General features: G+C 38.6%; 6 protein-coding genes across 13 annotated transcripts in view; 2 read left to right on the top strand and 4 right to left on the bottom strand.

Annotated features, from left to right (window-relative positions):
- LOC113083121 (lymphotoxin-alpha-like) overlaps positions 1-6,169 on the bottom strand; it is a 7,247-nt gene extending 1,078 nt beyond the window's left edge. The window contains exons 1-6 of the mRNA XM_026254383.1: positions 6,139-6,169; positions 3,384-3,520; positions 601-636; positions 485-518; positions 331-396; positions 1-201 (exon numbers count right to left, since the gene is read on the bottom strand). The exon at positions 1-201 is cut by the window's left edge and continues 34 nt beyond it. Coding sequence (XP_026110168.1) covers positions 1-201; positions 331-396; positions 485-518; positions 601-636; positions 3,384-3,520; positions 6,139-6,169 — 505 coding nt within the window. The remainder of the gene's footprint in view (positions 202-330; positions 397-484; positions 519-600; positions 637-3,383; positions 3,521-6,138) is intronic.
- A 533-nt stretch (positions 6,170-6,702) lies between these two features.
- LOC113083124 (transmembrane emp24 domain-containing protein 1-like) lies at positions 6,703-11,152 on the top strand. Its single transcript, XM_026254394.1, has 4 exons — positions 6,703-6,988; positions 7,747-7,844; positions 8,102-8,288; positions 10,693-11,152. The coding sequence occupies exons 1-4, from the start codon at positions 6,827-6,829 to the stop codon at positions 10,909-10,911; spliced, it is 666 nt and encodes a 221-aa protein (XP_026110179.1). The 5' UTR covers positions 6,703-6,826; the 3' UTR covers positions 10,912-11,152.
- A 513-nt stretch (positions 11,153-11,665) lies between these two features.
- On the bottom strand, positions 11,666-25,450 carry LOC113083123 (dynamin-2-like). Of its 5 annotated transcripts, XM_026254389.1 has the most exons (22): positions 25,312-25,446; positions 25,077-25,280; positions 23,813-23,886; positions 23,002-23,151; positions 22,781-22,865; positions 22,590-22,708; positions 20,719-20,817; positions 20,244-20,404; positions 20,022-20,164; positions 19,789-19,924; positions 19,525-19,592; positions 19,152-19,290; positions 17,781-17,867; positions 15,895-15,965; positions 15,747-15,798; positions 15,548-15,658; positions 15,355-15,464; positions 15,172-15,283; positions 14,628-14,792; positions 14,105-14,331; positions 13,601-13,864; positions 11,666-12,582 (listed from the first exon to the last, which is right to left on the bottom strand). In XM_026254389.1, the coding sequence occupies exons 2-22, from the start codon at positions 25,235-25,237 to the stop codon at positions 12,513-12,515; spliced, it is 2,604 nt and encodes an 867-aa protein (XP_026110174.1). In that variant the 5' UTR covers positions 25,238-25,280; positions 25,312-25,446; the 3' UTR covers positions 11,666-12,512. The 5 variants fall into 5 exon arrangements, with proteins under 5 accessions (XP_026110174.1, XP_026110175.1, XP_026110178.1 ...); XM_026254390.1 differs by lacking the exon at positions 19,152-19,290 and adding an exon at positions 18,395-18,533 and having other exon boundaries at positions 25,077-25,450; XM_026254393.1 differs by lacking the exon at positions 19,152-19,290 and adding an exon at positions 18,395-18,533 and having other exon boundaries at positions 11,666-12,579; positions 25,077-25,449.
- Positions 25,451-30,263: 4,813 nt separating this feature from the next.
- On the bottom strand, positions 30,264-36,661 carry LOC113083122 (zinc finger protein OZF-like). 4 transcript variants are annotated; one of them, XM_026254384.1, is made up of 4 exons: positions 36,573-36,661; positions 35,562-35,729; positions 35,049-35,445; positions 30,264-31,787 (listed from the first exon to the last, which is right to left on the bottom strand). In XM_026254384.1, exons 1-4 carry the CDS (start codon positions 36,630-36,632, stop codon positions 30,766-30,768), a joined length of 1,647 nt encoding a protein of 548 aa, XP_026110169.1. In that variant the 5' UTR covers positions 36,633-36,661; the 3' UTR covers positions 30,264-30,765. The 4 variants fall into 4 exon arrangements, with proteins under 4 accessions (XP_026110169.1, XP_026110170.1, XP_026110171.1 ...); XM_026254385.1 differs by lacking the exon at positions 36,573-36,661 and adding an exon at positions 36,162-36,294; XM_026254386.1 differs by lacking the exon at positions 36,573-36,661 and adding an exon at positions 36,186-36,277.
- Positions 36,662-48,207: 11,546 nt separating this feature from the next.
- LOC113083126 (microfibril-associated glycoprotein 4-like) lies at positions 48,208-49,744 on the top strand. Its single transcript, XM_026254396.1, has 6 exons — positions 48,208-48,279; positions 48,354-48,404; positions 48,498-48,698; positions 48,779-48,875; positions 48,972-49,139; positions 49,242-49,744. Exons 3-6 carry the CDS (start codon positions 48,498-48,500, stop codon positions 49,496-49,498), a joined length of 723 nt encoding a protein of 240 aa, XP_026110181.1. The 5' UTR covers positions 48,208-48,279; positions 48,354-48,404; the 3' UTR covers positions 49,499-49,744.
- A 1,827-nt stretch (positions 49,745-51,571) lies between these two features.
- LOC113083125 (NACHT, LRR and PYD domains-containing protein 3-like) lies at positions 51,572-59,837 on the bottom strand. Its single transcript, XM_026254395.1, has 5 exons — positions 59,747-59,837; positions 58,899-59,180; positions 58,653-58,685; positions 54,293-56,117; positions 51,572-53,080 (listed from the first exon to the last, which is right to left on the bottom strand). Exons 2-5 carry the CDS (start codon positions 58,945-58,947, stop codon positions 51,925-51,927), a joined length of 3,063 nt encoding a protein of 1,020 aa, XP_026110180.1. The 5' UTR covers positions 58,948-59,180; positions 59,747-59,837; the 3' UTR covers positions 51,572-51,924.
- Between the last annotated feature and the right edge of the window lie 10,637 nt (positions 59,838-70,474).

Genomic DNA, 70,474 nt, shown 5'->3' with positions numbered 1-70,474 from the left:
TGTACCTCTCTGTCCACTGCATCACCTGGTGCTTGAAGAAGCTGCAGTTCTCCATGTGAGAGATCTTGGAGAAGATGTAATAGTAGCCGTCCTGCTGGACGTACAGGCTGTTGTTCTTGTACTGCAGACCCCTCATGAAGACGGGGAAGCTGTCGGCCCTCCAGTGCAGGACGCCGTTCCCACCGGACACGGGCGAGGCGACTACACACACACACACACACACACACACACACGTCATGCAGGAACCACTTTTAAATCTACTTTTAGAAATATAATGGCTGATGCATATGAAGAAAACTACTCGGCTGTGTGTGGAAGGTGTTTACGTACTTTGCAGAAATGCTGCAGGTTTGCTCTCAGCTTTGGGAGGCTTTGCAGGCGAGACCTCATTAAAATCTGTTGAGAAAACAAGCCGAATGAACACTGAACACATTGTGAAGAGCAGCACTTCAGTGACGGTGTGTGTGTGTGTGTGTTTACCAACCATGAGAGCTTCTGGGAAACGAGGACTTCTCTCCCTGCGGATAAATATTTACAGCAGCGTTAATACGATAGACAAACACACGTTCATGTACGCACTTGTGTAAAAAATATACTCACTTTACTATATTCTAGTATCTGGACATCTGATGTTGGCTAGAAAGAGAAAAGAAAGAAAATATTTGATGTTTTTCACTTGACATTTACTGAAATGTTTGGAATCGAGTCTTGAATTGAGAATCGATTCCCATTGTTGTTTTCAACTCTTTTTTGATACTTGTTTTTAAGATTGAAGGAACCTTTCCCCAGATGCACCACTGATCTGTGCTCAAGACATTTTCTTTCAGAATTATCATTGGCTGGAAGAAAAGTAATAAATAACCTCTGAATGTTTTTTTTTTAAACTAGTTCATTAGAGATATCTATCCGAAAGAACATTTTCGTGGAAACGAATCAGACTTCTTAACACTTTTAGCGAACATTTGTTGAATTAATGAGTGCTTCTTGATGGGACTGATTCCAATCTGTGGAAGAGAGTCTCGATTCCCAACGCCTCAGAATTCAATCTTTTTGGAATCAGAGTTTTATAAACATCGTAACGAATGAATGAACGGCTGTTTGGAAACATGCAAATGATGTCGAACATCCTGCGTGTCAGAAAAGGAACATCAAGTCCAACTTCGGTTAAATTCTGTATCTACAGTGTGCGTGATGCTAATTTTGTCACCGTTTGTAACCACATACATTTGTAAAGACGCATACTTCGCACACACAGATCACACATGTGCACTGAATTTGCTTTGCACTAATCAGTTGTTCCACGAGGTGGCAGCACTGGAAGAAAGCCAAACGCAAGAGACGGAAAATCAACAACAAAGAGATGCCTGTGTTCATGTGTGCTATCAAATGGATTATACTTTGAAAAGCAATGCATTTGAGTGTTGCTAGTGTACGTGTATAAATTACTTAGTGCTTTACATAGTGGTTTATGTCCTGGAGTAGAAGGCTGTTCAATACCAACATTTTTGGGATCAAGTCCGATTCTGATTCCTGGTTCCCGATTCAGTGAGATTTGATTCCAAGAATTGATTCCCCACTGTTGTTTTCAATTCTTTTATTAAAAGCCTCCCAGTCCTATAAGATCAGTAAGGATGTATGGAAAGTAATAGTCCTCCAGTTCATGCACTTAAGTCTTTTCCAGGACCGTAACACACTGTAATTAGTTTTGATGGAGGATATTACGCTCTTTACCAGAATGAACACCAACTGATTTCAGTACATGGAGCTGAAACCTGTATTTCCAATGCCCTTTACTGCGTGTTATGACTGTATAAGGTTGGTGTTTTTTTTTTTTGGGTTTTGAAAATGTCACAGTGGCTTATGTGTCTGACCTGGGTGTGAGTGTGCAAACCCTTATATATGTTTACAGGAAATCTACACAGTGATCCAAAACCATCAGCAATAATCTGTGGGGGTTGTGCAACCTAGCGGTTAGCAATCTGGGCTAGTTACCCAATGATTCAAACCCTCAGCACTTGGAAAACCTCAGGGCTACTGGTGAACTAGACCTGCCACTGACCAAAAGATGGGTTATCCAGTCATTACTGACTCTAGAACAGCAGAGGAGTGCCTTATTTAACAGAAGACGCTGATTCCTCTGATCAGGGGTCAAAGAAGACAACGCAGAGTGAGATTGTGAGACGTTTGGCAGCACCCAAACAGAGAAAGATGGGAGCATTCCCTGCAGTGTAAGAGGAAGTGATGTCTGTAGTCATTGCACACGCGTGTTTCATGAGCTCTTGTATTATCTGAGACACACTCTATGATCACAGAAAAGATTAGAAGCACTGTGAAGTACACGCGTCCCTTCAGACCAGATCAGTCAGCAGCACGAGAGCATCTCCATCTTCAGTCCGTCATCAGGGATCTCTGTGCTCTTCTGGAGCTCGTGTACACACTCAGGACTCTAGATGTTGAAGGAGACTTCATGTCATGTGTTCATCTCCGTTTTAAGGGTCACACTTGTGATCCTCGGGGCTCAAAACTGGTCAAAGATTACTTACACTAATGTTGTTCCACGTGTTTCTTTCTTCACACTCACACACTCTCTCACACACACACTCACTCACACACACACACACACACACACACACATACACACTCACACACACACACACACACACACACACACACACACACACACACACACACACACACACACACACACATACACACACACATACACACGTTTGTTTTTGTGTAAAGTGTGTTCATCCCATAGGCGTAATGGTTTTTATACTGTACAAACTGTATATTCTATGACCCTACACCTAACCCTAACCCTCACAGGAAACACACACTCACACACACACACACACACACACACACATATATGTTCTAACTGAGACTTATTATAGTCCTTGCATATCATTGCTTTTTTGTTGACCTGACTGCTTCTATTGTCCTCGTCTGTAAGTACTGTAGCTTTGGATAAAAGTGTCGACTAAATGACTAAATGTAAATGAATGCACTATATTTTTATTCAATAACATTGCTTCATTAATATTCTGTATTTTGAAGGAATTTAATGGTCCTATATACTTTTCTCTGATAATTGTTGTATAGACACGTAAAGCTGTGTTTAGATTTTAATTTAAATTATTGTCAGATGTACTTTTATGAAGTTTTGCATTTGGATATATTTGGGCATAATTGAAGACTGGCAGATTTTCTGTTTTCTAACCAGGTTTGCATCCTTTCTTGTTTTAGTTTTTCTGTATGTGTGCATGTGCAAAAGTGCAAACATTTAGCAAATGAAAAGCAGAGTATTTTGCTCTAACATGAGTGTTATCTGAGCAGACGTACAGTAGTAACTGATGAGGAGCACGTGCACGAGGACTCACCGTGGACCTGCTGTACAGATGCCAGATGAAGCCAGCCTCGATGAAGACCCCCAGCAGAGCCACGGCCAGCAGCAGGTAGATGATGAAGAGCGCCGGGCCGTCCCTCCTCACAGACACCGGGGGGCGCGAGCGCCTGGCTGTCCACCACAAACACCTTCATGTCTTTATTCACACTCTCAGCTGTGTCCACCATGATGCTGCTCCTGTACGACTGACCTCACAGCTTCAGACGCCAAACCTGCCTTCACTGCAGTGTGTGGGAGTCCATCCTCACCGCTAGCACATCATCTGAGCTGCTAAGAGAGACCTGACATCCTCTGACCCTGAGCCTCACTGAGACACAGACACAGACACAGAGAGAGAGAGATGACCGCCCACTGCTGAGAGAGGAAGGGTGTGTGTCTCAGAGACAGAGCGAGAGAGAGAGAGACAGAGAGAGAGAGAGAGAGAGAGAGAGAGAAGGAGGGAGAGAGAGAGACACACACACACACACACACACACACGGAGAGAGAGAGACAGAGAGAGAGAGAGAGAGAGAGAAGGAGGGAGAGAGAGAGAGACACACACACACACACACACACGGAGAGAGAGAGAGAGAGAGACAGAGAGAGAGACACACACACGCACACACACACACAAACAAACACACACACACGGAGAGAGAGAGAGAGAACTAGGGAGGGGTTCAAGAAACTAAAATAAGGAAGTTTCGGCTGTAAGATGATATATATCTGTCACTACATATTTACGTCTGTCTTCTGAAAACTTTTGTTTTGTTCTTTTGTTCTTTATGTCATTGTTATAAAAAAGTGACAATATCTTTCTTACTGCATACAAAGTAACTTTTTATTATTGTTACTTATAAAGTAATATTATCCTACTTAACACATAAAATGTAACTGTTTATTATTAAGATATTACTGCTTAAAACAATACTGTGTAATCTCATAGAAAGGGACTTAAAGTAACAATGTTGTGCTGTCATGAAAAATAGCTTTTTATTACTTAAAATGTAGCAGTCATACTTGTTGACTAACAAAAAAAAATTGTAGTTGTTTAAATTAACAATATTTTGTTATATGAATAGAAAAGTAACTTTTTATAAAAATAATATCCTACTTGCACTTTAAAAAGTGACTTTTATTATGTTGCTGAAAAGTAGCAATATCCAATTAAATAAAAACTAACGTTTTTATAATTATTAAAGTAACAATGTTGTGCTTATTCCATAAAAAGTAACTTTTTTACATCATAATATCCAACTTATTATAAAAAAGTCACTTTTTTTCTTTTTTCTTAATGTAACAATATTGTTCTTATATTCTAAAAATACTTTTAGAATTATTGTTAATTAAAGTAACAAAATCCCAATTATTGAATAAAAGTATCCCTAAGAATATTAGGTTCCTAAAGTAACAATATTGTGCTAATTTCATAAAAAGTAACTTAAATTGTAACAATGTTCTACTTAAAAAAATGTTACATAACTGTTACTTTACATGAAAAGTAACAATGTCTTAGTTATAATATCAAATGACAGCTAGTAAAGTATGAAAGGGGAAGTAACTGATGTTATGTAATTTCATTTCTGTAAATGTGTGATGAAATGTTAAACAGGTTTGTTTGAAGTTTCCTCACTGCAGTCCTGAAATCCTGTTACGTTTGTGTTAGTGTGCGTGCAGACGATGCATCAAGAACTGCACAAATATATAGTCATCCGGAAAAAGCATACACCAAGAGAGGTGACCACAGGTGCTCTCGCTTATCTGATGACCTAGAGACTAGTGCATTCATGCACCTATATAAACCCACGCACACACACACACACACACACACAGGTCTGTGATCTGCAGTGAGGCAGGAAGCCGTCGGCGTCTCTCATGATGCGCGTCTGCACTGACCGTGAATCATCTCTGCACACACACTCTCACACACCTGCACTCATGAAAGCGGACCAGCGTCTGATCTCTGCTCAGCTCTGAATCTGTATTTTCACTCGCTCTGTGTGTGTTCAGAGTTCACCAGCTCAGTTTAGTGTTTTCAATCACATTTCCCAGGGTTTTCTCCCCTCCCTCACAGCGACGCCTGTACTGTACACTGTACACCTGCACTTATTTGTTTTTGTGTACCGGTAGTTTCATTTGCAGTTGAAGCTTTTATGTGTATGCTGTAGAATACTCTTTATGTTTTTTTTTTCAACTGCTTACACACAAATCTAAGAATTGCACACACAAAATGAAAATCTCTTGCAAAATGAAGCACATCTCAATAGCAAACAGTTGCAAACACCTTTGATTTTAGTGTCTTACATCAAAAACTGAGTGCTGTTTAAAAAAAAACAAAAAACACACTAAAATCAGAGCCGATGGCTGAGAGAAGGTGTATGGTTTTGCAGATTTGGTGTGTGCCTTCAGAAATAGTTTGACAAGTAAATATTATGAGTAAGCAGTTGAAAAAACTGCTATAATAAAGACAAGCATGAGCAATATAATGATGCTTACATAATGACAATAATAATAGTTGTAGCAATAATTATAATAATAATAATAATAATAATTCAACGAATTGTCTGTCATTTTATTGACAGTAGTCAACATCTGAAGTGGATTAGAAAAAAGTTAATCAGAGACAAGAACGCATTTTGGTTTCAGGACAACTTTGATGAAAGGTTTTGATCCACTACAGATGTTGATCAAATCTCTCTCTCTCTCTCTCTCTCTCTCACACACACACACACACACACACACACACACACCAGCAGGAGTCTGGTTTGGTTGTGCTGCCATCTAGCGATATGACATCCTATCAGCGCACTACACAAGATCCCCTGATGCTCTGAATGAATTACTCTTTAGAGATGTGACTGTGAGTATCAAGTAATTATAGCTTATATTATCCCGGTTTAAATCTAGTTATACATGGTATCTCATATAAGTTTATAGATTTTCATATCCTTACATCTATAAAGTGTCTTGTCGATAATTGCTTCACGCTTCAGAGTATTTCATGTGTCTTTGACCTGGGATGCGTTCAGCTCTGACAAAACAATATGTGCAAACAATGCTCTTGTGAAGTGATGTTGATTACGTAGTGCATCTGTCTCTTTAACACCGCGTGCTTTATAAACATGCTGATTGGGCTGAACTGTTTGACACACCCACCGAACAAGAGAAAACATCTCAATCCCCGTTGCACACCTTTTCTATGATGATGTCGTTCAAACCGGAAACCGTAACATCGGTGCACACGGTTTCAAACTGGTCTGATGTGTAACACGCGTACTGTGCGCTGATTGGCTGCAGCGCGGACACTCGGTGTGCTCTGATTGGCTGAGCGCCGCAGCGAAAGTTGAGCTACGGAAGCGGAACACGTCCGTCGCTGGACGGAGGCGTTTAACGGAGTTACACACGCCGTTCAAAGAGGCTCTTTCTGCGCGTTACAGCATGGATGGCGTGTCTCTGCTGGGATGCGTCGCGTTGTTTGTGTTCTCCGTCAGCGCGTTCAGTCCCGCGGACAGCGAGTTCACGTTCCTGCTGCCAGCTGCCAGTAAAGAGTGCTTCTACCAGAGCACCGTTCAGAACGGCAGCTTCGAGGTCGAGTACCAGGTAACGACGTTACGAACACACACAGCGAACGGAGAGCGTTACGAGCACACATCCTCCCGGTAACGGCGTGAGGACGCTCAAGAAGAGTGGCTTGGTTTTCAAAACGATTCCTACATCACTCATTGAGCGTTCAGTTCCTGAAACATTTCGAACGTTACTCTAACATTTTTCGAACGTTCAGAGAACATTCAAAAGTAGCACTCCCATAATACTTGCAGAATTACAAAATGTACTGAAAAATACTATAGTGTTTTTAACCATACTGTAGTAAAGTGTATTGTACTGTATAGTATTTACAACACTTAATAAATGCTACAGCATACAGTAATATTAACTGTAGTGAACTGTGTATAAAGTAATTTGTTTATATTACTACAGTTGTTATATTACCACAGCAACTATAGAATAATCACAACAAAACAATTCAAGTATTTTATTATAGTATGGTTCAAAAACTCTGTAGTATTTAATACAATTCAATTTAGGCTACTATACATGACTGTAGTATTTTTTCATGTGGGGTTATGTTAGAAAGCCCAGCTGTAGCAGAGTTTGTGTGTGTGTGTGTGTGTGTGTCTGTGAAGGGTGTGAGGTGTTTGTTTATGGTGTATCCTGGCTCAGTTCCGTGATGACACGTTCAGACAGCATCCACAGATGTTATACCAGTTTTTAAGTGAATGATGCTGTGTGTGGTTGCTAGGGTGCTGTGTGTGGTTGCTAGGGCGCTCAGAGTAATATGTTGTGCTGTGTTTGTGCAGGTGATCGCTGGAGCAGGTATGGATGTGGATTTCTCCATCCTCTCTCCTCAGGGGATCCACCTGGTGTCGGAGTTTCGTCGCTCGGACGGCGTTCACATGTGAGTGTTCACTTCTGTCTCAGTCACCAGGTCATTTGGGGATTGATCTATTGTACGTTAATGTGGTAATTAATTAGCTAGTGCACAATTGGCACTGTTTTTCTCACAGATCCTAGTTCTAAACTCAATTGAATAAATGTATCAATTATTATTTACTCGCGTGTGATTGGCTGCTGCTCCGGCGGTTACTCGCGTGTGATTGGCTGCAGCTCTGGCGGTCTGCGGTTACTCGCGTGTGATTGGTCTGCTGTTTTCAGGGTGGAGCCCACGGAGGCGGGAGACTATCAGATCTGCTTCGACAACAGCTTCAGCAGGTTCTCTGAGAAGATGGTCTTCTTCGAGGTCATCCTGGACAGCTCAGCCAATGACGCGGGGGCAGATGATGAGTGGGCGGGGCTTGGGGAGCCAGAGAACCTATTAGAGTACAAGCTGGAGGACATAAAGGTGAGTGGATGTGTAGATATTCTGGATGGATGCTGTCTGCCTTCCTCAGAAACACAAACTCAGTTCCTCAGTTTGTTAAGACCTGCACATCAAGTCTTTGGGGCTTCAAACTAGATAGTAGATATACTAAAATCTCAAAATGTAAAACATCTTAAAGGCTTTGACTTTAAGTGGTGTTATTTTGGCATTGTTTATACTACATAGTATATATTAATATTTCTATTAACATTATTTGTTAATATCATTTTATGTGCTTTTGTCATTTTCATTAGTTTTTTTTATATATATATATACCTATATATAGATATATTTAATATCTATGTATTTATTTTCTCTATTATTTTCTCGATTTCGATTACCAAAACAGTTTTGATAAATTCAGTGTTGTTATTGTTAATTAAAACTAAATTTAAGCAAAATATGTGCATATAAAACTGGATAATAATTAGAGGGAAATGTGTTTATTTAATTTAAAATAATCTCACAATGCAATACATTAATCAAAGTTTTATTTACTTTCAGCGGCGTTAATATTAATTATATACTATTATAATATTTATTAATATTTAAATTAACATTTCTCTTTCTGTTTTTTTATGCATTCATCATTTTTATTACATCTATTTAGCATTCATTTTTCATTTCAATTTTAATTTTTAAATGCATTAAATTTTGCCAAGGTAACATTTCTAATTATCAAGCTTCAGTTTTAAATTTAATATTTGTTTAAATTTGGCTCTAATTCAGTTTTCTACTATATATATATATATATATATATATATATATATATATATATATATATATATATATATATATATATATATATATATATATATATATATAAAACTAGGGCTGTACGATTAATCGCATGCGATTGTCATGCGTGTCTTGTCAGTGAAGCCGGTTCTGTGATTAGCAGTAAATGTCCATGAGCTGGTTTCAGATGGAGAGGCACTTTCCAGCTATAATTTTTTTTGACCTAACAATGTTCTAAGAACATTACCATGATGGTTCTAACAATGTTTTCAGTGGGTAGTTTTATTTTTGTTCCCAGAACATTCTAAAAATGTTTATTAATAACATTATTAGAACATTGTCACCTAACATTCTAATTAAGATTTAAGCAGATGTTAAGATGTTCATATCTGTTTAAAAGTAATAGTTTGGTTTGATGTCACCATAATGGTGGTAAGTGTTGGCTTTAGTTTTGCAATTTGACACTTGACTTGTCAGTGTTGATCTTTAGCTGCTATACTCTTTATTATGGCAAACAGCAAGAGAACGTGTGGTTTGATGGTGTTGGTTGCTTGCTGATGAGTAACACATCATCACACATGTTGTCTGGTTACCTGTTTTCACCCCGAGCTTATGTGTGATGTTAGTTAAGTATTAATTATTAAAGCGACTCAACGGTGGGTCAACAGCCTGAGACGCAGCTGAATTTATACCAGGTAATTTCAAGGATTAATAAATATATATTTCCCTTGGTCAAACAAACACCAAGGTTCAGTGCATGAATCTCAACAATGGTGGCGTGCTTCATGCTGCAATGTGTTCTGGGTACATCATGCAAAACTCATCCATCGCACCCAGAATGCTTTGCGGCATGAAGCATGTCACCATTGTTGAAATTCATACACTAATTCTTGAAGTCTCTGTGTGTCTAAGCTTTCTGAGCTTCAGAGTGATTCGTGAAAAATGTAATTTAAAAAGAACAAACAAAAATATGACACAAATCTGCAGATCTTGTGTATTGCAACATAGTTTCACTTGTTCCCACGCTCCTCGTATGACTGGGAGGGGTGCAGCTACTGGTCTCCTTATATCAAAAGAATGGAAATTTGATCTTCAGCCATCACCTACAGGTAACGGTTCTTTTGAATCACATGCCATTATGCCACTTGCCACTTCCTGCACTCTCTAAATTTTTTTAGCTCTGGACACGAACAGTGCTACGGACACTCTTTGCTCCACTTTAACATCTTGCTTGGACAACTTAATCATCTATTCTAGCAGACAGGTCAAGCAAGTGACGACTTCTAGCTGATGGACATTTACTGCTAATCACAGAACCATCTTTAGAGGCATCTTTAGATCTTTTTAGGTGTCTCTGATGAGACACGCATGACAATCGTATGCAATGAATCGTGCATCCCTAAATAAAACATTTAGCATTATTTAAACTATAAACATATTACAAACAAAATTATATATTAAAAAAAAAATTTAGATCTAGTTTGTTTTTCGTCTGATATTAATGTTTTCTATTTGTCATATGTTTTAATCAATGAAAAACCTGACAGTTTGTAAATGGCTTGTTTTAGTGTGAAATGTGTTTAAGGTGGCTGGTGAGAAGTTAGATCTGAAGCTGAAGGAGCCGTCTCTGTTTCTCTCTCTCTGTCAGGAGTCGATGGAGACGGTTCACCGGCGGCTGGAGCGCAGTCGTCAGATGCAGACGGTCCTGAGGGCCTTCGAGGCGCGTGACAGGAACCTGCTGGAGGATAACCTGTGGCGGGTCTCCTTCTGGTCCTGTGTGAACCTGTTGGTGATGCTGAGCGTGGCTCTGACGCAGGTGTACACCGTCCGCCGGCTGTTCGACGACAGGAGGAGAGTCTGCTCCTGAGACCAGATGATGAGAGACTGCTGAAGAACGCTTCATCTGGTGCGAGGATGCAGGACTTCACCTGTCTGTCCGATTCATGTTGCCTGAATGTTCATAGTCTTGTCTTTTTTTAGTCCTGTGAGATGATGCTGTTTTGGGAAAATGTGCTGTTATCGTCAACAAAGGCAATCTTCGGTACAGCTGTGGGCTTTTTTAAAAGAGTTTTACACATTAAATCTAATAAAAGGGGTGTATGTTTGTACACGGCGTCTCTGGTGTTTAACTGTTTACGGTTTTCTTCTTTTGTGTTGAATCTGGGATCAACAAGGTGTGTGGATGTGCTATAGCTGCAGCTGACCACTAGACGTCTCTGGCAGCGTCTGTCCTCTGATGCTTCTAAGCGCTTTTGGTACAATCAGGAAAAAAGCCTTTTTCTGCATCAGATGACATTACACGCTCTTATTTATACAGAGATCTTAAAACGCAAACACTTTCCTTTAGATTAATCCATAGATATGAAAATCCTGTTTCACCTGGCAATACATCGTATTCCAAAAAGGTAGTTTTTAACATAAAAATTAAAATAAAATGCTAACTAATAATTAAATCATGAATATACAATAAATTTAAATATAAAAAAAACACTACAAATAAAAAATAAAAAAAATTTACTATAAAAACAAATCAAAATGTAAAACTAAAATAAATGATAAAAACCATAACATTTCATTAATAATAAAATATTTGGGTTGCAGACCAAGAAAAAGATAAAATCTTTAGCTAAACAAATTGACCTTTTATTGGTAATAATAATCATCATTACATTTTGGTTAAGCATGCTTTTGTTCGCAGTTCTTGCGAAGTGTCTTGAAAAACAAAACGAGCGACAGAGACAATAAATGAAGAGCGATGAACAGATGAAAGAAAGATCTCATGTTAGACATACACAATATAAAATCATTCCCTAATGAGTTAAAACTATCTAAACATCTATGAACCAAATCAATGTAGTAAGCGAAGCTGAACAAGACGGTTTAACTGCGAGAAATAAACCTCTCTGAAAACAAGCCTCACTTCTACAATTACTTAATAAAATGGTCAAATATTGAGAAGTGTATTAAATAAGATCAAAGTACATTGTGTTAATGAACACAGTATTCTGTGTTTGTATTAAGACAAGGTTTCTGTAGTTAGTGTCGTTTATACTATAATAAGTGTTCAAAATGATAAAACTGACAATACTGTCTGCTGTCTTTGTTGGGAATGTTAATAAAGTGTTTCTTTAGTGCGGTCAGTCAAGGTTTAGTCTGTAAACATGATTGTGTGTTAATGACACGTGTGTGAAATGAACAGACCTGTGCTTCACTATATGACGTCTGAATCACACGTTTACTCCCAAACAAATCCCCTGAAATCATCATCTCATAATACATATGTGGAAATGCTTAACTCAATCTTTATATGTCTTGTTAGTACTACTACTTGGAAAAAAAGCTCGGAAGAGTATCAGATATCATGTGTCAATGAAGCAATGAGTAGCCCTTTTTGAACTATGACACTTGTGTGTGTGTTGTAGTTGTCTTTGGCGCTCTCTGCTAAAGCTGCTGTGTTCTGGATCCTCTTCAGTCCAGCAGAGACGGCTCTGACGGTCTGATTATAGTGGGCCGGTTCGGAGCCGCTGGAGGCCTCCTGCTAAACACAGACACATGACGAGCATCTCCATACACCTAACAAAAACTGCAGCTAGAAGATCATTACCAGCAACTCAGCTGGCACTCTTACAATTAAAGTTAACAAAGATTAAACATTCATTTATAAAAATGAGAAATAGACACATTTTACTACAAAAATAAAATGCTTGCTTTAAATAAAATGTCAATCTGATAAAAATAAAACATAAAAATGTGAACGTGAATTTCAATATAAAACAAAACATTCAAGATAAAACTATGCAAGAAGTTGAAGGCCAAGCAATAATAAAAATAAATAAAACCATAGGGAGATTTAAGTCATTATATGTAAAGTTGAAAGAAATGTATCATTAAATTCAGAGAAAAAAAAAAGTTGTTACATTTAGAGGAAAAAAAAGTCTAAAAATGTTGAGAATAAACTTGGGAAGTTTTTTTATTCGTCGGCATCTTTGTCATGCGGTGTGCCCCAAGGCTCTATTTTAGGAACTCTCACGTTGTCACTGTAAAACAAAGGGTGTTCGAGCTTCTTCAGCTGCAGCTCCTAAACTCTGGAAGTTTGTCTGTAAATACGAGACTTTTCTCCTTCACTAGCCAGTTTAAAGTCTGTTCTCAAATCTGATTGGTTGAGGCTGACGTTGTTTCTTTTTGACATCTTTGACAACTATTTTATGAATATCTTTTTGTGTGCTTTCATCCTGACAAACTTAATGAATCATACTTATTGGCTCATGAATATTAAATACATTCAACAAGTTGGAAAAATGATTTGTTGAAATGCATGAAAGGATGTCATCTTCTGCTAGCCAGCCAATCAGGGAATCCTACTACGAATAATCTGTGGCTCATGACTATTTATTCGCTTAAAGGCCTGGATATAAGATCTAATTAATATTCATAAGCATTTACAATAGTAGGAATTGTAATGTCACTGCTGATTTCTTTTGTAAAATGGGTTATTTGTTTCAAGTTTCAGTGAATAATTCAGGCAGTGTGAGAGAGTTTGAGGGTTTTGGTCGTACCTGGGTATCCCGGGCGGCAGAGCGGGCGGCACGCGGGCAGGGCGAGACGGCACCTGAGGGGGCGGAGCCTCCAGTGAGCCACTCCCAAACACATTAGCACTGACTGGAGGAGGGCTGGGCCTGAATGGAACAGGCGGAGCTACGAATGCAGGGGAGGGGTTAAGAGGAGGAGGAGCTGGAGGACCGGGGGTGGGGCCTCGCACTGCAGGGGGGCGGCCAGGGGGCGGAGCTGAGCCTGAGGATGGTTTACGCTGCGATGGAGGACTGACAGAGAGAGAGACACACGACTTAAACATCTTAAATAAGGGCAAAATGCACTTCTGTAATTACTATTTTATTAAAATCAAGAGATCAAGTGTTTAACAAAAATCATTTTATAATGCAAATATTAAAATAAAAACATTCACTCGAAATTCTTAAAACTGCACAGGTATTATACATTATATTTACCTGTATGTATGTATATATATATATATATATGTGTGTGTGTGTGTGTGTGTGTACCTGGGGTCATTCTGGATCCAGGTGTCGTCCACAGGTGGAGGCACAGGTACAGATACGGTGCTGGTGCTGATGTCTCCGATGATGTGCAGCGCCTCTTTGAGAGCGTGATACATGCGGAGCGTCTCGTCACGCCGCTGCGCTTGTTCAGTAGACTCCTCCATCAGACTGCTCTGATCACCAGACGAGTACAGAAACGCCAGCAGCTCCGAGTAGATGAACTCCTTCGCCTAACACACAGATCAGATCAGACTGAGAGAGAGCTTCGTGGAAACACTGCACGCTGACCCCACAACAACAAACTGAGACCCCAAAACTCCACCGCAGACGGACAGAGAGAGAGATAGAAACAAACAAAATCGATAAACCCCGAAACAGATATAAATAAACCACTCACCAATAAGTAAATCAATAAATAAACACATAAATGAATGAAAAAAACTAAGTAAATAATAAATGTATCCCACAAATCCTCAGTGATTGACAGCTGATCAGTGTGACTGAATCATGCCCCTCCCACACTCACGCTGTTGATCATCAGGTGCATGATGGTCTTGGGCATCAGGTCTCGGATGCTCTTGTTGACGATGCCGATGTAGGAGTCCACCAGGTTCCTGATGGTCTCCACCTGCCGCTCCAGCTGAGGATCCATGGAGAGAGAGTCGGCGGGAACACCTTCCTCGTTCTCCGGCTGAGAAAACAACGAGACCGTCACCTCAGACTCACAACACTGAGAGGGTATTATGAGATGATTCAGATCTTCTGGAGGGATTCAGAATCAGTGAGAGTGATGGGAGATTCACTCATGTTTACAGGAGATCTGTGTGTGCTTGTAGTGAGATTTAGATGAGAATCAAGTGAGATTATTTCAGATGAGGTTGTGATGAGATTTACACAAGCTTGACAGATTCAAGTGAAATTCATGCGTGTCTGCTGTGAGATATATTTAAGGCTTAAGTGAGACTCAGTGAGCTGCATGTGAGAAGAGGTTGTGTCTGGATTCAGGAGTCGATGGATGTGAGCTTTACACTAGATCTGTGCTCGTGCTGATATTCAGGGGAGACGGTTACCTGGTCTTTCTCAGGATAGACTCCCGCCCGCAGGAAGGATGCTTTCCAGCTGTCCACCTCCTCCTGAGAGTCGCAGGCCAGCTCGATCTGCCGCAGGTCTTTATACACGTTCCTGAACACACAGAACAGCACCACATCAGACTGAGAGATGAGCGTGAGGGACCGGGTCAGAGCGACACACACCTCTGCTCGGTGTTGAAGATGGCGAAGGTGGGTTTGGTGGACATGAAGCCCTTCTCAGCATCTCTGAGCTTCAGGTTATCCAGAGGAAGCATGAACTTCTTCTCTTTCTCCTGGAAAACACACACAGAGGCATGGGCTTGACTTTCACACAAAGTGAGGAATAAACGTCCCTCCTGCACACACACACACACACCTCCTCATCCTTGTACCAGGACAGAGACTCTGCGGTCAGGATGAACCAGTAGTCCTTGGATCCGCCCTTCATTATGCTGATGTTGATGGTGAGCCAACCGCGTCTGATCACCTGAACCGACGGGGGCGGAGATATGATAATGAGCAGCAGGGACAGACCAATCAGCTCTCGGCTCAGTTTGTGAATGTGTGTGTTGTACCTGGTTGGGCATGGCTCTCTTCTTAGTGACGGCGGCGCTCCGCTGCTGCGCGCTGAAACACACACACACACACACACGTGTCCACTACAGTTACGCTCGTGTGACTGAAATCAGAGTCAAAGGTCAGTAGAGGTCAGAGGTCACTCACTTGGCAAAGCCGATGAAGTCCTCGTGGTTTGTGTTGATGTAGGAGAGCTCGATGTCAATCAGCAGCATCACCTGAAACACAGATCCATCATGTTCAGATAATCCCCAAACATGCGGTGTGACCAGATAATGAACACACACATATACACATATATATATATATATATATATATATATATAGTGCCTAAATCTCCCTTAGCTTATATAAACTCACTGTAAACTACGGCTTCACGAGGCTTATTGCTTTTATAAAACTCTTATTCTATATACATAGCAAGGTTTCACCAAATAATACAAAGCAAATAAAATGCAATCAGGACATTTTGAACATGCAACATCAGGTCCAACTGATCGGGAATGACCGGAAGGTATCATTTCTTGATAAAATGACTGCTATGAAACATTTACATTTATTCATTTAGCAGAAGCTTTTATCTAAAGCCACTTACAGATGAGGACAGTGGAAGCAATCAAAAACAACAAAAAGAGCAATGATATTTAAGTGCTATAACAAGTCTCAGTTAGCTTAACACAGTACACGTAGCATGGGATTTTAAACAATATAATAAATAAAAAGAAAATGGATAGAATAGAAAAAGAATAGAGCAAGCTAGTGTCTTTTTCTAGAGGTCTTTTTTTATAACTGTATAATAAATGAAAAGAAAATAGAATACAAAAAGATTAGAAAGGTAGTTAGATTTTTTTTAAAGAATAGAATTAGAATAGTGAGTGTTAAAGTTAGAGGGTCAAATAAAGATGGAAGAGATGTGTTTTAAGCCGATTCTTGAAGATGGCTAAGGACTCAGCTGCTCGGATTGAGTTGGGGAGGTCATTCCACCAGAAGGGAACATTTAATTTAAAAGTCAGTAAAAGTGAATTTGTGCTTCTTTGGGATGAACAATCAAGCGACGTTCACTTGCAGAACGCAAGCTTCTAGAGGCACATAAGTCTGAAGTAATGAATTTAGGTAAATGGGTGCAGAGCCAGTGGTAGTTTTGTAGGCAAACATCAATGCCTTGAATTTGATGCGAGCAGCTACTGGAAGCCAGTGACAATTGATAAACAGAGATGTGACGTGTATTCTTCTTTGGCTCATTAAAAATTAATCTTGCTGCCGTGTTCTGAATTAATTGTAAAGGTTTGATGGAATTGGCTGGAAGACCTGCCAAGAGAGCATTGCAATAGTCCAGCCTGGACAGAACAAGAGCTTGAACAAGGAGTTGTGCAGCATGTTCCCAAAGAAAGGGCTTGATCTTCTTGATGTTGAATAAAGCAAATCTGCAGGATCGGACAGTTTTAGCAGTGTGGTCTGAGAAAGTCAGCTGATCATCAATCATAACTCCAAGGCTTCTGGGTGTTTTTGAAGGAGTTATGGTTGATGTGCCTAACTTGATGGTGAAATTGTGATGAAACGATGGGTTTGCTGGAATCACAAGCAGTTCTGTCTTGGCAAGGTTAAGCTGAAGGTGATGGTCCATCATCCAGCAAGAAATGTCTGTTAGACAAGCTGAGATGCGAATAGCTACCGACTGATCATCAGGATGGAATGAGAGGTAGAGTTGAGTGTCATCAGCATAGCAGTGGTATGAAAGGCCATATTTCTGAATGACAGAACCTAATGATGCCATTTAGACAGAGAAGAGAAGTGGTCCAAGAACTGAGCCCTGAGGCACCCCAGTAGTTAGATGTTGAGACTTGGACACCTCACCTCTCCAAGATACTTTGAAGGACCTGATAGGTAAGACTCAAACCATTGAAGTGTGGCTCCTGAGATGCCCTTTGCCAGTAGGGTTGATAGGAGGATCTGGTGGTTAACCGTGTCAAAAGCAGCGGACAGATCAAGCAGGATAAGTACTGAAGATTTGAGAGGAAGGTTTAGAAACACACCTGGTCTTTAGTTTTGCTTTCTCTCTCTCTGATGTAGGTGGTGACGATTCTCTCCGTCTCTTCTCTCAAAAGAGGATATGAGTTCAACTACAACACAAACACACACTGAGAACTGCAGCAGAAACACACACAATGATTATGATTATCCCTTGACATAATTTTGTCACCCACATACTTTAATAGAGACTGAAATAAACTCGGAGGAGTAAGATAGCATGCAAATCTGAAACCAATGTGTGTTTTACACTGACGGTGAATGTGACTGTGATTAGTATATCAGTGTGATTAGTAAATATAATCACCACAAAACAAACAAGCTGAGCTTATCCCCCGCAGACAAACACTGAACTCTTTAAAGAATGATATCACACACGGTTATGAAAATTAAGAGGAAATTTACTTCACTGGATCTGATTGGTTACAGGATCTGTCAATCAAAGTGGGTTTAGTTACAGGACTGGTTCCGATTGGTTACGGGATCTGTCAATCAAAGTGGGTTTAGTTACAGGACTGGTTCCGATTGGTTACGGGATCTGTCAATCAAAGCGGGTTTAGTTACAGGACTGGATCTGATTGGTTACGGGATCTGTCAGTCAGAAACGGTCTTGTTTTACCTTCTCTGCACACTTGTGGATGAGCGTGGCGAGTTCAGACACCACCAGATCCACACACTTGAGGCTCGGCTCCTTCAGTTTAACTATCTGCTTTTTCACGATGGCCTCAAATGCCAGGTCAGGGGTAAAGAGCCCCGTCCTGGAGGATCATGGGACAGTGTTACTTGGGGTGAGGGGGGCACAATATTGGGAAAAAGCGGACGGATTGGATGAAAACAGAAACAAAGAAAAGCACACGACCCATTCATTCTGTACTTCCTCTTTCCTAAACGAGACGCAGGTCATTACTTGCAGTCGCAGCACTTTAACCTTTGAATCATTGATTTTAACGCCAAAATATTATATTCATAATAACGCCTCAATATTGATGATCTTTAAAAATATATTGTTGCTCTTTATTTATCTAAAAGGCTAAAAATTATATTCTAATGCCATGAAAGCGTAAAAACAATATATATATATATATATATATATATATATATATATATATATATATATATATATATAATTAAATTTTTTTTTTATAAATTTAAAATGTTAAATTTTAAAATAATTTGAAATAATGACTTAAAATAAGTTAAATGTTGAGTTTGTCCATCAGTTTTCAGTCTTCGCTCACTGAAGTGGACAGGATGGTGAGACTGAAACAGCTCAGGACACATCATTGGAGTGTTTTTGTTTTGCGGAGCCGTTAGCGGAGTGAGTCGGGTCAGATGTTAGCGTGCGGACATGCGTGTTGACGTCTCTCTCCGTCTACCTTCAGCGTGCACTGCCTGACCGTGTTGATGAGCTCCTGGATCACCAGGTCAATGCATTTGAGGCACGGCTCCTTCAGCTTTATCAGCTGCTTTTTCACAATGGCCTCGAAGGCCATGTCCGGGGTGAAGAGCCCCGTCCTGAGGTCACACACACACACACACACACAGAACGACTGAACAGAAAGCAGTGTGCACAACTACGACAGCGCCAGCCATATTACACAAACTATGAATCCTTTATTTATAGTTATCTTTTTTTACCCTCTACATTTTAAATGTTTTTTTTTAATCTTGGTTTTGTAAAATGCTGTTTGGAATCGGTGGTGTTTTTATTTCTGTTTCTTGATTTGTGTGGCTGTTGTTTTCTCTTGCCTGACTCCATGAATGTTCTTGATGGCGTAACTGATCTCCCTCCTCAGCTCCTTCTCGTCAAACTCCATCTACACACACACACACACACACACACACACACAGTTCATGTGAAATGAAAGGAATCACTTAGCTAGAAATATAAATTGTGTCATTATTTACAAAACATGCTGCCGGTTTGATTGCATTCTTCAAGATGAATTGATTCACACATAAAACCCATCCATGACCAGCATAAAGTCAGTGAGTGGACGAGGCTAACCGTACCTTAACGAGCTCGAACGGGAAGCGCTCGTGGAAGATGCGGTTGATCCTCGCTCCGCCGGAGAGCTCCAGAGTGTCCACCTGATCTCCAGAGCCCTCGATGCGCTTCTCGAAGTCCACGCCGAACTGCTGCACCATCCTAACAAAGTCTTCTTTCATTATAACTTCATACATGATGCACTAATAAAAGCGTAAGACGATAACGTCATGAGAATGTAAGGCTGGTTTGGGCTCACTGCAGCAGGGCTTTGGTTTTGCGCGCTGGATCGTCTGGTTTGAAGTTCTTGTACTCGTCCACCTCCTTCTCCAGCGACAGCAGCTGAGACTGCAGTTTACTGCGCAGCGCAGGCAGAGTGTCACGGATGTGATTCGTCAGTTGCTGAAAGAGTCGACGGAACGCCACTGAGACGGGGTCATGAGGCTAAGGAACTGTACGGTGTGTGTGTGTGTGTGTGTACCTGGTTAAGTGTCTTCTGCAGGTACGGTGTGCCCATTCTCTCGGCCAGGTGTCTGTAGGCCGGATGGGACAGAAAGAACTTCCGCTCAGCAGCGAGTGCAGCTTTGATGTCCTTCCTGCCGTCGATGTCCTTCTGACTGCGGTTCACCACACCAATATAACCTACAAACACACACAGTATTCATCCGCCGGTGTCACTGAACTCTAACACCACAATCTGTGTGTGTGTGTGTGTGTGTGTGTGTGCATTGTGAGCTCTACTTCCATACAAAAAGGTCAAAAAGTCAGTGGCATACAGTAAAAAAAAAAAAGGAACTGTTTGTGTTTTTGTATGTTTTAGATAACATTACTAGTTGTTTAGAATTTTTATTTATTCATTTACATTTATTACAGTACAGTTTCAGTTCTTTGAGTTCAGATAAAAGAAAATTGGCATTGTTTGTTGGAAATCAGCGGAGGTTTGTCTCCAGGTTCACCTCTGCGCAGAGGAAGCAGCTTGTTCTCCAGGATGTCTCTGGCGTCCGTCCCTTCGTCCATCAGATCCAGTTTGGTGATCACACCGATGGTGCGCAGACCTGCAGGGCAAAGGTTAAAGGTCAACCGCACGTCTGGTTTCTCAATCACATCCCAAGTGAACAAAAATACTCAGAACGTTCCCAGTAGAGGTTTCGGAATGTTCTCCAATCGTCCCGTTTTTAAAACCTTTTCTAGGTTATTCAGACATTCCATTTTATAATCTGTGAACAGTGCGAGACGATTACTTTTGAACGTTCTCTAAACATTCTGAAACACGAAGTAACATTTAAATAACATCCAAATGAAGAGTGCTTCGACACCAGTATAACTCTGAAGGAACATTCTCTCAGTGTGTGTGTGTGTGTGTGTGTGTGTGTGTGTGTGTGTGTGTGAACGTACAGGTGCTGGTCATAATAATTAGAATATCAGAAAAAGGTTGAACTGAAGTGAAACTTGTATATTATATTCATCCATTACACACAGACTGATATATTTCAAATGTTTATTTCTTTTAATTTTGATGATTATAACTGACGACAAATGAAAATCCCAAATTCAGTATCTCAGAAAATTAGAATATAACTTAAGAGCAATACAAAGAAAGGATTTTTAGAAATCTAGTATGAAGATGAGAAGCATGATTATGTACAGTACTCAGTACTTAGTTGTGGCTCCTTTCCCCTGAATGACTGCAGCAATGCGGCGTGGCATGGAGTGGATCAGTCTGTGGCACTGCTCAGGTGTTATGAGAGACCAGGTGTCTCTGATAGTGGCCTTCAGCTCTTCTGCATTGTTGGGTCTAGTATATCACATCTTCCTCTTCACAATACACCATAGATTCTCTCTGGGGTTAAGGTCAGGCGAGTTTGCTGGCCAATTAAGAACAGGGATACCATGGTCCTTAAACCAGGCACTGTAGCTTTGGCACTGTGTGCAGGTGAGAGTCCTGTTGGAAAATGAAATCTGCATCTCCATAAAGTTGGTCAGCAGCAGGAAGCATGAAGTGCTCTAAAACATCCTGGTATACGGCTGTGTTGACCTTTGACTTCAGAAAACACAGTGGACTGGAAACTTTACACTGGACCTCAATTTACGTGGATTGTGTGCCTCTCCTCTCTTCCTCCAGACTCTGGGACCATGATACCACTCAGCAGCAGTCCAGTCCTTTCTGAAGCGAGACTCTTCTGAGGCTGTCTGTTGTTCAAGAGTGTCTTGACACAAGGAATGTGAAGCTGAAACCCATGTCTTGCATACGTCTGTGTGTAGTGGTTCTTGAAGCACTGACTCCAGCTGCAGTCCACTCTTTGTGAACCTCCCCCACATTTTTGAATAGGTTTTGTTTCACAATCCTCTCCAGGGGGCGGTTATCCCTATTGCATCTTTCTACCACATCTTTTCCTTCCCTTCGCCTCTCTATTAATGTGCTTGGACACAGAGCTCTGTGAACAGTCAGCCTCTTTAGCAATGACCTTTTGTGTCTTGCCCTCCTTGTGCAAGGTGTCAATGGTCATTTTTTTGGACAACTGTCAGGTCAGCAGTCTTCCCCATGATTGTGTAGCCTACAGAACTAGACTGAGAGACCATTTAAAGGCTTTGCAGATGTTTTGAGTTAATTATCTGATTAGAGTGTGGCATTAGGTGTCTTCAGGATTGAACCTTTTCACAATATTCTAATTTTCTTTTAATTTGGGATTTTCCTTAGTTGTCAGTCATAATCATAAAAATTAAAAGAAATAAACATTTGAAATATATGTGCGTATGTGTGTGTATGTGTGTCTGTCTGTGTGTGTGTGTCTGTGTGTGTATGCGTGCGTGTGTGTGCATCTCTCACCCTGAGGGTCCACCTCTTTGCTGATCTTCAGCGCGTCAGAGTTGGCGAGGTCGGAGTTGGCCGGCGTGACAGCGAGGATCAGGCAGCTCTCTTTGCAGATGAACTGCAGCAGCATGTCTCTGATGGCAGACGGAGAAGAGCCGTCAGTGTCTCACTCGGGTCCTGTACCTGAGCAAAGCAACAGCTCTTACCGGATCTGGTACTCGATGTCCACCGGCTGGTCTCCCACAGCCACCTTCGTCATCCCGGGCAGATCGATCAGCGTCAGGTTCAACACTGAGAGAGAGATGGAGAGAGAGAGAGATGGAGAGAGAGAGAGAGAGCACACAGCTGTAGCAGGTTTGTCCTCTCATGAGAAAGCTGCAGTCTTTCACTGTGTGATCATCTACCGGTGTGTTTGGGTCTGAGTTACCGTTTGGAGAGTACACACGCAGGTTGATGGGCACCGGAGAGATTCCTTTATTAGATCCGGTGAGTCGGTCCGTCTCGGCCTCGATCTCCTGACGAACCTCATCAAAGTCCAGGAACTTACGGCCCTTACAGTGCAGGAACTCTGCGTATTCTGGACACACACACAGAGACGGAGACCGGTTCAGAATCACAGACACGGACTGTGTCAGAATCACTAACACCACAGAAGAGTCCTCACTGAGATTTAATCAGAGGGTACTTTTACAATTTACACATTCATTTATTATTAAAGTTTCAGTAATTATGTGGTTTTTAATTTATAAAGTTCAGTTTATTTTATTACTTCATCTTTATATTTTTATTCAGTTCTAAATCTTAGATATAGAAATATGTGATGAAGAACTTGCATACAAGTCAACACAAATGCATGTTTTGTTTAAAAAAAATCGGTGCTCTTTATAGTTTTTATTAATATTTTACATTTGCCTATATTTATGTCTTTTCATTTCAATTTGATAATGTCTTAGTATTTTAAGCTTTTCTTTTTAGTTAAGTTTATTTTTTTTAATGGTTAAGCTTATTAACTTTAACATAAATATTCTGCTTCAGTAGTTATCACTTTTCTATAAAAATATGTGTACTATTACCCCTCCAGATGCCAGTGACTAAACCTTCAATTAAAGGAATATTTATCCTCCGAGGCGCTGTGGAAGGCATCTGAAGCATGTGATGAAAGCCACAGATGATCATTTCCACTCCGAGCTCAGTCTGAACACGTCTTCAACAGATCAGAGGAAGAAACGAGAGTTTACCTGCTTTACTGTTCACCAGCTGCAGAATCAGAGGCCTGCGAGTGACGATGCCCGATCCTCTCGGCAGGAAGTCCCTGAACACACACACACACACACACACAGCTTTTTGACTGCTTGTGAATTAATGCCATGCCAGCAACTTTAATACAAGAAATATAACAAAATACAATAAAGTGTACAGCAGACACCGAACAGAAGTTTTCCACTAAAACTGAATTAAGTCTATCTGATCAGTTGTTTCTCAGAGAAGGCTGGATTTGTCTATTAAATGATGGCTTTGTTTCCTGGTTCATCAAACTACACTAAAAACTGAGATTAGCCAAACACACCCTCAAAGACAGACAAGAGAGGAGTTCACTTTCCAGACTCATCTCCATTAACTGAACTGACAGTGTGTGTGTGTGTGTGTGTGTGTGTGTGTGTTCTTCCTGTCGCTCTAGCAGGAATCCTGAAGATGTCAAGTCAGCACATGCTGAGCTCTCCATCTCTGTTTCATGAGGTCTGTTTCTAAAACACTGTTCGAGTCTTTGAGGTAGAGGAAGCTGTTACTCTGAGTCAGTTCATGACTCACTCAAGGCTTTCAGAGTTTGCCAGATGGGTGACCAGTGCATTACAAGTTATACGAGTTAAGCAATCAGATCAGTTATTTTTAAGTGACTAGCAAGTTGCTAAGTTGCTTTATTACTTTGTTTTCCCAAGTACCTAATATAAACTAGTTACTTTAACCAATACTGTACTACGTTTTCTACAACTATAGTTTATATTATATTAAAACACACTACAGTTTATTGTAATAAAAACTAAAGTATACTACAGTGTTTATTACAGTTTATTAGTTCACTATAGTTAATACTACAGTATGCTGTAATGTTGTAAATGCTTATATATATACAGTATACTTTAGTATAGTATGATTTTAAAACACTACAGTATTTACTTCAGCATTTATAACAGACCCAAACTGTTACTTTTAACGGAGTAACGAGATCTTGTAACGCAATAGCGACCGAATACAAAGTAACTTTCCCCAACACTGTGCAGCTGTATGAAAAAAAAAATAAAAAAAAAATAAAAAAAACTAATTCATTTGTGATGCCTAGAAACACAGGTGTGTAAGGACATGAATAAATAACCATGAAATGTTAATGTTGAGTTTCGAGCGAGCGGTCCCTTTAAGATCACATCAACACTTCAGCAGGAGACCGTTAATGTTTGCCAGAGACAATTTAAGGACTTTGTGTTTGCCCAGCAGTGACTGTCTGACCTGCCCACGAAGTTCTCCAGCACCGAGCTCTTCCCGGCGCTCTGGCCGCCCACCACCGCGATCTGCGGCAGCTCCAGGTGACAGCTCTGGCCGATGGAGCTGAAGGCGTCCTGCAGTCTGTTGATGAGGGGGATCAGGTCCTCCATCCCGCGGTTCCCCATGATGATGATGACTCACTTTCTTCACTACAAACTCCTGAGAAACTCCGCCGATCACTTCATCACGCACTTACCGCGCGCTCGGCCAAAAATAAAGCGCCTGGACGCAAAAAAAACGACCCAAGAACTCAAACTCCGGTTGTCACACAGAGACAGAGAAAAGCTCATGGAGAAAGTTTTTCCATCCGGTCAGCAGACCATCATAAACTTCTGAAGAACGACCCTTGTCTGCAAAACCGCGCGTTTCTATTGGTCACTGCCGATGTCTGTCAAGTTCATCAAGAGCGGGATTGGCTGACAGCGGGCGGTCTTAGGAAAATGGGAAGGCGATTACTAGTTTTCTAGTTTAATTAATTACTAGTTTAAACCCGTTTCCCTTTCATATGTGAAATACAAGTCACTTTCGATTCCTGTAGTCTTTGGTAATACTTAGGAGCCGATATATAGAAATGTATATGTGTATCATGTACGTGAGTTTAGGAAATTGTTGGTGTTAGCATTAATGAAAATCACTTATCACAGTTGTCCGGGTTATAATACGTCCACCATCAAGAGTAAACATACATATAGGCTAGGCTATAGTGCTAAAGAAAGTCTAATTTACGACCATAAGATCGATGCTTCTTGACAATAACCGCCTTTCTGAAGCCCCGCCTAAAAATCCGTTATTGACCGTTATTCTTCTGATAGTGAGTGTCTGTTACTACTAGATTATCTTTTGCTCTTCTAATATATGTCTGTTTAATGTGTATAATTATTATGAGAAGTCAAATATACAGAAGCCTACATGTGTAGGGTGTATTTGATTTGAAAACAAAAACAAAAAGTTCCTAAAGATTGGATTCATTTACTTACAACATAATATTATTGACCGATTTCGTAAGACGCATCCAATCATCTGCTTCTCCACAACAGAACAATTGTGAGTACAATATTTATGCAAAAGTTCTACTTATTTATTATTTCTATTAACAAACAGGTAATTTTGAGTACATCAGACTTTTAGATGATAAAGTCAATTTTTCTGTAATAATAAAAAAAAAGTATAAGAGGAAAATCTCTCTTAGGAATGCTATACCATAACACCTCATGTACCTAAAATAGCTGGAAGATCAAGGGTTCATTCCAGAAAATGGGTTTTGTTGGAAACTCAGAGTTTGCTAACCTCAGAAAAGGTAAACTCTGGGTTTTCGGTTCTAGTAAAAGACAAACTAAATCTCTCAGTAATGGCAATGGCAATTTTATTTATATAGCACTATTTACTACAACCAGAGTTGACCAATGTGCTTTACAATAGAATAACTACAAACATCAATAGCCCAAAGAAAAAGAAAAACAGTAAAACCAAAAACAAGGAGAGAGAAAGAAAAGAAATACATCATAACATGCAGCAATATAGAACAAGTATCAAAAGAGTGCTTCGATCAGAATTAAAAGCCTCATTGAACAAATAGGTTTTTCTATTTAGACTTAAAAATGGCCACAGATGAAGCCATTCTGATAAAAAATTGCCAGATCATTCCAGAGTCTTGGTGCAACTGAAACAAAAATGCGATCACCCCTGCACTTCAGCCTCGTCTTGAGGATAACCAAGAGTCTCTGGTTAGAGGACCATAAAGATCTAGAAACATTGTGCTTAATTAATAACTCAGATGATGGAGCCATACCACGTGGTGACTTATAGACAATTTGTAACATTTTAAAATCTACTCTGTAATGCACAAGCAGCCAGTGTAAAAATTGTAGAACTGACTGTAGAAAGAAAAGTATTTGCTTTAGACAGGAGCCGCAACTGAAAAAAGGATGATTTGACCACAGAATTGGTCTGCCTATCAAACTTCAGATGTTCATCAAATACCACACCCAAATTTTTTACATATTGCTTAACACATGATGATAACCCACCAAGGTTTGGATTGGCAGTCAATGAATCTGAGGGTTTAAAAACAATAATTTCATTTTTTTCCCCATTGAATTTCAGAAAGTTTAGTGACAACCATGCCTTAACATCTGTCAAACAGGCCAAAAGAGGATCCAATCCATCCAAATTCAATTTCATAGGCAGATAAATTTGTGTATCGTCAGCATAACAATGGAAAGACATCCCATATTTTCTAAAAATGGAACCAAGTGGAATCAAATATAAGAAAAAAGGATGGGAGCCAAAATTGATCCTTGGGGAACCCCACAGGTTACTACAGCTTTACTAGAGGTATGATCTCCTATCTTAACTGAAAAAGTTCTATTGGTAACATAAGATTTAAACACTCCAATGCACTGCCTGTAATACCTGCACAGTGTTCCAATCGGTCAATAAAGACAGCATGATCAACAGTATCAAATGCAGCAATAAGATCCAAAAGCACAAGAACAGCATAGTTGCTTGAGTTAGGGTTAGGGTAAGTTACCTAACCTGGTCAGTAGCAGGTTTTCTTCTGTAAACCCAGAGTTTATTACGTTCTCAACCCCTTTTTAAAGTGTAAGCGATGTTTATCTTATTTCAAGTACAAATATCGAAAAATTCTAGTCAAGATGCATTTTCTACATTAAATGTTTAATATAATACAGGGTCTCTAGTCACTCAATGTTTGGAAACAGCTGAGCTACCGGGTGACAAAATGTCTAATGATTGCAGGAAGCAATTACTGTCTGCAAAAACAGGTTGCGCTTGCAGGGCTACCACATTTGATGAAGTCATCACCTGATTTTCCTGCACATTGCCACGAAACGATGTCTAAATGCTCGATCAGGCCACAGCCCATGACAGTGGGTGCTTTGAAGGCTATCATAAACATGCCGCGCATGCATGACCCTAGAGCTTTCTTTTGGACTCTGAAGACTATAAAGTGCAAAGTATCTGAGGAAGAGCTTGTTGTGAAGACTCAACCTAAGACCTTCCAGGGACAGCTAAGATCTGAGCTGGGAGGCCACAATGAGAGAGGAAAATATGCTTTTGCTGTTCGTCCAAACTCTGCAAAGACGGGCCTGGCTTCCGAAGATGATCAAAGGGATCAGGAACTACTACTAGGAGCCTGAGAACTAGTGGCTTTGGCCGTCAAACTTAGGTCTATCCGTTTAAGTTGGCATGGGTGAGCCAGTGAGTGAGACCTAGGACCACAATCCTTATGAGGGGTACCATAGGTGATGGCTCACTCTGATAGACCTCATGAGGGCACTGTAAAGAGGAAAAGCACAAATGAACCACAGGTGGTTGACAGTCAACCTCCCTGGACCTGCACAGGATGAGCTGGCTGTTTCGCTGCATGAAACTTCTCCACCACAGTCGTGACAGAGTCCCCAAACAGGCTGTCCTTAGAAATGGGGGCGGCAGCAGCATAAGGATTAGTTATTCGTGCTGAAAAAGGTTGTTTCCAAGATATCAGAACTCATGGTGGAGGTCTTGGAAAAAAGGAAGAGGCTTACATTGTTGGGATGGAGTGCTGATAGTCAAGAAACGATCATCCAGTACAGATTCAACCTGATTTTGCATCGGCTCACTATTCACTCTTATTCTAGCCCCAGTTTGTCCACAGCATGCAAAACAACATCTAAAAGCTCACTGTAAGATAGGGACGTGCGTTTCTCCTGTCCTCCTGGAGGGAGAGAACTACACAAATAACTCTTTAAATCCTCCGAATCAGAGGCCGCTGTGGAGAACACATCTTCCTCTAACAACTCACATTCGAAAGAAATCAAACTTATCACTCCTTTAAAGCAGGGAAATACACAGCATAAATTAACTCTGTGGTTTAATGTGCATATTCATACATTCCATACTTCCATTCTAGGCTAAAATCATGGAGAAGAGTGTTTTCACCCAACTTCATTCATTTGTTGATGTAAATGAGATCTGTGAAGTGTTTCAATCAGGGTTTAAAAAACATCACAGCACTGGATCAGCTTTGCTGAGTTTTTAATAATATTTTTTTTTGCGATTGATTTCGTCAATTTTACTGTACTTTTATTTTTAGATCTAATGGCAGCGTTTGATACGATTGACCATCAAATACTTATATCTCATCTTGAAATACCTGTGGAATATCTGTGGAAATGCCTTAAGATGGATAAAGTCTTATTTTCGGTCCGAATGGGAGAATTTGTATCAAGATTGGCACCAATTTCTTTTGGTGTCCCGCAAGGCTCTATTTTAGCACCTTTTTTCTTTTCTCTGTATATGATACTGTTAGGATTGATTTTGGATAAATATGGTGTGTCACTTCATTCTTATGGTAATGACACTCAGTTGTATTTGTCTTTTAACTCTGATTCTTCCAATGTTTGAGGCGTCTCTTGGCCTGTTTAGATGAGGTGAAGTCTTGGATCTCTCTTCTTAATGAATTTAAAACCGAAATCATATTTGGTCCCTCTGAAATGAGCGATACAGCTGGAGTTAACTTGGGAATACTAAGCCCTTTTAGGAAAAAACTTAAAAAATGTGGGTGTGATCTGTGATAGTGCTTTAAAATAGTAATGTTCTCAAAGTAAGCTTCTACCAATTAAAAATAATTATTTAGATGAAGTCTTTCTTAGCATGTATAGACTTGGAGAAGCTTGTTCATGTTTTTATTTTTATGTTCCTTGATCAAAATTAAAGTTGTGACTTGACCGTGCATTGCCCCAAAGCATTGGAATAGTTTGCCAGTGTCTTTGCAACAATTATCATCTCTGAACAGCTTAAGAAGCAGTTAAAAATATATTAGCCTTTGATCAGGAATGAATGCTGAGGTATTGTTGCTGTACAATAGTTACCCTTTGGTCTGTCTTGTATGTTCTGTAATGATGATTTTATTATTAGTTATTATATTCTTTTAATTGAACTTATTGTACAGCACTTTGGTCAACTTGGTTGTTTTATTAGGTGCTTTGTAAATGAAGTTGGACTTGGAGTACAGCAACTCTCTGTTACCATTATAGACAATCTTTTGATTTTCTGTTTAAGCCTGTTTTAAAATATTAAGGTATAATATACAGTATATTAATAGAATATCGGGGAAATATAATTAAAGTTGAAAACAAAAACAAAAAACCCTTGATGGTCCTAAATACTGGCTTTATTTACTTTTACAACATGGACATTCTTGGTAGATTTCACCAGAATCACTCAAGTAAACAGAGAAACAGCTGTACTGGAAGGAAGATATACATTTTTTTGGAGCATATTAAAAAAAATAATGCCATGACTTCAAATTTAAGACTTTCTCCTGTGATTTGCATGCTGATATTTTCCACATCAGGAAAATTGTGTATACAATAATAGTTTGAGTTATTACATTGCTCTGTGGAGTGCTTGATTCTGATTGGTCAGTCACCACATTCCAATCTATGTTATTCCATTATAACAACCGGTGAAAGCTAATAACACAGACATCATTCTGGTATCACGTTTCAATTCAACTTTTGCATAATAAATGGTTTATGTTTTAAATTGAAATCATCATGTGTGTGATTGTTACTGTCATATATCTCATGGCATGAATGATGAAAGCATCTGCAGAAATAAAGCCTTTACTGGCAGACCAAGACATGAAAAGTCACTCTGATGATTCTGGAGCAGTTTGTTCTTTAGCGTGTTTGTTTTGGTGGGCCTGAAAACTACCTAAATAAGCAAATCTCTCGCCGCAGATGGAGCAGGAGTAAGGTTTATCTCCTGTATGAACTCGCTGATGGACCTTAAGGATGTCTGATCGAGCAAACGTCTTTTCACATTGTGAGCATTTGTATGGTCTTTCTCCAGTATGAGTCCTCTTGTGGTTTTGTAATGTAATGTGTTTACTGAAACTCTTCCCACAGAAACTGCAGTGATACGGTTTTTCTCCAGTATGGATTCTCTGATGAATTGCAAATAGAATTGGACTAGAAAAGCTCTTCCCGCAGTAGGAGCACAGATATGGTTTCTCTCCGGTGTGAGTCCTCTCGTGATAGTTCCGATAGGATTTGTGAAGGAATCGCTTGTCACAGTGTTTGCATTGAAACGGTTTCTCACCTGAGTGCATTTTTTGGTGTGACTTTAGACTAAACAACTGCCTAAAGGCTTTCCCACATTCACTGCACTGATACGGTCTCTCATTGGTGTGTAAACGCATATGTGTCTTCAGATGAGATGCATACATTATTCTTTTCTCGCAGTGAGGACACTTGTATGGTCTTTCTCCCGTGTGGATTCGCTTATGAGCAACAAGATTTCCTTTGGTGGTGAAATACTTGTCACATTCACTGCAGTGGAAAGACTTTTCGCTGTGTGTTTTTATATGAGATTTCATATTAGGAGCAGTGGTGAAAAAATCCTTCCCGCACAGTTCGCAGTGAAACGCTTTCTTCCGGCTGTGCTCTTTTGAATGAAGTCTCTTCTCTTCTGCGGTAGGAAAGCTGATTTTGCATCTCCTACAGCTGAAGTCTTTCTGTTCTGTGTGTGTTCTCTCATGTCTCTTTAAATTACCCTCTGAACTCAGTGTTTTTCCACAGGTGCTGCAGGAGAAACTCTTGACCATCAGCTGCTCTTTTGAAGTTGAGACGGTTTCTTCACCTCCATCAGAAGATGAACCACAACTCATTTCTGAAAGGAACAAAACTTATTAAACAACCTTAAAAGGTAGTTGAATTGAGTAAGACAACATCCGCATTTATTTTTTAACAAAATACACATCCAGGTCAAATCGACACTAATAAAATACAACTCTTGTTTTCCAAAGTTGGTGTGTAGTAAATGCTCCACACAAAAGCATACAGGTGCTGCTCAATGAAATAGAATGTTGAGGAAAAGTTCATTTCAGTAATTCAACTCAAATTGTGAAACTCATGTATTAAATAAATTCAACGCACAAAGACTGAAGTAGTTTAAGTCTTTGGTTCTTTTAATTGTGTTGATTTTGGCTCAAATTGAACAAAAACCCACCAATTCACATCTCAACAAATTAGAATACTTCATAAAACCAATTTAAAAGAAATTAGTAAATTGTTGGCCTTCTGGAAAGAATGTTAATTTACTGTACATGTACTCAATACTTGGTAGGGGCTCCTTTTGCTTTAATTACTGCCTCAGTTCGGCGTGGCGTGGAGGTGATCAGTTTGTGGCTCTGCTGAAGTGGTTCTGGAAGCCCAGGTTTCTTTAACAGTGGTCTTCAGCTCATCTTCATTGTTTGGTCTCTTGTTTCTCATCTTCCTCTTGACAGTAGCCCATAGATTCTCTCTGGAGTTCAGGTCTGGTGAGTTTGCTGGCCAGTCAAGCACAACAACACCATGGTCATTTAACCAACTTTTGGTGCTTTTGGCAGTGTGGGCAGGTGCCAAATCCTGCTGTAAAATGAAATCAGCATCTTCAGAAAGCTGGTCAGCAGAAGGATGTAATGAAGTGCTCCAAGATTTCTTGGTAAATGGGTGCAGTGACTTTGGTTTTCAAGAAACACATTGGACTAACACCAGCAGATGACATGACACCCCAAATCATCACAGACTGTGGAAACTTAACACTGGACATCAAGAAACTTGGACTATGAGCTTCTCCACCCTTCCTCCAGACTCTAGGACCTTGGTTTCCAAATGAAATTTTGCTCTCATCTGAAAAGAGGACTTTGGACCAATGGCAACAATCCAGTTCTTCTTCTCCTTAGCCCAGGTAAGACGCCTCTGACATTGTCTGTGGTTCAGGAATGGCTTAACAAGAGGAATATGACAACTGTAGACAAATTCCAAGACACGTCTGTGTGTGTCGGCTCTTGATGCCTTGACCCCAGCCTCAGTCCATTGCTTGTGAAGTTCACACAAATTCTTGGATCGATTTTTCTTGACAATCCTCATAAGGCTGCGGTTCTCTCGGTTGGTTGTGCATCTTTTTCTTCCACACTTTTTCCTTCCACTCAACTTTCTGTCAACATGCTTGGATACAGCACTCTGTGAACAGCCAGCTTCTTTGGCAATGAATGTTTGTGTCTTACCCTCCTTGTGAAGGGTGTCAATGAATGTCTTCTGGACAACTGTCAGATCAGCAGTCTTCCCTATAATTGTGTAGCCTAGTGAACCATGCTGAGAGACTGTTTTGAAGTCTCAGGAAACCTTTGCAGGTGTTTTGGGTTGATTAGCTGATTGGCATGTCACCATATACAAATTTTTTGAGATTGTGAATTGGTGGGTTTTTGTTAAATGTGAGCCAAAATCATAATTAAAAGAACTAAGACTTAAACTACTTCAGTCTGTGTGCATTTAATTTAATACATGAGTTTCACAATTTGAGTTGAATTACTGAAGTGAAATTTTCCTTGACATTCTAATTTAGCACCTGTATGTCTGCTCGATGCTCTGTTATTGTTACAATTAATTAATACAATTATTATTATGCTACTCATATAAATGTCACAATTACAAGAAGAACATTGGGACAACAATAACCTGTGATTAATTTTTTCTAATAACAGAACTTTTACATAAGTCTCTTATGTAACTGACAAAAGTACAAAGATCTCCAATAGTGTCACATTTTCTGTAAATCTAAACAAATTTTGAATTTGATTTTGTAGAGGAAAAGAAAAGGCCAGGATGTGAAGTGTGGTGTCCCATACTCAGAATTTGCTCCACACACACACACACACACACACCTGGAGTGTGTGTGTTGTGTACCCAGTGAGCAGTTTTTTTTTGCTCTGGAGCCCAGGGAGCAGCTGGGGGTTTGGTTCTTGCTCAAGGGTATCACCTCAGTCATGGTACTGAGAGAGGAAGAGAGCGCTGGTCAATTGACTCCCCCCACCTACAATTGCATATGTGGGAGTTTCCCTTTTAGACGCTCCATTTATGGTTGGAGAGTATTCAAATTAATCATGCAACGCGTTTTACTGAAATTCATCGAATTATTTAACTCACCCCCAAAAAGGCATTTTAAACTATTTTGCACTTGAAAATGGCTGAAATTACTGCTGCTAAGAGGAGGCACTTCAGAGAACAGAGAGCGCGTGGTAGAAGGGAGAGGATTTCTTCCACATTAATTAATTTATTTGGAATGCCAGAACATTGCCAAGCCATGCTATTTTTAAACTGCTTCAGGAAATAAAAGACTATTTGGAACGCTCAACTAAGAATCACGTAATACCAGGTCTATCAAAACGTCCAGCAAGCCTTCATCATTTGGCCTCCAGTTCTTTTCAATATACTCTGGCTTCTTTATTCTTTAACTGTGCTGGGTAAATGCTGTTATCGCCATTTTCCATGTTTTTTGAGTATATATTGGTACATGGCTTATTAAAAAAAGCTAGGTAGCCTTTGTTTCGTATGTTTTTGGCCAATAAGCAAAGATTTACATTACTTGGAGAAGGGTGGAGGAGTCCACTCAAGATCAATCCTCTCAGCTGCCCAGATAAACATCAAATCATCTCCTTCTCTAAAAGGAGCCGTTTTCTCATTCTTCTACTTACAATATTTAAAAAGTAAATAAAAAAAAAAGTGAATGAATGATATACGGATTCATGTTGCACCTTTAGTTCCGTGTTTGACACATTATATTGAATATTTATCAAACTTTACATATTTTATCAAGTAAAATAATGTATAAATGTCAGATTACATTTGTAATTCTGTCTGCTTACATAGAGATTATGTGTATTTTGACAAACTAAAAATTTATTTTTGCTAGTACTTGTATTTAAATGTTTGAAACCTAAAATATGCATTATATGGTTATAACGAATTACTGTGCCTATTTACAAAATACAGATAACTTAAACAGTGAAAAGATTGGAAATCTTTTCTAGGTACTTTTGCCTTTTTTCAAAACGTACAATTTTTTCTGATTTGTTGAAAACACTGTAAGGTCATAAAAGGAGAAACAAACCTGGAATGAAATCTTCATCATCATCATCCCCATTATTCTCAGTACAATCATCACCATCTTCATCTTCCTCCCCATTATTCTCCTCCTCCTCCTCTTCCTCATCAGTGTGTTGTTGTTGTTTCTCTGCGGTGGTTTCTCTTCTGCTCTCGATCAGGTTCCTGCAGTCCACCAGTTTGACGGAGCACATCTTCAGCGGCGTCTGCAGCATCTGCTGTTCTCCAGCGTTACAGTCAGAGGTTTGATCAGTGGATTCATGATCCTGAGCGTCAGTATAACAGAGTAAAGTGAGGCTGAGCTCTGAGTCCTGTGTGTCTCTGGATCTCTGATCTCTGACGCTCCAGACTGAATCCTGAGCTTCTGTCCCATCAGTCTCACGCACCCAGACCTGCTCCACATCCTGACAAACACAATCAGTAATATATCTATTGAGAGTATGATTAACAATAAGACATTGATTCACACAACTATCAGTCCATATTAGCAGCTAAAGATGAAATGAAGATCTGTTCAAACCTCTCTGTTCAGTTTGTCTCCTCTTTCTCTCAGCTTTGCCTCCAGTGAAGCCACCTCTTTCTTCAGCTGACAGATTTCTGTGATGAAATCCTCAATATCCAGCATGGACAGATCAGTTCCTACTGATTTACAGCAGACCACATCCACCTGCGCTTTCATGCTCAACATCTGAACACAAACACTTCATGGTTAATATAATATGCATTTTTTTATAAACTGAATGTCTGGATTAAGAGTAAAACAGACAAATCTAAACATAAAAAAACATTTGATAAAACGTTCCAAATACAAAATCTTTACACAACAGCACTTTTAACTACAGTTTTACTATGTAAAATCTAGAGACAAAAGGGTGCTCAATAAATCATTTAATGCTAACGCTACTTTTGCTTTTTATCAGGAATACTATAATACAACAGACAAGTCACTTAATACAACACATCTGTTCAGCTGCTGGGTTTGATGTATTAAAACATTATCAGGCTCGCTCTCTGTAAATATTAAATCATTTAAACCGTCCTGTACAAAACAACGAGGTACGATAAAGTATTTCAGACGGCCATACATCCAAAAACCACATGTAAAAATCACAGAACCGACCTGAAACGCTAATCAAAATCAAACCTCTGCGCTACTTTGTCCTTTGAATCTCGGAAGAGTGTTTATTTGTATCAGGTTTAAGCAGAAACAGCTTTAGCTCCCGGAGCAGCGTGTTGAGGGCGGAGCTAATGAGTCCCGCGCACGCGCAGCTTTGGTGTAGCGATCCTCCGCAAGCGGTGACGTAAAACAGGAACTAAAACTTCGTCTTATCAAAATAAACTAAATGACTAACAGTCGGATCCAGCCACACTTGATCCAGTTTAGGAGGGGTTTAAAAATTAACAAATTGACACTTATGGTGTTATAATACACCATAGCTGGGTGATATTTTATTCACTATGTGTTTATGTTGTTTAGAATAAACACTCGTATCAATCTGCAACAAAACAGACGTGATTTAATTTTACTCACCGACTGCGGGTTCGACTCTTGGATGGGATCTTTTATTTCTGGGATCGCTGCATCTTTCATTTTCAAACGATCTGCAAAGCCTGCGTCAAACTGGCCCTTGTTTTTTTTTTTTTTTTTATAATTGCAGTTTACATAAGCGTTCATCTCCATTATAAAAAAATAACATATTGTGCAGTTTCCAACATTGCAAGTATTTTAACATAAACAAAAATACTTTCAATCATCACATTTTGCCAGGGGAAGTACAGACTTACAAAAATATATCAAATTGTTTACACACGTTCACAGTTTTTGTTGCCTTTTGATTAAGAGAATACTTAATCTTGTTGATATTGCTTGAACTCAATGTTAAAAGCAATAAAATATGTTTTGAAATGCGCAAACTTACATTTATGAATGTTAAATTTTGTTAAAGATAATAATGAGATTAATAATGAAAGTTTCATTAGTCCTAGTCTTAGTTCTGTGGAGGTCATAAAGGCCAAAAAGAACATCCTTCCAAAACCACTTGAAATCTTTCTCAATTTTTTCTGCAATAAAATTACAAATGTCATACCATATAATCTGGACAAAAGGGCAGTGCCAAAACAAGTGGGTAACTGTTTCAATACTAATACAGCAGAAAGTGCAAATTACATTAAATTTTTTAACAATATGATCATTAGACGGGTAAAAACTGGGCCTTGTTTATAAAGCATTCATCACTGAAATAACGTGAACACACAAACACACGTGTGCAACTCCTTTGCTGTCCCGGTGTTACGGTTTAACTGGTTACCGTGTTATCTGCATAGACAGTAAAAGAAATGGACACAGCGACCCCATTGGAACTCAATTGAGACAAGTGAAGCCCATTTTTAGCGTTTCTTAGCACTTCCGTTTCTGACGCGCAGACTCAAACAAAGCGTGATTACGTCAGCAACCTGTCTGCCAGATGTAAATCTTCTAGTAGCTGTGCGTACAAACTGCCATCGTTAATCTTGCAGAGACGGCGAGCTTGAGCGGGGAGTTCTTTGTTGTGAGTGAGCAGGAGTAAGTATTATGATTAATTATTTTGTATAGTATTTTAAAATGTAATGCCAGTACGCCATATTAAGTTAATTGCCTGCGAGCTTCTCCTCCTGTCTGTACGGTAATGCGACAGAGAGACGAGTGGTTATGATGCAATCGTTAGCCTATTTTTTACAAAAACTGTTTATACGGGGCCATAATGTAACATAGAAGGTAATGGAGCCCTTTATACATTGTCGTGTATCTTTAGAAATAAATAATGGACAAACAGAGTCTTTAAACGCCTCAGATGTAAAGTTATTAGCTGTCAAAGTGACGCCAAAATGAATGGGAGTCAATGGGAATGCTAACGCAAGTGAAGTTTTGCTAAAAGATGGCAGCCCCCATCCGGCTTCAACTTCCGGTCGAGTTCCTTGCTGCCTGGTTATCTGGTGACCAACTTCCTGTTTAGGTCTCCGCTGCAGATGTGCTGGAACGACGGCAGCAGATTCGCCGATTCTGAAGGCACAAACTGACGTGATATTAAGTGTCTAATAAACGCACACTTGCTCATTGCATGATTTTGATATTCTTGCAGAGATTACAAGTTATAGGTATGATCGCCGTAGCGGCTGAAGTAAGTAGGATAAACAAAAAATAAAATAAAGTAAATCTGTGTTGGCACGGGTTTCGAACACGCGCTAAAAGACGACGCACGGCGAAACGACACTCACGAACCACCGAGCCACCCATCTTCACATAAGCAGCTCCAGATCTCTGGATTCAACACGGGGCTCTCGGCGTCACATCGTGAAACAGGTTGAATCAAGGAACTGTGACCATGTTAACTTGTGACCTCTGTTTGCAAGCCAAAATCCAATTTTACTGTTGTTATAAGTTAACAATTCCAGCCAAAGTGCTTCTAATGCTGCTAAATGACTTGATACGATCTGAAAATTACTCATCGTCAAAAATTACGAATCCCATTAATGTAAACATGCATAACAACAGCCCAACGTTTAAGTAGCTTAAGCCGGGTTTCCACCGCAGGAACTTTACCCAGGAACTAGGGACTTTGGCCTGGTACTTGGTGTGTTTACACCGCAGGAACCAGGAACTAAATAAAGTTCCTGGTAAAAAAATGCCCCTCAGAAAGTCCCTGCTGGCGAGGTGGTACTTTTACAGAGTTCCGGAACTTTCGGGGGCGGGACTTTGGCGCTAAACATTCTGATTGGTTGAGTTCAACCACCATTTATTCGGATCAACATTTTCAAAATATTACTGTTATTGTGTCATGAAATGTAATTTTAAAAGTATTTCAGGCGAGAATGTAGTTGTTTAAAACTCAAATCTGTGGTTTATTTATAAAGACAGCGCCTATTTAAAAATGTGTTTCGCCGATCTCTGCGACGGTGAGCTCCACTCGATCAGCGGGAGCTCAGTCCTCATGTATCCACAGAGAGCAGCCTCTCCTGGGATAGACCTTCTGATATTCAGGAACTTTTTTTCCAAGGAACTTTTTTCCCCCCAGACCTGTTGCTTTCTGCGTTTCCACCGGTGTAAGGTACCGGGAAGATTAGGCAAATGACTGGTGACGATGGAAACGCGGCTAGATTTACTTTATTTTTAATTTTTGTTTATCCTACTTACTTCAGCCGCTACGGCGATCATACCTATAACTTGTTATCTCTGCAAGAATATCAAAATCATTCAATGAGCAAGTCTGCGTTTATTAGATACTTAATATCACGTCAGTTTGTGTTTTCAGAATCGGCGAATCTGCTGCCGTCGTTCCATCACATCTGCAGCGGAGACCTAAACAGGAAGTTGGTCACCAGATAAGACGGTAACCAGTTAAACCGTAACACCGGGAAAACAAACCGCATCCACTGTTCCCTTAAGGATAGGTTTTTTTTTAAGGATAGGTTCGGGTTTGTGAACCCGAACAAGCTTATCTTACCCTCGCAACCAAAGACACACTTTTGGTGACACTGTTGGTTTTGTAATCTACAAATCCAGCTGGAATCAGTCCTGTGCTCTTGCTTTAGCTTTGTTTTAAATGTGTGCAACGCTTTTCAGGGAGATGTGCCCATACAAAGAGTTGCGCCCTTTATGATGTCATGGAGGTCCATACTGATAAAAACAAAAACAACAACGTATAATTTATTAACTTTTTTTTGTTCTTGTGTTACATTTTTATGTTGATGGTTGTTTAATTTTTATTTTTTTTGTATATATATATATTTTTTAGCATTTATAAAAAAATTTCAGAATATAAATTATTGCTTTAAAGAATGTTATCTTGTATAATGAAAACAAAACCACTACAGATCTATAATTTAATGTTAACCTTTTTTATTTTATAGGCAGAATTTCACATACATAAATAAAACAAAAATATCTTAATTCACCTCATTTCTTCAATAAGACTGTAAAAAATTGAAATCTGTGACATGTTTAAAATACCATGGTGCAATCTCAAATCCCCCTGGTATTTTGTAATGCCATTGTTAAAACTCAATGTGCACTTTGCTTTTTTTTTTTACATATATAATTTTGTATTATTATTTGTTTGTGTCTTTTTCTGCATTAATAGAAAAAGACTTGTGTATTTTGCACAGAAATACTCTGTCATATATCCAGCAAGGTTTATTTTTTTTTTTATAATTTTTTTTTTTTTTTTTTTTTTTTTTTTACTTGGGTCATATTTAGCATGAGAATCCAACTAAGTAAGAATGCACAAAATGGCATTAGACCCCCACATAAAAATGTGCGGCATTTGCAGACAGAGGGTGATTGTTGGAAAATGGGTAGGACACTGATAGACATAATGAATGTTTAAAACACTTTCAGTAATAGTCAAGTAATACTTAAGAGCCAATATCATGTATATAGAGTTGGAGAGCCATATCTAAGATATCTGACCTGAGTTTAGGAAACTGCTGGTGTGTGGGGCGTATTTCCTCCAAATAAAATAAATAAATTAGTCAATGTAAACTGTTACTAATATGTAGTGACAGTGTTGACAGTATGTAGCAGAATTAACAGTCATACGCAGAGAAACACACACGTCATTTCTGTTACAAGCTGTTAATACTACCTAAGAAAATATGATTTTCAAAAATGTAACATTTAATATTAAAATGTATAAATGATTCTCAGGACTCACACAAAATAGAAATAATAAAGTGACATGACATTCATGACATATATATTACTTTTACGCGGGCTTTTGCAAGTGGGAGCGGGAAAACAACATTAATGTCATGGGTGGGAGCTGGACCAGATAAGATATATTTCTGCGGGAGCGGGTAGGCGCCGGACAGAAACTTGCGGGAACTGGAAAAATCCATCCTGCTCAGATTTTATATTTCATTAGGACCGAATAATAAAAAAATATTGGGGTTTAAAAATACTTGTGATTAAAAATGACTTAAAATAGATAACAACAATTTGACTTTAACTAGGATAACATTCCATTAATTTCTTACCACTAAATTAATGACGATATCCTTCTATCTTTTGGTCAGTATATAACAACTTCTAAGTTAAATTCCTGTCCTGTTCAATCTGTCCTGTACAACCACAATATACATCAACAAGATAGATGTAGAGAATGCCCATCCTGTTTGGGAACCCAGCATTTACTTGATGATATTGGGAACCCCAGTGCAGCAGCAGTACTGTTAATGTTACAGGAAAAGTGTGCTGCGAGCCAGGCACATAACTGGTTTTAGGAAAGAAGTAGTTTCTAATAGTCCCTTATGGAACATCTTTACAAACACAAGAGGAATCATATCCCTGACAATTCTACTAGGTCTTCCGGTTCTGACATGCCTCAGAATAATGTGGATCACAGCAGTACAGGAACCCAAGGATCATGCTCAGATACAGATTGTAGCAGCACTACCTCACACAACCTTGAATACACATCCTCATATACCATCTGTATCCGATGAGTTATCATACCTGGAAGGAAAGGAAGATTCAATGAATATCATTTCACTGCATACAAATGATTCCCATTATGGTAGTGAGGGGAAGGATAAAGAAGAAAACAGGTTTGGTTCTTGAGAGGAGTGGAGCCTGCACATGGACATCCTTGCATTTTAAGTGCAGTGAAAATCTTGGCCCTTGAGAGATATGACAGAAGACAAACTAGGGGTTATCAATCGCATAATAAAGGCAACAAAAATCTTACCAAACTGACCAGACTCACATTCCGGCTATGGGAGGATCTCTGAATTAGCAAACTCCCAGGGGTCCACACCATGGGGAGGTCCTGCGTAATGGTCTTGGAGTTGTTGGAGCATGCTCCCAGCTGTGTCTGGACAGTTAGGAAAGGCTCACATCAGATCCCTGGGTCCTAGATATCATAAAGAAGGAATACAGTGTACAGTTCCAACAGCACCTTCCTACCTTTTCAAGGGTTTGTATGACAAATATGCACAAATTTTATCCAACAAGATTACAGCTCTATTACAGAAAAAGGCAATTGTTCAGATAAGCACCGAACATCTAAACATAAATTGATTTTTTTTAATGTTTCCTATAACCAAAGAAGGATGGTGGACTTCGGGCCATACCAGACTTACAATAACTGAACCAATTCATAAAAGTGTTGCCCTTCAAAATGTTGACAAATGTACAAATTCTGAAAACCACAGAAACAGGAGAATGATTAATTTCCATAGACTAAAAAGGATGCATATTTCCATGTGCCTATCTGTCAAGATCATTACCTGTTTCTTAGCTTTTCCTATTAAGGTCAGGTTTCTCAGGATCCTAGCATATGGCCTTTCATTGTCTCCAAGGGTCTTCACCAGATTGATTTCAGCAGCCCGTCACCATCTTCAGTGTGCAGGAACAAAAAATATAGCATACCCAGAAGACTGGTTTATCTGTGCTCTTTGTCTTCAAGTCACAAAGGATGCAGAAATGGCAATTCAACATGTCCAGGCTCTCTGTCTCAAAACGAACCGAGACATTTTACTTTAGCTCTCAACGGAGGAGGTCAAATTTCTTTCCTCTCCTCCCCTGCCTTGCCTGCTTCGCCTGTCTCTTGTCTTGTCTACTTTGAGAGACTCTCTCTGAACTGCTTTCCTAAACTAAAAAAATGGATTTGATAAATTGGTCTCTCAACGCAATTGACACCATCTTCTCGACGAGGAGCTTGGGTTCGGGGGAACCTGACTGCCCTGCCGGAACGTTTGCAGCTGGCTACACGATGGACGCCTGGGCGATTTGGCGGGTCGTGTGACTGGCTGTTCTTTCCGTGGAGGACATTGAAGACATCTACCTATTCGGAACCATGATAACAGGTCTTCTGCTGATTGGATTAGGCTTTGCCCTGGGTTATCTGAAAATTCAGAAGACAGGAACAGCTGTCCAAAGCCTCACAAGGCTGCCCGTCATGATTGAAGGAGTGAGCAGAGCGGTCAGCATTGAGACTGAGACTATTAACCGCAATATGGATAACATCACGGTGAAGCTCACGGCTTTGGAAAGGAAATTGGAGGATTTGGAGACCAAAAAAGACAATCATAGTGACCGTTAAATTGGAATGCGGCTACTAGACCAAAACAACTGGTATCTTATCTTCTTTCAGCTCCACTCCCAGCTTGGCCTGGGCTGGATAACAAATTTTCCCCTTGGAAAGCATGGCAACGAGACGCTCTGCGTCCCTCAACCCGTTTCCCACAGACACCGGGATTGTTGTTGACTCTCTCTAGGACCTGACCAAGGCTGTCTCCATGGCAAATTGCTGTGACGCTGTATAATCTGCGGACTGAGGCATTTAGAGAGAATCGCAACTCTCCAGGCCTACTAATACACAAACTCTTACACATATACAGATATGCACTCACCTCCCCACCCCCATCCCTCGCCTTCGCCGCTTTGTTGGCCAGTCTGTCAAGCGGGTCCGTGACCAGCACTTTCTAGCTGCAGGGTAGGACGACTGCTGCCTGCACTGGATTACCTCGACCCCCCCCCCCCAATTTCCGTCCCCAGTTGCAAAGTCTTGTGTTTATGGTGTATGTGCTTTTGTTGCTGAGGTGTTTTTTCATATTCCCATACTGTACTCCCAAAAGGAGCATAGTATGGGTGTTGTTGTTTTTTTCTCCTCACTTTCCCAATGTTATGCTGTATTTCTTCCTCAATTCCCTGTCTTCCTGTTCTGTCTACCCCATTGTATGTATGTTATGTATGTATGGACAGGTTGATGGCTAATTTCGCTGGTACTTGTGACTAGTGACAATAAAGGGCTACTACTACTACTACTACTACTACTACAAGAGCAATCTGAGTCCCTGGCAACAGACAAGTGGTTGTGAGAGTTTCACTGGATTCCTAACTAATGAATGCAACTTTATCTCCTCAGAGGGTGATACAATTATCTAGCTCAGTCATGTCATCTAAACAGGAGGAGTTAATTCAGCTTCAGGAGCTGCTGGGCATAATTGCAGCGATTGTGATTTCCCTTGGCCATCTCAAAGCCCATGCGCTACAATGGTGGGTGAACAGCTTCAAATTACATCCCAAATTTAGACATGTGAGGACACAGAGACATTTGCCACACCCTTGAAAGAACAAGAAGTTATTATCACGACTGGTTCCTTTAGGGAACACCCCAGCAAGAAGGTCTGTGATAACAACAGATGACTGTCAGACTGGATGGGGAGCAGTCTCCAGAGACTTCTGGGAGCCTCCCTGTACCTTAGTGCATAGCAATGTGCTGTAACTTAGGGCAGTTTACTGTTCTTTGAGGACTTTTCTCCCATTATTGCAGAACAAACATGTCTTGATAAGGACAGACAATGTGTCTGCAGCAGTGACTCGAGTCACTATTCTTTGGACTCGAGTCCGACTCGAGACTCCATTCTCTGGACTCGTGACTCGACTTGGACTCGTGGACTGATGACTTGTACTTGGACTCGGACTCGAGGATATATAAAATCGGATTTGAACATTCATCACGTTGTTTTTGACAAAAAATATTATAAAAAATGTTTGGTGCCCAAGACCGGCCGGGATCTATTCTTTTCCCTCACAGACATCGTTACCGCTCGCTCTCTTTGCTTGACAACACACTCACTGACGTCACTCACTTTACTTTTTTTCCAAAGCGCTCGGGCACTTGCGGGAAAGGATGAAGCTGATTGGTTAGTTCTTGTCACATTACCCGCGGCGCGCTTGCGACATTCTGAAAAGTTGAGATGTTTTTAACTTGTTGCGTTGCGGACGTGCCTGGATGCTTCCATTATGAGCGTGCATACTGCGCGCCTACATTGGGAATAACGAACATGAGCGTGCAAAAGAAGCGATATTTGAACGGCCCTTATCGTTACACGTTGCTTTCTGACCAGGCACGTGCCGTCACACACACACATTCACTTGAACACATACAAACGAACTCACGCTAAATCACTCGTTGACGAGCGTGAGAGAGCGTTTGTGTGTGAGTGATCACTCACACACAAACGCGCTCTCTCTCTCTCTCTCTCTCTCTCTCTCATACACACACACACAATCATTGTAATATGCACATTTCTTTTTTTCGCCCGAGTGTATTTCTGTAATACAGTGTTAAAGGATTAGTTCACACAAAAAATGAAAATTTCCTAATCATTTACTCCTCCCAATGCCATCCAGGATATATATGGCGTTTTTTCTTAAATTATGTTTTTTAAGGAAAACATTTCATGATGTTTTCTTCATATAATGGACTTCAATGCCTACAAACTCAGTTGGGTGCTATTGTTTCCTCAAAAAACAAACAAAAAAAAAATCCAATATGGGACTCGAGACTCGACTCGGACTCGAACTCTGGAAATGGTGACTCGACTTGGACTCGACTCGGACTCTTCTTTGGTGACTCGGACTTGGACTCGGACTCGAACACTGAGACTCGAGACTCGACTCGGACTCGACAGTTGGTGACTCGACTACAAAACTGGTCTGCAGTGTACCACATCAATCACCAGGGTGGCACTAGCTGAGCACAATGTCTTCAGGTGACAAATAAACTTTCTTGATCATCTCTGAAACTCTTAGAACAGTGTACATACTGGGAGTAGCAAACAGACCTGCTGTCTTGAACTGGACCTCTTCCAAAAGAGTGGTATCTCCATCTCAAAGTGGTAAGAAGTATATGGGGACAGTTCGGAATGGAAAGGATTCAATTTGTTTGTAATGGCACATACCAGGGAGATCCCCAGCGTATAGATGCAATATCTTAAGAATGGCCATAAGAGTTGTTGAAAGTGAAGTGAAAGTCTTGATATTTGCCAAGTATGGTCACCCATCCTCAGAATTGGTGCTCTGCATTTAACCCATCCAATAGCAGTGAGAAGTGAACACACCGTGAATACATATTACAACTCCTGCCAGCACCAGCAATGTTTTCTGGTTAGAAATTATCATTTATAAATTGTTTTACTTATCTTCCAGCCATGTCTTTCCTTGACATAACCAATATGATTTTGTCAAGAAATTTGCAGTATAACAATATGCAATCACACTAAATGTATTTTAGATGTGATATAAAGTTGAAATGACAGCATGATCTTGTAGGAAGCTCATGTCTTTGTGCTCATTTATGTTTTTAGGGAAATTCATCTTAATTTACAATGTACTTTTTAAAAGACATGTATTTTAAGTTCACGTTTTCCTTGCGGATGTCATGGCATGTTCAAATTAAAACATCCTCAATGGTTTGCTCTTCAGTAGATTTGATGTTTAAGTGGTAAACAGGCAGACATTTCACAACACTGTCTGTATTTTTGTCTACATAGTCCTTTATTTGTTTTAATGTATGCATACTCTTGACAAAAAAAAAAAAAAGACAAATTCTCTGAAAGCAAAATTGATTACTTTGAGCTGTTGACAACCCAAAAACCAATATAAGACTCATTTCAATTCTGACAGATTCACATGCAAAGCTGGAGGTCATGAGATCTGTAATTAGCTCTTAAGTTTTTCACTAGAACACATTCAAGACCAAAACCCATCAAGGACAAACAGCAATTACCCAAAAACATACAACGAGAACAAACTATTATTTCTACAGAATTTACTGTGAACCTTCCCTCGATTTAAACAGAAATGAAAATAACATTTTTAAAAGTAGAAACCTCTTCTTTACACTTTTCTTTCTTGAAAGGGGGTAATGACATTGCATTTTTTGTTTTATTTTAATATGTTTCTTGAGGTTTACTTATAATGATAATAAAGTTGTTTGCACAAAAAAAAAAGAAAAAGAAAAAAGATGTGTTTCTCGGGAGTCAGTGCTTATCGTCACATTGTCCCATAGGATCTAAAACAAGCTGTTTTCTGAGGGTTATTAAATGCTTTTTTTATTGATGATGAGGTCATTTTAGGTTATGAAACTTTGAGGAGGCATTAACCACACAAAGACTTCAAAGGAAATTTGGTTATGCATGTCATGACATAATTATCACTTTAATTTGGTGGTTTAATCAAAGAAATAGTGTGATGTTTTTAAACTAGAATATGTTTCAGAAGAATGCCGCAAGTCTGCTTGTGCTTTTCATCAGTTGCCTTACTGTGCTACTGATTAATTAATAACTAGATTCATGTTTCTGTCTCAAAATACACAAGCTCAAAATAAATGTGCAGCATGACAAAGTCAAATATTAAAGCACAGCTAACAGGGAACATTCTTTAAAAGTTGTGAGCAAAAGTTCTTCCAATATGTTTGTTCAAAGCTATTTATTAACATTCTTGAAACATCGGCAAAAAGAAACATGATTTACTTTTAATGGAAACTTCATTCTGGAACGTTTTACTTTGAGTTACATTGCTCATGTCTGAATCAATCTATTCAATGTGAGGACACAACATCCAATGTCTACTATAGCCCTATTAAACACCCCTAAATTTAATCTTTTCTAATATGTTCCTCATTTTAGATTAAAATGAATGACTCTGAGATAATAAGTTATAGGAATAGATTCAATCTCAGGCCAGCTGCTCCTAAAGCACAATTCACTTACTTGACATTTTTTCAATTACATGAAAATAATTTTTGTTTCCAAATTCTCTGGTATTTACTAATGTACTCAATACGTTAGCACATATGTTTAGGATGGACTTCATCTACCGTTTATATATATATATATATATATATATATATATATATATATATATATATATATATATATATATATACATATATTGGTGCTCCTTTCAGAACATTTCTCATTCGAAAGTTAGATTCGCAGAATTTTGCAGAATGATAACATGGAAAGTTCCCTTATCGTTCACCTAGAGAAAAACACTTTTAAAACATTTAAAAATCTATTTTGAAGTTTTTTGTTAGATGGATTTGCTATCAAAATATATTTGTGTGGCTCTATAAGATAATCTAGTAATCAGGCTGTGTGACTGTGTCAGTGGTAATTTACACTTTAGATATAATAAAATTAAATAATATAATATCAATTGTTATGGCCGTTTTGGTCTTTGTTATAAGCATTGTTGTGCGAGTTAGTGTGCAAATAACATGTGCCAGCAAGGATGGGCTATTTGCACTAAGGCTCTCTCTCTCTCTCTCTAAACATAAATTACAGATAATATGATCATGTAGCTAGACATCTAGAGCTTCATAGTGGACACTTAAAGATGAAGAGGAGGAGCCTGAAAATCTGACAGATATATAAGGAGTATTTGTTTCAAGCAGAACAACACACAAATGGTGAGTTACTTTAAAAACATTTGTTAATTTTAAAATTAAGACACAATATTTAAGTGTTTGTTATTTTTGTGTAGGTAAAACGGATATCTGTTGTGATCTACTGAGAAAAGATTGAGAAGTGGGAAGTAAGTTCATTAATAACTCTACATTCCTAAAAATGTTTTTAGATTCATTTCAGTTTCATTTTGAAGTTAATCTCTTTCTCTCTGTCTCTGTAGATGATGATATTTTTAGTGGCTCTTCTTCCAGTTGTATTGGGCATTGACTGTAAATTCATGCCATTCGACTGTTCTGACATCTATAAATCAGAACAAAAAAATAGTGGGATTTACCCCATCTATCCAACAGATGATGTTCCTCTCTGGGTTTATTGTCAGATGATCTCAGATGGGAAAGATGAAGACAATGGAGGATGGACGGTACGAATGTGACTTTAGATCATTAAACACACATCAGAACATAGATTATGAATAATATCTTCTGTATAAACCCATCACAGGTGATTCAGAGGAGAATGGACGGCAGTGTGAATTTCTTTCAGCCGTGGAATCAGTACAAGAGAGGATTTGGGAATGTGGAGGGAGAATACTGGCTGGGTATCTCACAGTGTGTGTGTGTGTGTGTGTGTGGATGTTCATGTCCAGTGTTTGGTTGAACGTGTTCTTCATGTGTGTGTTTGTGTGTATGATCAGGGCTGGAGAACATGTACCAGCTGACACGCAACAACAAGTACATGCTGAGAGTGGATCTGGAGGACTTCACTGGAAGGAAAGGTTTTGCTCTGTACTCGTCTTTCTCTGTGGGTCCTGAAGCTGATGGGTATAAACTACAAGTTTCAGGATTCAAGGCTGGAGGAGCAGGTAGGACTTTACATAAAATGTAAACATTTTTCAAATATACATTAACAAAGAGCCTGTTACTAAAAATGTTAGTGCCTTAACTGATGCTCTTCATCTCTACAGGTGACTCTTTGACCGAACACAGCAATCAGAAATTCTCCACCTTTGACAGGGATCAAGACTCTAATGCAACAAACTGTGCCAGACAGTACCTCGGGGGATTTTGGTACAAAAAGTGCCATGCAACAAACCCCAATGGTGTGTATATATGGGGTGAAGATTCCACACATTACGCCATTGGAAATATATGGAAGACCTGGAAGAACAATTTCACTGTTGGTATGAAATCCATCATCATGAAGATCAGACGTGTTTCTTAGACATTCGAAGAAACATTACAGTGTTTCTCAAAATTAAAATACAAATCAATCAAATTAAGGTTGAAAAGTTTCCTTTTCTCTGTAAACTGTGTAACTTAGAAAATCTGGTGTTGTGTACACATAATTTATTATTATTTATGTTTTGGGTTACTTTTTAAAATTTACAACGGAAACAAATAAGTTATCTTCAATAAATTGTAGCAATTAAAGGCATTATGTGCTGTTGTATATTTTTTCCACATTAGACATCAGAAACAGTAAATGAGGAGTTCAGCTCAACTGATGTATGAGTGTTAAGAACTGTCATTAAAGTAGCTATGTAATATGTTCAATTTGCTTTGTCCTGGCTTCAAATTGCTACCTGAAATACAAGTACAACAATTACAAATACAACAATTTCCAATTTCAGCTGATCGTGTAGAATGGGGTGTGGTCGAAGATGCAGTGGGTATAGAGTGGATGTAAGCTATATGTCAGCAGTTTTCAATTCCAGTGCTCGTGCCCAGCATATTTTGCTTGTCTGTCTTGTTTAATACACCTGATTCAGATAACCAGCTTGTTGGAAGAGAGCTATGTGCATGAACTGTGTTCTGATTGATATGCCTTGCCTTCCACTTTGACCAAACAGTTTGACGCCTATTTGGAAAGGCCCAAACAGTATTTTGAAGCAAATGGTTTAAAGGACACTGATGAGAAAATGAAATCAGTGTTGTTGGAAAACACTGCACACTGATCCAGTGGCTTACAGGCATCATCAGTTTGACAGTACTTAGCCCAATGATGTTGGGGATCCAGTGGGGGCGGCAGTCGAAATTTCAGGGTGACCATGCCACTCTTTAGCACAACCCTGATAAAATATAGCAATGTACAGTAGTGCCAGCACAAGCACTCACTGGTGCCCCTTCAGCCGGTGGAGCCCTAGATTACTGCCTAGCTTACCTATGCCTAGAAACATACCGGATATAGTCCACTCAACTGTCGTACACTATATAGGGATTAGTGAATGAGTGAACGAATGAGTATTCTGCTTTAAATAAGCATCAAATGATTTGGATAATGTCTATCTTTCTCTTCTCTCGTCTACTGGTCAAATAGAAGAAATGAACCTAGACTGTAAAAAAATGTGTGAACATTTTACCACTTTTTATCCATTGTCATTCGTCCAATATATTTGAATTGAAAAAATTCTCTCTGACTCTCTCTAATCACTTTTCTCAGACCTTTTATTACCTCCACTTGTGATCAATAATGCTCAACTTAAGGACTGTATTCATACTCACCTCAGTTCAGGGAATGGTGTTAAGGGGGTAGACCACCTTGGTTGCAATCACGATTTAGGGGCACCTAGACTGAAAGACCCCAAGCACAGGACTAAAAGGACATTTTAGTGTTGTGATTAAAGGGGCATGGGCTTGAGACCTGAGCAGCAGATATGATAAGATGCTTTGTTTAGCTTGCTGGTTCTAGGAGGTGTGAGCAGTGAAAAAATTAAATGCTGATTAATTTATATGGATTCTGAATGAGCCAAGTGGAATGGATTTGAGGAAGAAGCAGCATGGTCAAGGCTGTAGCTAAAACACGGAATGGAGTTTAATTTATTAGGGCATTCCTCAAGTGGAATGGATTTGCTTGATGGCGCTCTGAAAAGTGAACAGACATATGGACTGAATTAGAAGAGAAATGGAGATTAAGAGTGAGTGTGTCCAATATCATTGGTCTTAAAAAAATGGGAGGGTCTTGCCCACCCATATACAATGGTTCCGATGGTATAAGGACAGATTAATCATACATAGAATAAACACATCATCCCACCTACATAATATTTAGACAGCCACTACATTCTTATATTTATTGCACATTATTCAGAAGGTCTACCATTCAGAAAATTTTCATGCAAGGAAGTATGCAAACACCCCCCCCCCCCCAAAAAAATGTTAAATTTTTAAACAACAAAAATATTGAATGCAATCTTATTTACCCTTTATTAGAAACCTTTTTAGACAGAAGGAAATGTAACATGATTATTCTATATTTCAAAAAGTCACAAGAAAATAATTAATGTTGTTCCCTGATTGCTGTTCACCAAACTTTGTTTTGTTACAGTGGCATATTGGGTAAAATGCTAAATTCTATAGTTTATGGCTAATGTTTTACCAAGAAAAAAAAATTTCTCTAGGAATTCACCAAGTCTGAAATATAATTAAGAAAAATATAAGTATAAATGTGGGTATACACTGAACTCATTTCACATTCTCTGTACTTAGATGTCCCTTTACTTAGACAACCACCCCTCCCCCCAAAAAAAGAATCAATTACTGATTTGTAATGCTATTATGATTATAATTCAGTATTTTCTTGCATCCTCACTAGAGTACTCTTCAGTCTGAGATGCTCTCAGAGCTCAAAGTGTAGAATCAGACCAATGTTCAAAAGTGGTAAAGCTTCTCTTCCTGAAGAATTGAGATGAGTTTAGCTTTCATTGTGTCATCATGCTTACGTATAAGGTCACAGATCATTCTCATGCCATCCTGAATGGATGGATTCACTTTGATTTCTGAATATTGTTCTGCGTGGATTAGTTTCTGCTGAAGCAGTTTATCTGCAATGATCTGGACATTTGTAACTCTCTGAATGAGATATGGCCAGTGGTCATCAAAATATCTTGCTTTCTCTGCCTCACTCTTCAGACGAGACTCATCTCTCTGTGGAGGAATCTGATTGAGTTCATCTTTCTCAATTAAAGCAGTCCAGACAATCTTCTTGTCCTTTTCTCTGATAAGATTCATTTGAACATCGTTCTCCAGACGTGTCTTGATCTTGAAGAAGTTTGGATCCATTTCTCTTCTGAGTGTGATCCCTTCTTTGGGATGGACATTGGCACCAGGAACATCAAGATTGTGTGGCGTATTCATCCGAAGCGGTCTGTCAGGTCTGGGATGTAAGATCAAATAACTTGATTTTTCAATATTCTCAACTTTTTCTTTTGCACGAGCATCAAATGGAAAAAAGTAGACATGTAGAATGAGAGGAGATTCAGAGCGCATGTAGAGAAGAAGATCGCAGTGTTCGTACCATAGTTTTTTCCAACTTATAATTAATGTTTTACGAGAGAAGGATGGTTGGACAATCTTAGCATGGAATCGTGTCAACTGCACAGGTTCTACATATGATCCTTCATCTTCTATGCTGAGGACTTTCACAGCATCTCTGAGGGAAGCTTCAGACTCTCCTAAACAGGCGTAATGTGGCAGATGAACTTCCTCCAGTTTTCCTGAGATCACCGTCACGTCAATCACTGGAGCGATTCGTTTGCACTGCAGCATCTTCAGCTCTGTGTTGAGAAACTGACCGTCTACAGTGTGATACTGAAGAGTGACGTCACAATCACAGACCCATCTCATCCTGGTCCTGACACACTCATAACGGCCTGGTTGAGTGCTGACCTTGAATTTTGACACTCCTTTATCTGTACAGAGTGACGGCTCAATCTGAACCCACTGATCTGGATCAGCTATATGAACACAAGACTGACACTTAAGCAGAGGGTCAGTACTGAGCTCAGAAGATTTGAGGTTTGAGAACCTGAAGACAGAATGAAAAAGTGATATATTTGTGATTGAAAAACAGGGTACAAAATTAATAATAAATGAATAAATTAGGTAATTAAAAGATTTATAGAGTCATGATTGCCCATTATTGAGGACACCTGATGTTAACAAGCAGAATTATTATTTATAAGTTACCATTATAGTAGTCAGGTTTACTTTAGTTGGCTCTTGACCATTGACTTTTTAATGATAAATTATATTTTCCTGTTGTAGCTTAATTATGACATAAAAGTAGCAAACATTAAAAAAAAACAGAACGAATTGCATGATTGGGACCGTGGAGTTTTGATTAATTCTTACACTGATTCTTGATGCCTGTGTGTCTAAAAAACAACACTGTTTGATCAAAAGGTTACACTGAAAATGACAGCTTTCATATTTTTCACACTCAGTAATACATAATGATTATGCCAAAGCAAAACCACCTACATCTGATGATTTCAGCTCATCTGGCAATCATAATTCAGATACAGCAGCAAAACAAAATGTAATGTCAAAAAGTCAACGGTTAAGAGCCAACTAAAGTAAACACTGACCACTATAATGGTGACTTAAAAATATTTACTTCTTTGGGAGTTCAGCTTGTTAATATCAGGTGTCTTATATAATGGGGAATCATCACTCTATAAATCTCTTATTTACCTTATTAATTTAAACACTGCTTCAGTGTTACTTTTAACACTCTGTAGTGTGGACACATATAGACACCCAGCAGTGTTAAATTTTCCACTAGGAATTTTGCTGTGTTCATCCTTCTAAAGGGATTACTGGTTGTATGGATCAGTATTCAAAAGTGAAGGTCATGATGATAAGCTGGAAATGTACAACTTTCTAGAAAATTCCTAGAACTGATTTAAACAAATTTTTGAAATATCAAAGGGTAATTTACATGTAATGACCACATGTTTAATAGGGGCTGTTGATGTGTTCAGTTAAAAATATTAATTTTAATCACTCATTTGTTTCTATTTATAAATAAATATGATGCCACTACACATTTCTATTTAAAATAAGTGCTGTTCTTTAAACCTTACAAAGGAGCATGTTAAGACGGGAGTAATGGACAATGTTAATCAAGCTTTTCATCCCAAAATTATGTTTGAAAATAGATTGAAATAGAAGACTGTGATTTTATATTGAAGTATAATCAATATTGCATATAACTGATTCAAAAGCCGAATCTTACACTGCTGTTCTGGGGTTTGCAGTCACTGACAACTTCTGTGCTTCATCAGATCTGTTGAACTGCTGCAGTTCAGACCTCTCGTGAGTTTCTTCTGATATCAGCAGCATAAACAGCAGAGCCGGCCACTGAGCAGAAGAAAGATTAAGAGCTGAAAGATTTCCTGAGCTCACATTTTTCAGGAGGTCCTCTCCAAAGTCATCTTTCAGTTCAAATAGACAGGGAAATAGGTTGACAATCCTCTCCACTGATTTCTGCATCTCTATTGTCTGTTCAATATAGTCAGCAGAATCTTTGACATTCTCTGTTTTCAGTTCCAGTTCTGGTAGCAGCTCCTTCAGGTCACTCTGATTGGACTCCAGTGAGAGACCCAAGAGAAACCAAAGGAAAAGCTCCAGGTGTCTAGTCTTGCTCTGTAGAGCCTTGTTGATAGCAGACTTATGAAGGCCATATAATGATTTTTTGGAGTTTCTGTAGTTGTTAGGTTTCAACATCAGCATTTCTCTCCAAGAATTAAGGAAGTTATGTTTTACTGAATGTTTGTGTTTGAAAAACACGTAGAGAGCAGCGAGGAACTCCTGGATGCTGAGATGAATGAAGCTATAAACTTTTCTCTCTGACACAGCTTTTTCCTCCTGAAAGATCTGAGTGCAAAACCCAAAGTACACTGACCCTTCACTGACATCTAGTCCACACTCCTCAAGATCTTCTTTGTAGAAAATCAGATTTCCTTTCAGCAGCTGTTTAAATGCCAGTTTCCCAAGCTTCAGAATAACCTGATCAAAACACCTGGCTTTGGGCTTAGGTCCAGGATCATTGCAGTACTTTGTTTCCATATGTTGCTTCTGAGAGAGTAAGAAGCTTGTATACATCTCTGTGAGAGTTGTGGGTGTTTTGTCATTGCTCTCTCGAGCCAGTAGTGGCTGAAGAACAGTGAGAGAGATCCAGCAGAAGACAGGGATGTGGCACATTATGTACAGACTCTTGGATTTCCTGATGTGACGGATGATGGTTCCAGCAAGCTCAGGAGGGCTATTTTTGATGAAATATTGTTCTTTTTGCTCATCATTGAATCCTCGCACCTCTGTCACCTGATCAATGTAGTCTCGAGGTATCCGACCAATTGCTGCTGGTCTGGATGTGATCCAGACAAGAGAAGAAGGAATCAGATGTCTCTCAATCAGGCTTGTAACTATCTTACTCACTGTTGTTTTTTTATGCACATCTGTTAATGTGTAGTCCTCTTTAAACTTCAATGGCAAGCGACATTCATCCAGCCCATCAAAGATAAACATGACCTTACCGTCATCTTCAGGAAGAGAGGGCAGTTCTTCAGGACCACTAAAGAAGCATTTGTTAAGCAGTCCCATAAGACTGTACTTTTTTGTAATAATGTTCAGTCTACGGAATGGAAGAGGAAATATGAGGAGTATGTCCTGATTTTCTTTTCCTTCAGCCCAGTCAAGAATGAATTTATTAACAGAGACGGTCTTTCCCACCCCTGCGATTCCCATCGTCAGCACTTTCCGGTTTCTTCGACCAGTATCATACTGGACTTTGAACAGGTCATTGCTCAAGACTGTGGGGTCCTTCACATTAATTTGGTGGATGTTCTGTTCAGTCTGTCTCACCTCGTGTTCAGTCACTATTCCTCCAGTCTCATTCTTCACCATATATAGATCAGTGTAAATATCACTCAGATATTTCTGATGACCTGTTTGTGAACTACCAACCAATATCTGCCTGTAGTCCTGTTGTAATTTCTTCTTCAGGTTGAAACTGATTTTTCCGTAATCATGAAGATCATGTTGACTTTCTGCAGTTGAATCTTTGAGAAAGATGGGGATGGAAAAAAGTAAATCTCTAATTTTAATCAAATCTATATGTAAAGCATAATCTTGTCTCTGAGCCTCTTTACAAATACCATCTGTTGATAAACAGAAAACCTCCCCACATAGCAACATTGTGTCGTCCCAGATCTGGCCCACATCTGGCACCCGTAGAAAGATGATCTGGCCCACATGCATGGAATGCATGGAATGCAGACCGCTCCTGTTTGCCAGATTTGAGCCACAAGCAGGCCATAGCAATGCCACATGTCAGCCAAGAGAAAAGAAATTAACCAGAAATGGACCTTATCTGAGCCACAAAATCTGTGTATATTAAATGTGAAGTAATTTCAGCCTTAATAAGCCTGTTAACAAGCAGAATCACTGAATGAAAGAAGAGAACAGAAAAAGAGATGAGCAGAAACACAAGAACTACAACTGACTTCAGCCACAACCTTAGATGAAATCAACTGTAGATAAAAGAGGACATTAAATCTCGGGAGATCTCATCAGAGGAGGATTAAACAACTCCACAAATAGCATTACCAGCTTCACTTATTACTAACCAGACTGACTTCATTTCTGTTAGACATCTAAAAAAAATGTTTTATTGAGAATTAACAGAGGTTTAACTCTAATGTGTGTCACCATAACAGTGATTAGTGTTTTAATTAGTTGCACTCTTAAGTCTTATTCTATCTTTTGTCTATTTTAGCTGCTGTGATGTTGTGTTTGTTAAACACAAAAAAATAGTGATTAATATTTTCTATTTTTGTTACAATCACACCGGCGTGAGAACTCAGTGAGTTATATCATCAGCTGCTAAATTCAGATCTGCATTCACGGAGCCAGAGACAGACACATTTTTACAGCACTGCGCATTATAAGCAATCACACAAGATTCTGTTGAGCTTATGAAAGCATTGGCCAATCAGTGGTGTTCAGATGAGTCATCGCTAAAATGCCGGAGCTTCCTTCACTCGCTGACTTGGGATTGTTCACCCAAAAATGAAAATTGTCATTAATAACTCACCCTCATGTCGTTCCAAACCCATAAGACCTCTGTTTATCTTCGGAACACAGTTTAAAATATTTTTGATTTAGTCCGAGAGCTTTCGGTTCCTCCATTGAAACTGTGTGAACGGTATACTGTCCATGTCCAGAAAGGTAAGAAAAACATCAAAGAAAGTCCATGTGACATCAGATGGTCAGTTCGAATTTGTTGAAGCATCGAAAATAAATTTTAAATCAAATAACAAAAACTACGACTTTATTCTGCAGTGTAGTCATATCCAGTTCGCGAACGAATCACTCAAAGTAACCGGATCTTCTTGAATCAGTTCACCAAATCGAACTGAATCATTTTAAATGGTTCTCGTCTCCAATAAACATTAATCCACAAATGACTTGAGCTGTTAACTTTTTTTTTTATGTGGTTGACACTCCCTCTGAGTTCAAACAAACCAATATCCCGGAGTAATTAATTTACTCAAACAGTACACTGACTGAACTGCTGTGAGGAGAGAACCGAAGATGAACACAGAGCCGAGAGGGACTGAGAGCTCTCAGACTAAATCTAAAATATCTTAAACTGTGTTCCGTATATAAATGGAGGTCTTACTGGTTTAGAACGACATGCGAGTGAGTTATTAGCGACATAATTTTCTGTCATTTTTGGGTGAACTATGCCTTCAACAGTATGTCACGGTCACAAAAAAGAGAGAAAGCTCATTACGGAAATGCCACCATAATGCTTCAATATTAAGGAATAAAAAATAGGCAATTTAGGATTAGGTATTTAGCCATGACCATTTATCGTGTGATCCTCAACAGTGGTGAAAATAATTATTCATACTGCAGTGCATTATGGGAGTCTTTCATGTATTGCAACATGAAGCATTTTGTTGATTGTCACCATTGTAGAGATTCATATGCTGGATCTTGACATATGTGTGTGTGTCTAAAAAGCAAGCACTAGAGTTCAGATTTCTATATGTGTTACACAAGTTTAAGATTCGCTTCCTGTAGAAATTAGAGCAAAGCTTTTTTGTGTGTGTATGCTGTAATTTTACTGGGATTATTCAAAAGCTAAACATGTACAAAAACATTTGAGATATAGTTAAACCAGCTCATGGTGACTTCATATAATCACAGACCCTTTTTCTCCACATCACCACATACAGAGAGAGGTCTGACACAATGAGTCAAGGGTCAAGAACACAACTAAAAACAAACACACAACAAACACTGATCTCCATGATGGTGGCATCATTTTAACCAATAAAACATCAGCATCTGATCTTCTGAAGTTCTCAATAACAACAGGTGTTAATCATTAATGCACAATATCATTTAATTAGTTACTTAATTATCTCATTAACCTTAACTCTTTAAGGACTTGGGATTTGACTCAAGACTCGTTTGTGACTTAGAAAGGATGACTTGTTTCCTCCTCTGGTGAAATCAGCTGCTGAGTTAATGGGTGGAACAAAAACATGGCAGGACATTTACTTTCTGACCCCTGGATTACCCACCTCTGGTTTGAATGTCATATGCTTGGAAAATACCTGCAATACAAAAAAATATTCTAGATGTAGAATACAAGCTTGATTATTTTGCTTTTTACCTTAATTTAATTATATTTTCATATTATATTAATATTAATATAATATTAATTATATTTTTTGCCGCTGATATACATTTAAAATAATGGACTTGAACACGCAAAAGATATAACATGTAAACCACCCCTAACACTTCTAAACAGTTTAACATGTTACCTTCCTTGTATTTGTTCTCCAACTCCTCAGCCAGAAGGTTCTGATTCATCTTCCTCAGGATGTTGACTGTGATCTTCACAGCTTCTTCTGGTCCAAAACGCTCCACAATCTTGTCCACTGTGTCTAAAACATCTGCATTCTCTATTTCAGCTTTTGGAATACCCTGCGGTTTATGATCGTTCAAGAATCACTGAAACTTCTTCAGATCATCTTTTCCAAGTTCATTCAGTGTATTCACAATCAGCTCTTTGACAGATGCCATCATTCTTCAATGATTCACTTCTGCAGGACAAGAACAAGATCTGAAGTAGTTTTACTCCTTGACAATCAAATATTTGCATTTCCTTTCCAATGTTCAGTTTAGGATTCACTCACACAGCAAAATCACCAGTTGTAAAACAGCTCTGTTCAGAGTGCATATTGTCCCAACCTACAGACATTTAAAATAACACTGAAGCAGTGCTGAAGTTAATGAGATAATTAAGTGATTAATTAAGTGCTGTTGAAGCATTGGTGATTGAGAGCTATTAGCATTTAAACAAAAGTCACAAGTTTTACACAAAAACAGGAAGACAGAACAAAGTCAAGCTTGATCATGTAAAAAAAATAAATGTGTATTAATAAAGAGGACAGAGATACAGTCATCTGTTCTGTGTAATTTTTGTCAGTTTCTTCAAACTATTAAAAAAAACCTATTGTGACACATTGGCTCATTACTGTCTGATGGTATAGACTGCTACATGACACTTTTAAATCTATATAGATTTACTAATTTGCCATGAATGATAATGATCTTTAAACAAAGTGAACTTTAAATCCATGTTAATATTTAATATTTATTAACTTACCTTGAATGAGGTTTGGGTTTCTTGTTTCATGTCTGAACTGGTGCCTCTGAAACTCATCAATGCAAATGTTTTTCTCTGAACTTCAAATAAATCAGAAGCAATACAGGAAACAAAAAACTGGTTTTTCAAGAGCAACATCATCATCTGACATCATAACACACATACATATTTACATTACAGTGTTTGTGACTGAGCAGTTCCAGGCAGAAGAAATATGCAGACAGTATTAGATAATCAGTGTCAGACAGACAGCACGTGCGGAGTCATGCTGATCTCACAGATGAAAGAACCGAAACTGATTGCTGAACGATAATCAGTTATCTTTAAAGGATGTAAAAATATGTATTGAATAATAAAGAAACGTACACAGTTAACGTCAGTAGATGAGCATGTAAGCTATGTCCACAAAGATATCCCTGGAAAAACCCTTCATATATGAAACTGAAATGATCTGCCAGCAATCAACTGCATGACATCACCACCAGATGATTTTTACTCTTGGCTTGCCACAAATTTGAAAATTAAAAAGTTACAAGCCAAGATCCCAACTAAAGCAAACACTGACCACTATAATGGTGACACACAAATTGGGATTTTTCTCGTTTGGTGATTCTGCTTGTTAACATCAGGTGTCTTCAATAATGCTCAATCATAACTCAATTAACTTCTTAATTATCTCATTAACTTCAACTCTGCTTCAGTGTTACTTTTAACTCTGCTTCAGTGTTTATATGAGTCCACACTCAGAGTGTTAAATTAACACTGGGGATTTTGCTGTGCAGTCAATGTCATCAGCAAAGCTAAATTAATAGTGAAAAATGTTTGTGATGCCCTTTTAATTAATGTAGTTATTGTATCCTTATGTGGATTTACTGTTATCTCGAGGACATGGTGAACTGTTTTGTGTTTTTGAATTTCAGTAAAAGAAATTATATATATATATATATATATATATATATATATATATATATATATATATATATATATATATATATATATATATATATTTGTAAAATTCAACACTGTTTTCTCCAAAAGTTTTTTGTAGTTGTTCATGATATGTAAATGTGTAATTTTCATCTATTTGTCTTAAGTTAAATGACTGGACAAGCCTTAAAGTAATTTAATCGTATGTCATTTTTGTCAGATTTTCTATGTATTAGTGTGTCTGATAATGAATTTCATTGCACCTAAATATGAATATCAGTAATTCAAATGTGTGTTAATTCATTTGGATTATGTTTTACAAATATAATTACAAAATGAGACATTGTTGTAGATAGACAAGAATAGGGTGAACTAAGTTTAAGTGCAGTCATGTCTGTGGATGGCAAAATCACTTCAGAAAAAAGAAACCGGGAACCCACTGCTAAAGCATTCAGTGCTACTCTTACAGTATAGAAGAGTATTTATGGTATGCAGAAATGCTATCATTGCATAGTAATGGTGATTGCGGGCAAATCCATTCAACATACTGGAACAGTTACAGCACTGAAACAATCTGACATCTGTGTGTCTCAACTACTGTTTGCATGATCTCTCAGTCTGAAGCGCCTGTCTTATGAAGCATATCTGCTGTCAAAAATATTTATTTCTCATAAGATAAGGCAACGATAATAAAAGAGACACCAATGCATCATAGTCTCATCATGTCACGTCTGTGAAATTGCAGTACTGTTTCTTCAGTGGTAGCAGTTCAACACATTAGATTGTGGCTCTAGATCAGGAATGGGCAAACTCGGTCCTGGAGGGCCAGAGCCCTGCAGAGTTTAGCCCCAACCCTGATCAAACACACCTGAACACGCTAATCAGTGTTTTTAGGATTACTAGAAGTTACTTTTATTGGTTAAAATTATGCAACCGTAATGGAGATCAGTGTTTGATCTAGTTATGCTCTTGACCTTTAACATTTTTCTCTAGTGATAATATAAAATCAAGAAGAGCTATTAGCTGTTTTTATATGATGATTTAGTCATCATGTGTTGGTCTAAATGCTTTCAAACTAATATTCTTTTATGCTTGGGTTTTCACAGGAATCAAATAAAGTACTGTTCTAAGAATTACAGTAAATACATTTATGTAAAGCACTTTTGGACACAAAAAGACATCAAGAACCAGCATATGATTCTCAATAATGGTGACGATCAACAAAGCGTTTCAAGCTGCAATGCAGTTTCTTAACCCTGCTGCAGTTCTCTCTTTTACTTTAAGATGTTGATTCATCACGAGTTCAGGCATGTACTGGCCATCGGGACTACCGGGAGATTTCCGGTGGGCCGCGTTCTGGTTGGGCCGGTGCATAATGTATTTTGTTTTTAAATCATTAATAATCGTAATTATATTGTTGTATGGTACAATTCCAGCCTTATGTGTCTCTCTCATGAAGCCACATGATGCTGCGAGACGTGACGTGTTCACTGCTCATTGGCCAATCAGAATCAAGTTCTAGCCTTGAAAAGTGGCCGCTTTACAACTGCAACGAAATTCAATATGTTAAATAATAAAGTATCTAAGCGTAATGGAGGGGCCGAACGTTGAGAGAGAGAAAACGACAAGCACTTGAGGCAGATGCCACCAAATGTGTCAAGATATATAAGTTATTTGCTGGAAGGCAAAAGACTTAAGTGAAGACGTCAGCAGGGAGGGACTTGACTGCTGAGGTGAGACAGATATGTAATGATACACGGAGGCTACTGCATTGTTTTGCTTCAAAAAGTTAGGATATTCCTGCTGTAATATCTCACCACTCACTGATCTATATAAATTACATTTACAATTCTCAGCTCTCAGGTTCAGTCCATTTTATTACAAAATTCCGACAATACCGTTTTGGCGTCAGAAAATGTGACGTGACAGATCGCTTTAGCGCCTCACTTCAAGTAAACCGATCATCTGTTACTTTCTGTTTAAAGATACAGTACAACTTGCAGAAATGTATATATGCCTCATAAATAATATCGATCAGTTATCAGTCATCAGTCATCAGTCAAAACAGCAGGAGAACAGTTATGTCAGAGAACGTTACATTTACCTCAAGAAAGCCATTTAAAGACCATAGCAGGTTAGTTGAGAAAAATAGCCATAAGAAAGGAGTATTTTGCTAAATATGTGCACTATAGTACATATTTATTATATTTTCACCTGCCATTAAATAATTGTTATTATAATGAAAACTGCATTACATTTAATTGTTTTTAACATGTAATAATACAAGCTGATGCTCTATGTCTCTGTATATTTACAGCATTTATGTGAGATATATTTTTTCAATTTGTAATCGATTGAGAAAAAAATCTCTTAAAGTGCCAGGCAGAAGCCTTATACCTACTGTCGGTCTGTGTCATTAATGTGAACAAAAGACAAAGAGAAATAACTCACTGCTCTTGAATAACAGCTTTAACAAGGATATATACAGGGCCACCCACAAATATTGGCACCCTTGGCAAATCTGATCAAATATGGCTTTGAAAATTCATCTGCATTGTTAATCCTTTTGATGTTTTATTTGAAAAATTCACAAAAATGTATCCTTTCATTGGATAATAAGAATTTAAAATGGGGGGAAATATCATTGTGAAATTAATGGGCATGACTGTATGTATATGTATATGTGTGTATGTGTGTGTGTTAAGTGAAGTATTTTATATTTGGATATGCAATATCTGTACCTGAAAATGGTGCTATTTATGATCTTTTTTTCTTATTTTATAACTGACTGTTTACTTCTCTTCATTAATGTTTGAACTTAATAGTGTTTATTGTGGTATTGAAATTGGAATTGTGAAATGAGATTGCAGCTTATTTACAAAGAAAGCAATAGCAATTTTATTTTTATGTATTTATTTTTGGCAGGGCAAGTACAGTTTTGATCCCTTGCATCGAGCTCTGCATTTGAATATATAAGCCAGTCTACTTCAAGGATTTTTAAAGGCCTTTGATGATGTTAAGAATTTAAAATTTAAAATAAATCACTACACAATGTTCTTTGTCTTAATTACTCTTATTTTATTGTAGATCAGTGGTCTTTATAAATCACATTTACTGTAGATCATGGTCTTAGTTCTAGCCTACTTTATGCAGCCAACAGGTCAGAGGTAATATGTGTAAAACTAATATAAAAAAAGTGTTATGTTGCTGCACTATTAGATTAATAAGAAGCACATCAATTAAGACCTTTAGATATTTAAAATAAAGCCTGATAAAATCATTTGCATTTTCTTTGTTTATTATTTTAATATTTTTTTCTTGGTTTTGATAGTAGTACATTCTAATCAGTAATTTTATGTATAGACATGTAATGTGTGTGTGTGTGTGTGTGTGTGTGTGTGTGTGTGTGTGCGTGCATGCATGTTAACATGCATAGTGGGCCGGTCTGGATGAAGTCCAGGGCTGATTTTTGTCCCAGTCCAGCGCTGCCCGAGTTATAATCAGAAAGAGTAACATCTGCTATTTCAAGATTTGATTCAGCAATGTACAAATATTCATTGTGAAACAACATTGCAGTTACTAAGATTTAAATTACTTTCAGTCTGTAAAAGGGCCAAGAGAACAAATAAAGCAAAACCTTGGCCACAATTATGGTGGCATTGTATTTGTGTGTGTGTTTAGTTGATTTCATCTGTCAGTTGTAGTTCTTATGTTTCTCTTTTCTTACACATAACATACTAATATGCTTTTAATATCCAAATCTGTTAAAGGATTTTTAGGCTGCATTAATTAGGTAAACCGGAACCGGAAACACTTCACATAACACCGTACTTTCTACATCATTAGAAGAATGGCATCTACGCTAATATTTGTCTGTTTCTCTCTTGTTCCGAGGTCACCGTAGCCACCAGATCCAGTCTGTGTCCAGATCAGAGGGTCACTGCAGTCGCCCGGATCCAGTACGTATCCAGACCAGATGGTGGATCAGCACCTAGAAAGGACCTCTACTGCCCTGAAAGACAGCGGAGACCAGGACAACTAGAGCCCAGATACAGATCCCCTGTAAAGACCTTGTCTCAGAGGAGCACCGGGACAAGACCACAGGAAACAGATGATTCTTCTGCACAATCTGACTTTGCTGCAGTCTGGAATTGAACTACTGATTTCGTCTGGTCAGAGGAGAACTGACCCCAACTGAGCCTGGTTTCTCCCAAGGTTTTTTTCTCCATTCTGTCACCGATGGAGTTTCGGTTCCTTGCCGCTGTCGCCTCTGGCTTGCTTAGTTGGGGTCACTTCATCTACAGCGATATCATTGACTTGATTGCAAATAAATGCACAGACACTATTTAACTGAACAGAGATGACATAACTGAATTCAATGATGAACTGCCTTTAACTATCATTTTGCATTATTGAGACACTGTTTTCCAAATGAATGTTGTTCAGTGCTTTGACGCAATGTATTTTGTTTAAAGCACTATATAAATAAAGGTGATTGATTGATTGACTTGCTTGTGTCTTGAAAGACCCACTTCTGCAAGAAGGATACAGGCCGGTTGGAGCTAAACTCTGCAGGGACACTGGCACTCCATGACCAAATTTGACTTTAGATACTGGGGCATCACCAGAACTTTTTTTCAGGGGAGGCATTTAATACTCATTGATTTCAGTGTGTTTTTTTTAAGAACGAATGCTTAAAGTATACACTACTTAAAATTTTCAGCTCCTGTTAACAAGCAGAATCACTGAAAAAAAAAGAAACAAGACACACACAAGAACTACATCTGATTTTAGTATTGTATGTACTCGTTTTGTGATTTGCGGTTTGAGATTGATCAGTAATATGACAACCAGTAAATAATAATTAAAAACAGTCTGGTTCTTCTATCGAATTGTCATGCAATGACACTCAAAGAGAGACATCAACAATCAGCATATGAATCTCAACAATGGTGACAATCAAAAGTTTCATGATGTAATGTATGCTGGGCACCAGAACAGGACAAAACCAGGGGGGCAAGTTTCATATTCATATGTTTCATATTTTATTAAAGCACCCCTGGGCGCTGCCATTGGCTAGCGGACTCCCACCTGCTGTTAGCATTCCATTGACTCCCATTCATTTTGGCGTCACTTTGACAGCGAATAACTTTACATATGAGGCGTTTAAAGACTCCATTTGTCCATTAATTATTTCTAAAGAAACATGAAAATGTATAAAAGGCTCCATTACCTTGCATCTTACGTTATGGTCCCGTAGAAGCAGTTTTTGTAAAAAAAAATAGGCTAACGATTGCGTCATAACGGCGACTCTCTGTCGCACAGTAGAGAAATTACCGTATGGACAGGAGGAGAAGCTCGCAGGCAATCTTTTATTGTCTATGAGGCAATCAGGGGGACGTGGAGGCATGAAGTCAAAGGGGAAGCCCATAGAGAGTCCATAAAAGACACGGGACAAAATTATTCAACAACATCTGCAAGATTTGGTGGGTGCTTCAGATTTCGCTTGGCACAGCTATTAGAAGACTTACAATTGTGCTCACGTGACATCTACATCATCAAGTTCAGTTTGAGTCTGCGCAGTACGCTCGACCCCCAGGAAGTGCGTGCTCCTAATTGACTTCACTTGTCTCCGCTGAATCCTTCGCTGTGTCCATTCTTCTACTGTCTATGGACAAAACTCATCCATGACTCCCAGCATGCATCGTGGCATGAATAAATGATCCCCCTGAATTGTCCCCTTATTGTCTTTAATTCTTATGTGCTTGTATTTTTGTATCTTAAAGGGATGGTTCACCCAAAAATGAAAATTATGTCATTAATAACTCACCCTCATGTCGTTCCAAACCCGTAAGACCTCCGTTTATCTTCAGAACACAGATTAAGACATTTTAGATTTAGTCCGAGAGCTCTCAGTCCCTCCATTGAAGCTGTGTTACAGTCTACTGTCCATGTCCAGAAAGGTAAGAAAAACATCATCAAAGTAGTCCATGGGACATCAGAGGGTCAGTTAGGATTTGTTGAAGCATTGAAAATACATTTTGGTCCAAAATAGCAAAATCTACAACTTTATTCAGCATTGTCTTCTCTTCCGTGTCTGTTGTAAGACATCCGGTGATATCCGGTTCATGAACGAATCATTCGATGTCACCAGATCTTCTTGAACCAGTTCACCAAATCGAACTGAATCATTTTAAACGGTTCACGTCTCCAATATACATTAATCCACAAATGACTTAAGCTGTTAACTTTTTAAATTTGGCTGACACTCCCTCTGAGTTAAAATAAACCAATATCCCGGAGTAATGCATTTACTCAAACAGTACACTGATGAACTGCTGTGATAAAAGAAGACATTAAATCTCTCAGGATCTCAGCAGAGGAGCATTAAAAAACTCTACAAACTTAATTACCAGCTTCACTTATCACTGTTAGACATCTATAAAAGTTTTTATTGAGAATTAACAGAGGTTTAACTCTAATGTGTGTCACCATAACAGTGATTAGTGTTTTCATTAGTTGGGCTCTTAACTCTTATTATATGTTTTGTCTTTTTTGGCTGCTGTGACAGCGTGTTTGTTAAACACATTTGTGGCATTAAAAAAAAAGCTAAAATGAATTGAGGTGAGGTGATGGCAGTAATCTGTTGATGATATTATTTGCGTTCAGACCCATTTCAAAACAGGAATGTTTTTTTTATTATTTGAAATGTTTTATTAGTTTGGATTTTGTTTTTGTTATTTAAAACTTCAGGTGACATAGAACAATATAATCATAACTGAACCATGGCATTTATTTCAGTTCTATTTCATCAGGGGAAGCTGATTATAATCATATATTACAACAAATCAAATTTTAATCTTATAATGTTTTTCAATTACATCATTAATGTGTTAAAAAAGTAGAAATACAAGCAAAAAAACATGTTTGTGTCAAAACACTGCTTGTATGCAGAGAGTTGGTCTACTCAGACTCAACAAAACATGACCAACCAGCTTCAGCAGCTCTGTTGGAGAACAGCTAGACTGGTGCATCAACTACACCAACGCTTAACATCTAATACACTTTTAGACTAAGAACAGTAGAGCAGAAGCCCCTCCCATTTCTGAATTTCCATAAATGACTGTTTCTTCCCTGAGCTTTGGTTTAAACCACACCCAGGTTTGTTAAACATCACTATTATGACCCAGTAAATGAAAGTGCACAGAGGTATGTCTTGTCTAAGATTGTGTCTCAGTAATCCAAACTGTGTTTGGAGCACTTTATAAATGTTTCTGTTACTGAAAACACTGAGTTCAGGTCGAGTTCAGGAACAGTTTCACAAGATCCAGGAAAGCAGGATATCTGCAGAAGTGAAACGTGTGACTCTTCACAGAAACGACCCGCCCACATCAGCGTCTGCTTCAGTGTTTGTCTGATAGTGAGCTTTCAGCTTATCTGTGCTTCTACAGGAAACAAACCCAGGCTTTATATATACATGACGGTTTTCAGAGAGGTATGATCTCATTTTCTCCCACTTGTGAAATAAATATTTGGGTTAGACATATATAGTGTGTACTGAGTAACAAGTTATATATAAACAAATCACTGTGCATTACTGATTCAGTCTTGGTTGCTGCTGTTTGCTCTCAGTATTTAAGTTAATCTGTTGACAACCAGAGAAACACAAATTATAATTTAAAAAAATGGAAAAAGATTCAGAAAGAATCAAAAAAGAATCAGAAAAAAGTAAAAACGACAACAGCAAAAACTGTAACTCATTTCCAGGAAATGATCTGCTCTCTGCTGATCACAAAACAGCAATAGACAAAACAGAGCTGCTGTCTCCTCTACTAAAACTGCTCATTTAGTACAGTTAAGGAAGCGCTTTTTTCATTGATATTGAGTATTTATAAACACTATGACTCTAGGCACTTTTAAGGAAGTAAAAAGATGAATAATTATTAGAATATTGATATATAAATGAATGCTGTAATGTTGGAGCGTGTGCCTCGTTACGCCGCTTGTTTTCTAATTTATAATGGTCTCCTTTTCTAAGAAGCTTCAGGAATCTACAAATAATCTGGAGGTGTAAATGTACAGATGTCAAATTTAGCTAAAGGAAACTTAGCCAAAAATGTACTTTTGACCATTTAAAAAAAGTGTCCACATTTAGTTAAAAAGTAAACACTTATCTCTGCTTTTTAAAAACACTTTTACAACTAGGTTCTTTCGTTTTAATATTGTCAAGTAAAACCTTTATTTATACAGCGCTTTTAACGATACAGATTGTGTCAAAGCAACTGAGCAGCATTAAATATAAAAATGCAATTGAAAAATTCAGCATATGCTGGATAGGTATGTTTTGAAGCATGACTGCTGGTCATGAGCTGGTTTAAATTGGTAACAGAGTACAGTATGTGTCAATAATGCAAAAGAACAATAGTAAATATTAAATTGTGCAGGGACACAGAAACTAGGAATCATCACATGCTAGACAATAATAAGCAACTTGTGTGAGGAGGATGAGTGCAACCTTTATAGTGTCACTGATTGGAAACAGCTGTGGTGCAATAATGATCCTAGGCAGGGGTTTATGGGGGATGGAGTCCAGAGAGAACCAAGACAAAACCCTTATCTTGACAATTGCAATCTATAGTAACATACTATAAACAGTGTATAGAGTAGGAACCTGCTGAGAATATAGTAATAACACTATGAAAACAACTAAATTCACAGTAACATACTGTATGGAAAATGTACAGTAGAGAACAGTTGAGAATCCAGTGATTTACTGTGAATAAAAATCCATTCTTACTCTAAAATATGTCACTACTATGCCACATCTAAAATGAGCTAAAATAATTCTAGCTCAATATTTCAAGGCTATGTACAGTGTTTTGCTTATTGCACACATAGAAAGTAACTAATGACTATATGTTATCATCTATCACTGTACACAGCAAAATCCCCAGTGTTAATTTAACACTCTGAGTGTGGACTCATATAAACACTGAAGCAGTGTTAAAAGTAACACTGAAGCAGAGTTGAAGTTAATGAGATAATTAAGAAGTTAATTGAGTATATGATTAAGCATTATTGAAGACACCTGATGTTAACAAGCAGAATCACCAAACGAGAAAATCACAATTTGGGTATCACCATTATAGTGTTCAGTGTTTGCTTTAGTTGGGATCTTGGCTTGTAACTTTTTATTTTTAAAGTTTGTTTGTCAAATCAAGAGCAAAAATCTTCGCGTGTTGATGATTATGTTTTAATGTTGTAATTTGACATGAATCACTGAACTCATTTACAGTCTCTTTTCAAAGTAAAGCTTCCATATTGATTGTCACAGCTTTGATTCCGCAATGAAAAAATCTGTATTTTCTATACATTTTGTAGTTATCTCTTGCAAGTGATTCTGATTTTTTTTTTTTTTTATTAAAGAGTTCTAATTTTAGGCACACAACAGATAACAATAATCAATGTATGAATCTCAACAATGGTGACAAACAACATATTCAGATAAACAGACCAACTCTGAACATCACAAAACTAGATACAAAAAAATGAACATAAAAACAGCAAAAATAAAATATAATTAAAATAAAAAAGTTAAAAAAGACAGTTCAGCTCATAATTTATTCATGCCGCAATGCATGATGGGAGCCATGGATGAGTTTTTATTGGCTACAACATGCTTTTTTGATGGTCACCGTTGTTGTGATGCTCACGCTGATTTCCTGATGTCTGTGTGTCCAAAAAAAGATTACTTTTTTTTTTTTTACGTCGAACTAACTATTAAAAACATGTCATACTATG

This window comes from Carassius auratus, unplaced genomic scaffold, assembly GCF_003368295.1.
Source record: "Carassius auratus strain Wakin unplaced genomic scaffold, ASM336829v1 scaf_tig00037428, whole genome shotgun sequence".
In the NCBI taxonomy this organism is placed as follows: domain Eukaryota; kingdom Metazoa; phylum Chordata; class Actinopteri; order Cypriniformes; family Cyprinidae; genus Carassius; species Carassius auratus.
Note: the sequence above shows the minus strand (reverse complement) of the source record. Positions and strands in the feature narration are given on the sequence as shown.

Excerpts from the sequence above, each read along its gene's own strand:
- LOC113083124 (XM_026254394.1), top strand. The coding sequence starts at position 6,827 with ATGGATGGCGTGTCTCTGCTGGGATGCGTCGCGTTGTTTGTGTTCTCC. Across the intron at positions 6,989-7,746 it reads GCTTCGAGGTCGAGTACCAG|GTGATCGCTGGAGCAGGTAT; the intron begins GTAACGACGTTA and ends GTGTTTGTGCAG. Across the intron at positions 7,845-8,101 it reads CGCTCGGACGGCGTTCACAT|GGTGGAGCCCACGGAGGCGG; the intron begins GTGAGTGTTCAC and ends TGCTGTTTTCAG.
- LOC113083123 (XM_026254390.1), bottom strand. The coding sequence starts at position 25,237 with ATGGGGAACCGCGGGATGGAGGACCTGATCCCCCTCATCAACAGACTG. Across the intron at positions 17,868-18,394 it reads TCCACAAGTGTGCAGAGAAG|TTGAACTCATATCCTCTTTT; the intron begins GTAAAACAAGAC and ends TTTGTGTTGTAG. Across the intron at positions 15,659-15,746 it reads AGAGAGCCATGCCCAACCAG|GTGATCAGACGCGGTTGGCT; the intron begins GTACAACACACA and ends CCGTCGGTTCAG.
- LOC113083122 (XM_026254384.1), bottom strand. The coding sequence starts at position 36,632 with ATGAAAGATGCAGCGATCCCAGAAATAAAAGATCCCATCCAAGAGTCG. Across the intron at positions 35,446-35,561 it reads GAGACAAACTGAACAGAGAG|GATGTGGAGCAGGTCTGGGT; the intron begins GTTTGAACAGAT and ends TGTGTTTGTCAG. Across the intron at positions 31,788-35,048 it reads TGATGAAGATTTCATTCCAG|AAATGAGTTGTGGTTCATCT; the intron begins GTTTGTTTCTCC and ends TGTTCCTTTCAG.
- LOC113083126 (XM_026254396.1), top strand. The coding sequence starts at position 48,498 with ATGATGATATTTTTAGTGGCTCTTCTTCCAGTTGTATTGGGCATTGAC. Across the intron at positions 48,699-48,778 it reads AAGACAATGGAGGATGGACG|GTGATTCAGAGGAGAATGGA; the intron begins GTACGAATGTGA and ends AACCCATCACAG. Across the intron at positions 48,876-48,971 it reads GGAGGGAGAATACTGGCTGG|GGCTGGAGAACATGTACCAG; the intron begins GTATCTCACAGT and ends GTGTATGATCAG.
- LOC113083125 (XM_026254395.1), bottom strand. The coding sequence starts at position 58,947 with ATGAATCAGAACCTTCTGGCTGAGGAGTTGGAGAACAAATACAAGGAA. Across the intron at positions 58,686-58,898 it reads GGAGAACAAATACAAGGAAG|GTATTTTCCAAGCATATGAC; the intron begins GTAACATGTTAA and ends TTTGTATTGCAG. Across the intron at positions 53,081-54,292 it reads GCAAACCCCAGAACAGCAGT|GTTCTCAAACCTCAAATCTT; the intron begins GTAAGATTCGGC and ends TTCTGTCTTCAG.